General features: G+C 48.2%; 1 protein-coding gene across 1 annotated transcript; it reads right to left on the bottom strand.

The window, feature by feature from the left end:
• Positions 1 to 7,526: 7,526 nt before the first annotated feature.
• Positions 7,527 to 41,330, bottom strand: RSPO4 (R-spondin 4). Its single transcript, XM_043884346.1, has 5 exons — positions 41,109 to 41,330; positions 16,330 to 16,518; positions 15,366 to 15,506; positions 11,833 to 12,018; positions 7,527 to 9,196 (listed from the first exon to the last, which is right to left on the bottom strand). The coding sequence occupies exons 1-5, from the start codon at positions 41,185 to 41,187 to the stop codon at positions 9,093 to 9,095; spliced, it is 699 nt and encodes a 232-aa protein (XP_043740281.1). The 5' UTR covers positions 41,188 to 41,330; the 3' UTR covers positions 7,527 to 9,092.
• Between the last annotated feature and the right edge of the window lie 26,887 nt (positions 41,331 to 68,217).

Genomic DNA, 68,217 nt, shown 5'->3' with positions numbered 1-68,217 from the left:
ATGACTTTAAGCAAACTCCGGGAGATAGTGAAGGACAGGGAAGCCTGGCGTGCTGCAGTCCACGGGGTTGCAAAGGGTCAGACACCACTTACAGACTGAACAACAACCATCACTAAGCCATGCTGTGTGCCAGTCTTCACACACCTGATATTTTATCCTCCAACACCCCGGGAATGAGTGTTAATGCTTTTGGCCTCACTGACAGATGTGAAAAGGGAGACTCAGGGAGCAAGGTGACACACCCAAGGATCCGCACCCAGTCTGGGGGACTGTCTGGTTTACTCAATCGTTTTCACTTTGGGGTGGATCAAGGAAACCAGTGATCCCAGGCACAATTTACCCCTGAATCTTGGCATCTGAACAACCCCTTCGCAGAATTTCACATCAGGTCTGCACAAGTAATGGGAATGGAACCCCCGGAGACAGAGGGAAGCTCACTGTGGGATGGCCTGCGGGGCCTCACCTCGGAAGCTGCCTCTTGTTCTTTGGCAGGCAACTGGGGTGCCCACACTTGGGGATCAAAGGTGGGGTCTCACTCTCTGCACTCAAGGACGTGTCTCTAAGGCACTGTCTGAAAAAAGCTTCATTTCAGAATTTATATCAAAGCCCTTTGAATTTTTATTAAAGATATTATTTAATGACCAGTTTGCAAAATGTCTCCAGAGTATTTCATTTTTACTTTTTGGACTCAGTAGTATATTTCTATCTCTTAAAAGTTGAAAGGAACAGAAGAGAAAAGCAAATCTCCTTTCGATGCCCTTCACCCCAGCCCATGCACACCACACTGGGCTGAGCCACTGGCCTTGCCCAGGTAACAGTGGGTCTCAGGATCACTCTGGGCCAGCACGCTGCCTGCTTCCTCAGTTTTCTCAGCTGCATGGTGTTCATTCCAAGCTATTGGAGCTTAAACAGATCTCTTAGATTGTAACAGATTGTAGCATAAACAGATCTCTTAGAGAGTTCAGGATGTTTCCAATTTTTTTGTGATCACACATAGCCTTCGAGGAATAGCCAAGTACCATGTATGCTTGTTACTTTGCTCATGAACAAGGCTAATTAGAGGATCAATCACTAGAAGTGAATTGCCAGGAAAGGAGACATGTGCAATGTAATTCTGATAGACGTCTACTGTAGAGGTTGGGCTTCCCTGTCAGCTGTAGAGGCTGGCCTTTTCCTTTCTGTAGGGTTTGGGCTTCCCTGGGGAAGGTAGGAGTGAGTGCCAAAAGTTGACCCACAGCCCAGTGGTTTGAAATTCTGGCTCTTTGCCAATCAGATAGGTGGAAAATAGCTCTGTGTGATTTTATTGTCATTTAATTTGAGTGAGGTTGACCATCTTCACTAGTGCATGTGAATTCTTATTCTGGATCAATGTTTTTGCCATAAATGAGCAAAGCCTTCGGGTGCCCTTGAATGAATGAAGGGGCAGCCTGGTGGAGGGCAACGGTTTGAGCTCCCATTCCACTGCTTACTTTCTGAGACTCAGATTCCTTGTCTGTAAAAAATACAAGAATAATAATAAAATCTCCTCCAGAGAGATCTAGCAGAGCACAAATTTAAGTTTTTAGTGTTAAGTGCCTGGCACAAGTTTCTGGCTCATACTTAGTGCATAAGAAATGTTTGTTGAGTGAATAAACACATATGTCATAATAAAAACTTTTATTGAGCACTGGCTGTGTATATATAAACCCTTGCTCTTATATTAACCTATTTAAACCTCACAGTGACAATGGGAGGGACACCCATTTCCCCCTTCTACAGATGAGGAAACTGAGGCACAGAGAAAACCAGAGTGTGTCAGTCACTCAGTTGTGTCCGACTCTTTGCGACCCCGTGGACTGTAGCCCACCAGGTTCCTCTGTCCACGGGATTTTCCAGGCATGAATACTGGACTGAGAAAACCAGAGGGTCTTGCCTAAAGGCTCAGCGATGGAGATGGGATTGGTGGCCTTGCCGTCTGTCTCTCCACCTTAGGAGAGAGGTACCGCGGTCAACCCCTGTTTCCATTGTCTGTTGCTACAAAACCTCCCAATCTGAGAGGTGGAAAACATCAACCATTTTACTGTGCTCATGAGTTCTGAGGATCAGAGTCCAGACAGATCAGAGCAGGGCTGGCTTATCTCTGCCAGGTCCTTGGCTGGGAAGACACTACAGCTGGGGCTAGAAAGGGCAGGGTTGGCAGACCCACTCTGGAGATGGCTTCTTTAGTGGTTGGTCTGGCTGGATGATATTCTGCCTCGTGGGTGGCAGGTTGAATGGAAAAGCACTGCTAAAGGTGAGGCTGGGAGTCATGGAGGGCAGGGTGGGGAGCCAGCAGGCCCCAGTGTCGTAGCCATGTGTCCCAGGAAACAAACTCACTCAGAAGGACAATGCAGATAGTGGAGTGCAGTTTATTACACCGGCGGGCCCAAGGCAGAGTCTCCTCTTAGCCAAGGACCCCGACCAGCATTTGTGAAAATCTTTTATACCCCATGTGTACGTGTCCGAACCCACGACCCCAAATTTCTTGAGACTTACATAAACAAAGGAAGGGTAAATACAATCCCAATAACCCCATCACTCATGTGCCATGTGCTCACACAGTTAAACAATTAGCCAATAATCAATAAACACGAGGTTACACTCCAATAGGTACAGAAAACTTTATGGCCTGTCTGGAGGAAGGGGTGATCAGTGTATGTGTTATCTTAGGCGATGAGTAACCTGGATACAATCTTCAAGATTCCCCTGTCCAGAGGGGGTCTTATCCTTCTGTTGTCATTTCCATAGACACTAAACAGAGTTCAGAGTCCATTGGAGAGGTGGCCAAACATGATCAGCATGAACAGGCCTAAGATGGAGTCCAGGCCCTATGAATTCCTTCTTCACCAGGGCTGTGTCCCCATGTTCCAGGGTCTAACAGCCTAAGGGCCTTAGGAGTTCTGGGCGTGGCACCCCCACGAGCAGCTTCCTCTCCAGGCCTCTCTGCACCTACTCTTTCCTTGAGCTGGGACCCTCCCCGCCCATCACATTCACACCTCCTCATTCGTCAGTTCCCAGCTTGGCTCTCTGGTCCTGGAAATGGAGCTCCCAGATTTGCTGTCCCTCCTCCTAGATCCTGCTCCCTGTGGAGGGGCCTTATCACACCATTGTATGGACTTGTCCACAGGCTGAAAGCTCCAGGGACAAGGTCTGGGTCCTTATTACCAACACCCAGCACAGTCCCAGACACACAGCAGGCACTTTGCGCATATTTACCGAGTGGATAAAGAGATGAGATCAATGACTTTTGAATGGCTTTAACTTGAGCCTCAATTTCCTCTTCTATAAGGTGGTTTTCAGGGATGCTGTGAAGGTGGCAGGAGATAAAGGACGTGAAAATATATGCACATAAGAGGCAGGCAGAAAAATGGGAGTTAATATAATCTATACTGAAGAGGGGAAAGCAAAGACAATGAGATACTGCTCCTAAAACACTTAGCAGTGTCTGGCACACAGTAGGTACTCAATACATAGAAGATATTCTTGTTATTAGTTAGCATTATTTTTATTACTATTTCTTTTCTTTTCTTTTTGTTATAAGAAAGCAGATTTCCTGAGCCAGAAGGACCCATAGCATGGTTTTCATACATGTGGAAATGGAAATGGAACCTATGAAGCTCCAGAAGTTGGGGGTAGGGTGGGGTATGTTGTATGTCTTGGCAAGAGGTTCAGAATTGCCACCATCATGGAGACTGGCTATGGAATGTTGGGTGAACTTCCTCTGCTGATCTGTTTCCCTTCTGTGTGAGAAAGGGCCTGGGCTCTGGACCTACGCCTGACCCTCCGGAGCCGTGTGAATGCCGCTTATCCCATTGCCACTGGTGGGCTGTTGCAAGCCTGTTCCTGGTTGGGCAGCGCCCTCTAGTGACGGAAAGTGGGTAGAACAAGTACCGTGGTGCCTAGTCAGGCAGGTGTATGAAGTGAGCACAGGCCATGCAGAGAGGCGGCCTAGGGAGAGAGTCTTAGTGGGCCTCGCTGGAGTGGGGCCTACAGGGGTCAGGTAGGGGAGCCTAAACTTGGGCTACACTGTTGTTCTCTCCCTCTGGGGTAGTCCGGAGGGGCCAGCTGCCAGAACCTCCCCATGTATTCTGTGTGACTGCCCTTTTTTGTTGGGTGGTCCCACCAGTTTCTGAGCTTCTCTCTGAGCTTGATCTGCAAAAGGTGGTCACCTGGGAGGGTCTTCTTCCAAGGAAGGGGCCTAAATTCTGGGGAGAATGTGGGTGAGACTGAGATTGTCAAGGCTGCATATTGTCACCCTGCTTATTTAACTTAGAAGCAGAGTTCCTCAAGCAAAATGCCAGGCTGAATGACTCGCAAGCTGGAATCAAGATAGCCAGGAGAAACATCAACAACTTCAGATACATGGATGATACCACTCTTATGGCAGAAAGCGAAGAAGAACTAAAGAGCTTCTTGATGAACGTGAAAGAGAAGAGTGAAAAACTGGCTTAAAACTCAACATTCATAAAACTAAGATCATGGTATCTGGTCCCATCACTTCGTGGCAAATAGATGGGGGAAAAGTGGAAACAGTGACAGACTTTGTATCCTTAGGCTCCAAAATCACTGTGGATGGTGACTGCAGTCCCAAAATTAAAAGATGCTTGCTCCTTGGAAGAAAAACAACAACAAACCTCAACAGCGTATTAAAGAGCAGAGATATCACTTTGCCAACAAAGGTCTGTATAGTCAAAACTGTGGTTTTTCCAGTAGCCATGTACGAATGTAGAGCTGGACCATAAAGAAGGCTGGGTGCCAAAGAATTGAGGCTTTCAAATTGTGGTGCTGGAGAAGACTCTTGAGAGTCCCTTGAACTGCAAGGAGACCAAACCAGTCAATCCTAAAGGAAATCAACCCTGAATATTCACTGGGAGGACTGATGCTGAAGTTGATGCTCCAATACTTTAGCCACCTGATGTGAAGAGCAACTCACTGGAAAAGACCCTGATGCTGGGAAAGATTGAGGGCAGGAGGAGAAGAGGGTGACAGAAGATGAGATGGTTGGATGGCATCAGAGACACAATGGACATGAGTTTGAGCAAACTTCGGGGGATAGTGAGGGACGGGAAGCCTGGCATGCGGCAGCCCACGGTGTCACAAAGAGCTGGAGATGACAGCGACAGAGCAACAACAGGAGCTGGGGTGGAGGGGCAATGAAAGGCCTGAGATCCAAAGGTTGTCGGAGGGGTTTAGGACCTGAAGAAACTTCATCTCCTAACTTGAAAATGTTTAGAAAAAACCTTGTCTACAGCCCCCAGTTGGGTGGGGCAGAGAACCAGGTCCTCTGAGGCAAAGAATATGGTCAGGGGATAGCAGGACTGGAACTTTCCATTCCTGCCTTCATGTCTTGGAATTTTGGAATTTAGAACATTCAACATCCTAGAATTTGACGCTTATCAGAAAACTTCATGTGGAATATTAACTCTGTAGAATCAGATTATGTCTTGAGATCGGAATCAGAAGTACAGTCAACTCCACTTTAGACCCAGTAACCTGGGACTGGAAGTCATCCGAGAGTGTCCTTTGCCCTGAGTCTGGTCTTGGAATGAATGTTGGCTCCCACTTCAGTACAGTTCAGTCACTCAGTTGTGTCCAACTCTTTCTGACACCAAGGACTGCAGTATGCCAGGCTTTCCTGTCCATCACCAACTCCCGGAGCTAACTCAAACTCATATGCATTGAGTTGGTGATGCCATCCAACCATCTCATCCTCTGTCATCCCCTTCTCCTCCTGCCTTCAATCTTTCCCAGCATCAGGGTCTTTTCAAATGAGTCAGTTCTTCACCTTGGGTGGCCAAAGTATTGGAGCTTCAGCTTCAGTATCAGTCCTTCCAATGAATATCCAGGACTGATTTCCTTTAGGATGGACTGGTTGGATCTCCTTGCAGTCCAAGGGACTCTCAAGAGTCTTCTCCAACACCACAGTTCAAAAGCACCAATTCTTTTTGGCCCTCAGCTTTCTTTATAGTCCAACTCTCACATCCATACTTGACTACTGGAAAAACCATAGCTTTGACTAGATGGGCCTTTGTTGGCAAAATAATGTCTCTTCTTTTTAATATGCTGTCTAAGTTGGTCATATCTTTTCTTCCATGGAGCAAGCATCTTTTAATTTCATGGCTGCAGTCACCATCTGCAGTGATTTTGGAGCCCAAGAAAATAAAGTCTCTCACTGTTTTCGTTGTTTCCCATCTATTTGCCATGAAGTGATGGGACCAGATGCCATGATCTTAGTTTTCTGAATGTTGAGTTTTAAGTCAACTTTTTCACTCTCCTCTTTCATCAAGAGGCTCTTTAGTTCTTTGCTTTCTGCCATAAGGGTAAGTGTCATCTGCGTATCCGAGGTTATTGATATTTCTCCTCGCAATCTTGATTCCAGCTTGTGCTTCAACCAGCCCGGCATTTCGCATGATGTACTCTGCATATAAGTTAAATAAGCAGGGTGACAATATACAGCCTTGACGTACTCCTTTCCTGATTTGGAACCCAGTCTGTTGTTCCATGTCCAGTTCTGACTGTTGCTTCTTGACCTACATACAGATTTCTCAGGAGGCAGATCAGGTGGTCTGGTATTCCCACCTGTTTAAGAGTTTTTTCACCATTTGTCGTGATCCACACAGTCAAAGGCTTTGGCGTAGTCAATTTGCTCTCACTGTCTGCTCCTAAATTTGTTCACAATTAGTTAAGTCTGGGACAGGGCCCTGAAATCTGAATGTTTAGGCAACACCAGAAAATGCTGTTAGGCCACCTAGGTTTTTGTTGTTGCTCTTTAGTCACTTCAGTCATACCTGACTCTTTGTGACCCCATGGACTGTAGCCCACCAGGCTCCTCTGTCCCTGGGATTTTCCAGGCAAGAATACTGGAGTGGGTTGCCATATCCTATCCCAGGGAATCTTCACCACCCAGGGATGGAAACTGCGTCTCCTGCTTGGCAGGTGGATTCTTTACCCCTGAGCCACCTGGGAAGACCCCTCCCCCAGGTTAGGCAATGGATTTAGCCCAGTTACGCCTCCTCTTCATCCATCAAAAGGGGGCACGGAACGAGGCCCAGAACGAGGAAATGATTTGGCCTTGAACCCTCTGGTTGCCAGTGACAAGCTGAGGCTTGGACCTGTGCCTCCCAGCGCTAACCGCCCCTCCTGCCAATAGCTGCCCAGGGAGTTTAGACAGCTCTGTGGAACTGTCACACCTCCTAGGTGTCGCTGACCCTCCAGACATGTCATACAGGGCACAGATGAGTTCCAGGGGCCTCTCCTGTGATCTTGGGGCTGAGAGGTACAGGAGTAGGGGAGCACAGCTCTCGTCTGCCTCTGGCTGAGCCCCCTTCTTGTGAGAGGCCTGGAGGGGCTGAGGGCCCGAAAATTCCCCACCCAGTCCCTTACACATCCTGGTCCTCTGGTCTCTGGGCATTCCAGAGAAAACCACCCCACATGGTTTTGGTTCAATTACTCCAAACTCATCAGGATCATGATTTTGCAACACCACTTGATGCCCAAGAAGCATCTGTGAGTTTCTTTTCCCTTTATTAAAAAAAAAAGTGGGGTCTTGAAACAACAACAGAGCATTTCAGAGGCACAAACTTTTGCAGAAGAGAAGCTAGTGGTCTGGCCAGGCAAGGGGCTCTCTCTGACCTCAGGGAGACAAAGAATGAGGCCTTGGGGGACAGGGCCCCCAGAGTCTGTTGGAGGCAATGATAGGGGATCCGCCTGTGCCAGGTGGAGGGAAGCCTGAGGGTGGGCGCTGTCTCTGGGCGGGGTTGTCCTTCTTCATCACCTTCAGCCTCTCCTCCACCCACTGACACCTCCATTCCCAGGCCACCCTGGGGCCCTGGGGTCTCATGCTCTCCTTGGCCTTGGCTGCTGGCAATGCCAATGCAGGAAGCACCACTTTCTGGGAGTTAGGAGAGCAAAGGAAGAGGGAGGCACTTGATGGTGGAACGACAGGCAGTGAGGAGATGCCTTGTCTTGCTCTTCCTGCTGGTGTATGGCCTTGGCCGGCGGTTGGGAGGTGCCACAGGCTGGGGTGTCAGGGGTGAGGTGGGTGAGGAGGGGGATCCTCCCTTACTCCTGACCCGACAACTTCATTCCTCACCTCCCCAAGGCTCCCAAAGCTTCCTCGCAGCTGTGGGTTTGCTGAGCAAGTGAGCAAGTGGAAGGCACAGCCCATGGGATCCCTGGGTGACCTTGGACAAGTCCCTTCTCGGCCTCAGTCTCCCCAGAGGTACAACAAGCAGGAGGAGCTGGGGGAAATGGAGTGGCCTGGAGAATCTTGAAGTTCCTTTCAGCCTGCATGGCCTTTTCTGGGATGAGCTAGGATGCAGGACATAGGTGAACAGGGACTCGGGAAGCAGGGGCCAGGGCACCTTGAGAGGGAGGGTGCTGAGGGAGCATTGATGGATGCAGCAGGAAGCTTCCAGAAGGCTGGCCTCGGCACAAGGCTGGCTGTCCGGCCAGAGGCCCCGTCACAGCTCCTCCATGGCCAGCTGGGGTATCCGGAAACCCGCGGAGCCTCTTCCAGGGGCTTCCCAGGGAAGCTGGGGGCTGTGGAGATGCCTCTAGGGACTGGCTAGAAGTGGAGGCACCCACAGCTCTGGGGTCTGGAGTATCCTCTGGCGTGGAAGTAGGGCTCTCAGGACTCAACAAGCCTGCCGGGGCTGTGGCCTGGGCCCCACTCTTAGAAACACCTTCTCTGCAACTGGGCTGAGGAGGGTCAGGGAAAGACCTAGAATAAAAGAGGTGCGCTTTCTTTAAGGAGGAATAGAGAGTGAGGAGTTGGGGGGGCGGGGTGCGCAGGAGTTGGTCTCTGTCTTAGTGTGTGCGTGGTGGTGGGGGGGACACAGTGAAGAAAAACAGGAGGAAAGGAAAAGATGAAAGGAAAGCAAGAAAAAGGAGAAAGGAGGTGTAGGAAGGAGGGAAAACCGAGGTGGCAGAAATGTAGGAAATACAGGAGAAAAAAGAGAGGAGATGTGAGTGAGCAAAAGAGAACAGGGAAGGGAGAGGAGGGGGAACAGCTAGAGAGTGAAGGGGCGAGAGAGAACTCGAAGCGGCCGACGCCCTGGCTGTGGGCTGGGCGCCTAGGTGGGCGCCGGCCGGGGCCTCCCGTCCCCCCGGCCATCCAGCTTCCGGTCCTTGCGCGGGCGCCGCTCTCTCAGGCCCTTCTTCCGATTGGGGTTTCTCTCTGCAACAAGAGCACAGAGTGTTGTTGCTGAGGCCATCCTGACAGACAAGGGGCCCCCCACTCCCCGCAGCAGGCTCAGAATGACACAGGGGTGCTGACCTGACAACTACTCCTTTTGGGAGTTGGGACGGCAGCATCACGTACCCTAAACCGGACACTCTCAACTCCTTAGTGGGTAAAGAGGTCACTGACATGCGAGGCACCACCCATGCTGGGCATCTGCTCATCAGGCCTCGAGGTCCATGTGGGGCCCCCTTTGTCGAGACTTAGGGTGGCTTTGGGGGGCGGGGGGCCAGGACCCGCCCACGTGCACTCACTGCGAGGTTTACGGGGCTCTTTGCCGGAGACTCAACACCTTTCACCAGGGTCTCAGCACCAACCTCCCCACTTAGCTCCTGGCCCAGCTCTGCCCTCAAACAACAACAGTGACAGAAGCACTTGGGTTGCCAGCTGCGGATCCAGGTGCCCTGTGTATCTCATCTCCAGGATATCCGGGAGGCAAGGGCAGCCCGGATGCCCCACATGACGCCGTCATTGGTGTCTGTACCCACTGGCTCTCCCACCGTGGGGAGTGGATGCAAACCCCAGACCTGCCAGGGAATCCTGACCCCGCTGTGCCCCCCGCCCCCCATGGAGCTGGCGTGAGTGTCTAACACAAACACATGATCAAGTCCCATTTCTCAGGTGAGGCAACTGAGGCCCAGGAGGACCCTCGCTTACTCAGAGGCACAGCCTAGGCTGGAGTTCAGGGCGTTACTTTTGAGTGACTCTGGGCTCGCCTGGAGCAAAAGACCACACCGTCTTCGCGGCCTGTCCCCCAACCCCCGCCCTTGCTCACACCATCCTCGTCACTGGCAGGTTCATGCCACCGCCACGCCTTCACACTGGCTGTGCCCTCTGCCTGGAATGCTCTTCCTGTTATTAGCAGTTGACAACAAGCAAGAAGACGGAGGCATGGGTGGGAGCAAAAAAGTGAAAGTCGCTCAGTCGTGTCCGACTCTTTGTGACCCGGACCATATAGTCCATGGAATTCTCCAGGCCAGGATATTGGAGCGGGTCGCCTTTCCCTCCTCCAGGGGATCTTCCCAACCCAGGGATGGAACCCAGGTCTCTTGTACTGCAGGTGGTTTCTTTACCAGCTGAGCCACCAGGGAAGCCCAAGAATACTGGAGTGAGTAGCCTATCCCTCCTCCAGCAGATCTTCCTAACCCAGGAATCGAACTGGGGTCTCCTGCATTGCAGGCTGATTCTTTGCCAACTGAGCTATCAGGGAATCTGGTGGGACCAAGGACAGCCCTAAATTTCTGGTTTAAAAGTGTCTGCACAGCCAGGCCATCTTCTTGCATCACTGGCCCCACACGCTTCTACAGGAGCTGCTGGGTGCTTCTCTAGGTCTGGGGTCTCTTAGTTTCTCTGGTCCCATCTCAAACTCATCCCCTGTCCCCAATTGCCCACCATACATGGGACAGTCCCCCAGGAAGAAGCTTCATCCTGTCCAGTTCCCTAACGGCTGCCCCAGCCTCACATAGCGAGGAATCAGCTCGCTCAGAGCTGAACTCTGTCTTGTGTGTGAATGAATGCCAAGTGCTGTGGAGCACCTGTCCCATTGCTGACTATTCTAGGGCCACCAGTGTGCTGTCAATCAGGAGGTGAAGCAGCTCTGTTGGACTTCACAGAGAACTGGTCGCCATTTGGGAAACTGCATCTCTGATGGCAACATGGTGTGCCGGAGGCCCTGACTGTGGACGGCTACCGCCTTTGCCGTGAGGCGACGTCAGTCAGTACTCTCTGGCGTGTGGCACCCAAGCACGGCCATAATGAAATTTGTTTTTCCTTATAGTTAGGCACTATGCGCGGGTGCCTGCTAAGTCCCTCAGTCGTGTCCGACTCTTTGTGACCCTATAGATCATATCCCACCAGGCTCCTCTGTCCTTGGGATTCTCCAGGCAAGAATACTGGAGTGGGTTGCCATGCCCGCCTCCAGGGGATCTTCCCGACCCAGGGATCAAGCTCCCATCTCTTACATCTCCTGCATTGCCAGTCGTATTCTTTAGCACGAGCGCCACCTGGGAAGCCCAGTTAGGTACTACACTGATTTTTCCTTTTTAATGACCAGAGCAAGTGGGTCACATTATCCTTGACTTTGTTTCAGAGTGTCAAGGGGGTGTCCCAAGTCCTTTATTATAGGAGATATCAGTCTGAAGGGGTCTCAAACCCCTGCTGGAAAGGACAAGCTTGATCTTCCCAAGGGGTCTGAGGCTGACCTTGGCAGGGGGACACTGGGGAAGGCAATGCTCAACACACAGGAAGCTGGGGCTAGTGGGGGCCTTCGGGCAACCTTGTGCTGGGCTGTGCTGGGTCACTCAGTTGCCTCTGACTCTTTGTGACCCCATGGACTGTAGCTCACCAGGCTCCTCTGTCCATGGGGATTCCCCAGGCAAGAATACTGGCATGGGCTTCAGGCGGTCTTCCCAACCCAGGGATTGAACCCAGGTCTCCTGCATCGCAGGTGGATTCTTTACCATCTGAGCCACTAGCGAAGCCCTCAGGCAGCCTTACAGGGGCACTTTGTGGGGTCTGGGTGCTGCAGTCACTATGCCCTGCCTGTTGCCCACCATGCCCACCCTGGTGCTCACCTCCTGGGCAGGGCCTCCGGATGGGGCATTTCCTTGACTCAGACAGCACCTGGCAGGTGGATGCCTCCTCCCGCCCGGCCCGGCCGGCCTCCCGCACGCGGGTCTCCAGGCCCCAGGCCGAGCCGCAGGTCTTCCCGTTGTGCGTACAAGGGCTCCAGCTGCCCCAGGGGCTCAGCTCACACTCCTCTGCGGGGGTGGAGGGGGAGACAGACAGGCAGATGGGGTCAGTTGGCAGTGAGTGTCCCTCAGATCAAGTGCAGGGTCTGAGGGGTTCAGCTCCCTGAAGACACCATCTCCACATGTAAGAGTCTCAGGCTATCATTAAGGAGCCAAGGGGGAACGTTTAAACAGCTACTTCTGAGATCCTGGGATGAGAGCGGTACTAATGCAAACACAGGCTGTGGCGAGCCGGAAGCCCGAGTGACAGACCGTGTGGCTTTAAAGGGGAAGGCTTCCCTGAGGAGGTGACGTAGGAGCCAGAGGAAGAGCAGACTTATCAGCTGGCAGCGGAAAGAAGCGCATCCCAGGTAGCTGTGCACAGCCCTGGAGGCCTGGCCATCCTGTGTGGGGCACGAGGATGCTGTAGTGATGGGCAGAGTGAAGGTTCAGGACGGCAGGGACAGGAGACAGGCTGCACGGCTGGCTGGGAGGCCCTCAGGGCCAAGACCTGGTTTCTGAACCTGATCTTGTGCCTCTGATAAGCTTTAGGAGGTGGGAGTTAGGCTGTGCTGTTGTGAGGAAAAATGAGGTCATGGACAGAAAAGGTAGGGAGTAATTTTTTTTTAATATATGAATATATAATATATAGTATTCTTTCACATTTGGTTCTTTTAAGAGTCCTAGAAAGGTAGGCAGAGAATAGGGCAGTTCTTAATACCTCCGCTTTGCAGATTAGGACACGGAGGCCTAGAGCAGGTAAGGGGTAAGCCGAAGCTCCAATCCTTTGGCCATCTTATTCGAAGAGCCGACTCATTGGAAAAGACCTGGATACTGGGAAAGATGGAGGGCAGGAGAAGAAGGGGGCAACAGAAGATGAGATGGTTGGATGGCAACACTGACTCAATGGACAGAGTTTGAGCAAGCTCCAGGAGATGGGGAAGGACAGGGAAGCCTGGAGTGCTGCAGTCCATGGGGTCAGAAAAGAGTCGGACATGACTGAGCGACTGAACTAGGGAATTGAATTAGGGAACTGAACTGAATTAGGGAAAAGAGGTGCTTGCACAGCAGAACCACAAGTGTTTACGATCCAGCAGGGCCCAGCACCCAAGTCTCCAGACCCTGGAACGATGGTCCTTCACAGACGCATTCATCTGGGAGCACAGTCTGAGCACCTGCCGTGTGCCTCCTGCCGTGCGGGTGCCCAGGTGAGGCAGGGAAGGGACAGCCCCGGGTCTGTCTCCCAGAGCTCACCGTCTTCAGCAGTGGGGCTGGAAGGCAGGGCGCTTGTACAGACAGGGACGCTCCAGCAGCACTAGGAGATCAGGAGGCCCTGTCCTGAGCCACCAGGTGGGCTTCCTAGAGGAGGAGACTCCTGATCTGAGTCTTGAAGTGGGCATGGGGAGGTCAGCCAGATTCAGGGAGGAGCAGGAAGGACAAGTGCTCCAGTTGAAAGAAATGAAAGTGAAAGTGTTAAGTCACTCAGTCGTGTCTCTTTGTGACCCCATGACTGTAGCCCGCCAGGCTCCTCTGTCCATTCTCCAGGCAAGGAAACTGGAGTGGGTTGCCATTCCCTTCTCCAGGGGATCTTCTTGACCCAGGGATTGAACCCTGGTCTCCTGCATTGCAGGCAGATTCTTTACCATATGAAAGTGAAAGTGAAGTTGCTCAGTCGTGTCCGTGTCCGACTCTTTGCGACCCTGTGGACTGTAGCCTACCAGGCTCCTCCCTCCATGGGATTCTCCAGGCAGGAATACTGGAGTGAGTTGCCATTTCCTTCTCCAGGGGATCTTCTTGACCCAGGAATCGAACCCAGGTCTCCCACATTGCAGATGCTTTAACCTCTGAGCCACTAGGGAAGCCCCCAGAAAAGCCCATAATTGAAAGAAATACCCCAAGCGAAATCCCTGGATGACTCTGCCCTCCATGGGGAAGCTGGGGCACAGACTCAAATGGAGGAGGAAAAACCTGATAGAGTTGGAGAGGTGGCAGATGGGGGCTACATTGCCCACAGCTTGGGGAACAGTGGGAGCCACTGAGGGGCCTTGAGCAGAAGAGAAACCTGATCGGATTGTCATTCTCAGATCATCGCTCTGGCTTCTGGAACGAGAGACAGTGTGGGCTGCAGACAGTGAGACTGGAGGCAGGCATATGGGCAAGAGTCTGTGGCCAAGATCATAGCAATGGGCAGAGGGTGGGGAGAGAAAGTGATGTTTGGGTGTAGGGTGGGGGAAAAGGGAAAGGAAGGCTGGGGCAAGTTTGGAAGCTTTATTCCGCTTCATTTCCCCCAAAGTTTTTTTTTTAACCACCTAACATCTGTATTTATTCTTGTGCGTCTTCTGTCTCCACAGTAAAATGTCAAGTCTACAAGGGCAGAAACTTTTTCTGTTTTGTTCACTAATATGTCCTCAATGACTTGGAAAGTGCCTGGAGCATAGAAGATACTCTAGCAAATATTTCCCGAGTGGATGAACAAGACTGGATTGGATGTAGGATGACAGGCAAGAGTCCACAGTGATGCCCATGCTTCCAGGATGGCCAGCCTGTGGGTGGTGAAGCAGGTCATTGAAGGAGGAAGCCCAGAAGAAGCACCAGGCTGGGGATGGGCAGGGAGGGAAGAATGCATCCACAGGGCAGGTGAAGATGTGAGTCTGCTGCCCGTGAGAAAATGAAGCTGAGGAGAGCGAGTTAGGAGCCATCAGTGTTTGGAATGACCGTGAACATGAGCCCAGAGAGACTGTGTGGGCAGAGATATGTGATTCAGGTGAGAACGCTGGGGAACAGCCTCATAAAAGGACAGATCACAGAAGTGGTGCTCACACGGGAATCTGAAAAGGAGTAGGGGGAAAACAGAGCAGTCATGACAACTAGTATGACAGGTAATAATAATGACATATATTGAGCACTTACTGTACCAGCTACTGTATTAAGTACTTTAAAGTGTATTAATTAATTCACCCATTACAACAACCCTCTCCATGAAGTAGATTTTATGTTCTATTGTAATTTTTTTTAACATTTGGAGAAACTGAAGGACAGAGAGCTTAACTGACTTGCTCAAGATCACTAATGGGTGATTTTCAGAGATAGCATTTGAACCCAGGTCTTATTCCAAAATCAGTGCTCTTCTTCTGTGCTCTGCAACCGCCCTTGGCAATAATAATGATGTAGATGTTGGTAGTAATAGTAATCATCACAACGGTGCCTATGATGGGTCTAGTGTATTGAAGGGTTCCTATGTGTCCCTGACATAGCATTGGGTTTCCCATCATCATGTGACATTCTGCTATGGTTTCTTCCAGGTCTCCTGACACCCCTCACCAGCCCCTGCTCCAAGGAGGGAGGGGGTAGGGCAGGGCAAGGATGCCCCCACTCACCCTGGCACTCCCGTGTGCTCTGCTGGGCCGCGGTGCCTGGCGGGCAGGTGGGCAGACACTTTCCCTTGTACAGGTAAAACCGCCTCTTGCACTGGATGCAGAAGTCCTGGCTGAAGCAGCTTTCACATGTGGCTCCGCATTCTGTAATACAGCCAGGACCAGCCCTGGTGAGGGGAGATGCCTGGGGATGGGACCCTCTGGGACTGCCCAGGACTGGGGAGGGCCTCTGAGTGACCCAAGCTCTGCAGTACTGGGGTCCAGATTCTGTGTGTCTCTGGAGAAGGGAATGGCAACCCACTCCAGTTTTCTTGCCTGGAAAATTCTATGGACAGAGGAACCTGGTGGGCTCCAATCCATGGGGTCACAAAGAGTCGGACACGATTGAGTGACTAACATCTCATTTGAAGCCCAGACTTGTCCACAAACGGGGCTGCATTTCAGATCTCCTTTTCTCATTTGAACTGAGGCTCAGTGGGGGCAGGTGTCATGTCCAAGGTAACATGGTTATTTTGATTCTCTTTATCATTTGAGCTGAGGCTCAGAGAGAGTAAATACCTTGCCTGAAGTCACACAGTGAATCTGGGCTGGGAGTGAGGACTCCCTACTCCATTTCCACCAAAGCTCAAAGATGGTCATGATTTGCCCAGCTCACACTGAAAACCAAAGTTAGGAGTTAGGACTCCTTTTCCCATTGAGCTAGGCCCAGGGAGAGTGAGCAGCATGCCAAAGGCCACAGAACAAACTAGTGTAGGGGTGGAAATTCCCTGCCCTGTTAGGGTTGAGCTCAGAGAGGATACTGACTTGCTTAGGGCTTCAGAGCCAGCCTGAGGCAAGCATATATCTGAGTCTGGGCTCAGGCATACACTACTTTCCCAGGGGCTGCTGTGTTAGGTGAGAGGTGGGATGTGGACCAGAAATGTGCAGGAGCACAGTGCTAGCATAAGATAAGGGAGGGGCCACATACTTTTGCACCTGTTGACTTCCTGGCCACGGACGCCGAAGTAGCCGGGCGGACAGTCGTGCACACACTTGCCGTACTGGCGGATGCCTTCCCGGCGGATGAACAGGAAGAGCCTCTGCTGGCAGGTTGAGCAGCCGTTCTCCTCTGAGCAGATAACACAGCCTGTGCAGTTGCCCCCCAGACCAGTGCCCACTGCCAGCCAGACCAGGGTGGAGGGTGGGGAAAGGGAGAGAGAGAGAGTGAAACCACATGTGTCAGCAGCTCAGACTGTCTTATTGGGATAGAACAGTAATTGAGCACGTGGCCATCCAAGTGACTACACTTCCCATGCAACTAGATCATGTGACTTTGGTCATGTGACCAAAACCTGGCTAGTAGGTTATAAGGTAAAGCAGTGTGTGTGCAACTTCTAGAAAGCTTAAAGTGCAGGGGCATGCCCTTTGTCATCCCTGATCCTTCCCGTTGGGTGGAATGTGAACACGAGGGCTGGAGCACAAACATCTTTTTTGGATCATGAGGTATAGACCATGTGTCAAAGATGTTGGAGAAATAAGATGAAAAGTTCGGTCACTCATTGACATATTTAATCTTCACTAATGCAGTGTGTATTTTTGAGTGTGTTTGTGGTGCACATGCATGAGGGTGTGGAAGACCCTCGTCTCCCTGCTGCCTTTCTGAACAATACCCCATTCCTCACTGACGCCATTATCAAGGGCTCCCAACATCCTCAAGTACAGCAAGTGAAGGGAAGGAACTTTTTGTTCCAGAAGTGGCAACCAAAGCTGGGGAGAAAAAGATGAGAAATACCCTAGAAAGAAAGCTCCTCCAGGGTTTATAGGGAGTCTCTGCCGTCCGACTACCTCTGATCATGCTGACACCAAGACAGGAGGACTCAGGAGAGTTAGGAGCTGTCAACTTGGGCAAGAGGGGGTTGCTGTGGTTTCCTCTCACTTCCCAAACCCCAAAACCAAGTGAGAGAAGATGCAAGGGTACCCCTCACAGAGACTGTTGCCTGCATAAAGGGGGTGACCAGCACCTCACACCCCGGTTGGATGTTAGCTTGCGTGGCAGCCCCACAGGTCTGCTCCTTCCAACACCGCTTTGAGCACAGAAAAGAGACCAGGAGAGGGAAGGGGCCAAGCTGAGCAGGAAGGCAGCAGAAGAAATTGCATATCCTTTATGGCCTGCATGAGGGGTTCTCAGTGGCAAGTCTCCCCAGGAGTAGTCAGGCTCAAGAAGCCTCACCCAAGAAGGCTGGTTTCTGGCAGGCGCCCCAGCAAGAGGCAGTAGGGTAGACCATTGCGGGTAGGCGGGAGCTGGGGAGAGTCAGAAATTAACCAGGTGTCATTAAGGGACAAGAAAGGGCCAGGCAGCTTCATGGAGGCAGAGATTAAGGAAACATGAAACAGTTGCATGTTTATACCTCACCAAGTTCAGCTTGTTTAATAAACTAGTTACCTTGGCATTATGTAAGCCCACTGCCCCTGAGATGTGACCCCACCAACAAAGGGCAAAGAGACCCTCTATTGGCTTGAGGTGGTCTCTACCACTTGGCAGAATAGGACTCAGATTAGAAATTATGTTCAATGACAGAGAAATAGAAGGGTATGTCCCGAAAACTGAGTTTGTGGTCAGAGACGCAGCCTGACACAGGCGTGGGTGGTGCTACCCATTTTGCAACTTAAGAAACAGAGGCCCAAAGAGGTGAAATGACATACCCAGCATCCCTCAGCATCAGTGGTGCAGGGACCCATGTCAGTCAGCACCACACTGCCACTCGGCACATTTACTCAGGGCTGTCTCTGTGACAGGCAGAGCCTGGGGCTGCAGGCATGAGCAACACGTGGCCCTGCTGTTCTGGGACCTTACAGCCTGGTTGGGAGGGTTGCAGCCCACAGAAGTGACTGTAATAGCAACGCAGATGGTGACAAAGCGAAACCCTTACTAACCGTTTTCTCTCAGAAGAGTTTAGGGATCACGCAGCCCAACCCCTGCAGCTTCACTGGGAACCCAGAGGCCAGAGAAGGTGGAGCCTTCCCTAAGGTCAGGCAGCCAAATAGCAAAGAAATTCCAGCTAGAGCTACTGCAGTATTTGTAGAGTGAGATTTCAACATGCTGCAGAAAAAAAAAACCCAACAAGGACTCACCCCTGACCTGGGAGGGTGTCAGTGTGTGTGCAGGCATGCATGTGTGTTGACAGGTGATGGATCTCAACTGCCTTCATCACCAGGTCTTTGAAGAGCGGTTGGCTCTGCCTCTTGCTGCAGTTGGTAGGGTGCCCTCTAGTGCCTTGCTGTTGTAATGACACCCCTGACTTTTGTAATCTGATGGCCTCACTCCAGCTTTCATCACATCTCTATAACTCATTAGAAAGGGCAACGCTGTTCCTCCCATTTCCCCACGGTTACAGATGTAGAGACTTGAGTGATAATTTTATGAATAATAAGTGATGACAGCTAGAGTTTGTACAATGTTGCTTTAGAAAGATCCAGACTTGATGGCTCCTCAACTTGACTATGCATAAGAATCTCCAGGGAGGCTTGTAAAGCCTCTAGGCCAAGGAATGTACATTTAAACAAGACCAAAATAGACATAATTGGCATTTTGTGTGTGTCTTTTCTTACTCATAATCTCCTTTCCCTGAGAACCAGACCTGACAACTATGCTTGTTCAGCTTTACCCTTTCCCCTAGCCAGTGGTGGACAGGCTGTACCAAGGCCTGACAGGTCATCCAGGCTGGGACCATTAGACCACCTCTCTAGAGAATTTTGACTGTGTGCGGACAGACCATGGTTTAGGATGGCCTCTTGACCGAAGGACATTTGCAGGAGGGCAGGCTGAAGTGACTTAGCAGCAGCAGCAGCAGCAGCAAGGTGGCCTGTTCCAGTGTACAAGTGTGAGAAGCTTTGGTGGGCACTAGCACTCTTTTCTAGCAAAGACCCATCTCTGACTTTGAGGTTCATGTGGTACCACCTCTGTCCAGATGCATCTAACGTGGGCTTGAGCAATCAGCATCAGGTCCCCTTGACTGCAGTGATTGGTCCAGACATAGGCGCAAGTTTCGACAGAACCTAGTCTTAGGATTGTGTGTGTGTGTGTGTGTGTGTGTGTGTGTGTGTGCGCGCGCGCGTGCATGTGCACGCGCATGTGTTTACACTCTATTTGATTTGAGAAGATGTAGATCAGAGTTGGTGGACAACGCATGAGGGGAGAGGGCCCCAAGAATGGAGGCCACACAAGAGATTGCCTGTGCATCTGATCTACTCCTGGGAGGGTCCATAAAGTCTCTTCTCTTCTAAAACCATTTTGAGTATGGTTTTCTGCCTCTTGCAGACAAAGACGCCTGACTACACAGAAGCACACACACAGAGAGAGGGAAATCAGATGCAGAGAGAGAGAGAGAGAAACCTCATGGGGCCCAGATGGTCAGAGTTTCTGATCATCTTCTAACTTCATCTTTCTAGTCCCCAAAGACTTGATTCACTCCATAGTCCCAAAGAAAGTTGCTAGTTAACTTGAGGTAGCTCTCTTCACGTCAAATTACAGTCAGAATGATGCAGGTCACCAGGTAGGTGGAGCCCAACAGGTCATGGTGGGGCAGCTCGGCTTTAGCAAGGCTGAGGGCCTGAAGCTCTGCCCACTCAGCCTGACCACACGGCACACCAAGGGGCCCTGGGGTTCTAGGGCACCTGCTCTGAAAACCCCTGGCTCCTTCTGTACCTCAACTGGATGCTGGCCTTCATTGCTGCCCTCTCTCCCCTCTGAGGCATATTTCTCATTGAAGTATCAGTATTTGAGCTCTGATTGCCACCTCCCTGAGTTTTCTTGGGGCATCACAGGGGATGACACCCCATGTGATTTCTCTTAGTAAGTATTTCCCCTCATCAAGACCATCCTCCCACAGTTGAAGTACCAATGGCCCCAAAAGGATGATCTTGTGTTGCTCCAGCATCCAGAGGGGCTTGGAATGACATCAGAGTCACTTTGTCTTTCCTCAAGCAGCCAGGAGATAAGTTGAAATTTGGATGTCCATCTTATAGAGAATGACAGTAGACTTTTATCACATTGGGGTTGGTAGTTCACTAAGGGATACAGGCTTATAACAACTCTGAGCACGTGCATTAGACCAAGGTTCAGTAATCCATTCATCCATCCAACCATTCATTCAACAGATAGCTAGTGAGCCCCTACTCTCTGTGAGGTCCAGTGCTAGGGACTCAGTGGTTACAAAATGTGGTGGCAGCTTGTGCGATCATGGGAAAAGTACTCCAACTCTCTGGGCCTCAGTCATTCTAGCTGTGAAAGGGGGTGGTACTTAACTTGCAGATGTGATGAAAGCAGACGGTATCATACATGGAAAAGTCTTAGCATAGAGCCTTTCTCCCTTGGGATGGTGAAGGGCTCAGGGCAGAGACAGAGGAGGCAGCTTTGGTCTTGGGAGGAGGGCAGTTTATTCTTTCTGTTGGGATCATGGAATGACCTGTGTCCTTTGAAATGAGGGTTTCCAATCTCAGGGTCACCCACATTCTGAGAATGACCGCAAGCCCCTTGTTTCGATGGGAGTCAATGGTTCAGTGTTTGCAAGTGATCGCTATATTTTTTCATTTAGGTATCTGAGTGGATCCAGAGTCATCTCTGCATTATCGTGCCTCCCACCCACCTTTCCTTGAGGGGGTCAGAAGGCACAGGGCGACATCTAGGATCCTGAAAATTACCTGGTCTCTCAGGCAGGACCATCTCCTTGGCAGCCCACAGTGAGCCTGAAATTGACAAATCCTCAGTACCCAAGCCAAGAACTTCACTATACATGCAAAAAAAAAACCAGAAAAAAAAAAACCCCAAAAAACTAATTCACTAACAGTTAAAAAATCAGACTTCACGTAAGAAGCTGGAAAAGGTATGAATACTTGCCAACACGCCAGGCCTGCATTCCCGCAGGGCAATGCTTGGCTGGAATTCCACAGAGGGGGCCTATGCTCTCTGGTTTGCCAAGGTCCCCACCACTCCCAGTTGTTATCCCTGACACTGAGGGCAAAGGTCAACCGCCATGTCTTATCATCCTTGGGCAGCTGTTTTTCTCACAGTTGCTTCATTCACCCACATTAGAAGGCAGTGCAGAGTAGGGGTTCCCAAACTTGGGCATGCATCAAATTCACCTAGAGGGCTGGTTAAATCACTGATTGCTGAGCCTTCCCCTCAGTTGCTGATTCAGTAAGTCCGGGTAGGGCTTGAGAATCTGCACTGCTAACAGGTTCCTACTTTAAAGTGGAGCAGGGTTAAGAGCCACACTGCTTGGGTTCAAGCAGCTCTGCCCCTCATCCTTGCTCATGTGCCCTTGAACTAGTGCCTTCCGCCCTGTGCTTCAGTTTTCCCACCTGTAAAACAGGGATCACACTGACCAACCTGAGAGAACCCTGAGGACCTGAGCAGGCCTGACAGTCAACCAGGGTCTCAGTAACGTGGCTATCACCACCTGCCATGCCTCCGTTGGTGTTTGTGATCTCAGACTTGCTTTGGCAATCAGTGCAGAACTTTTAATTTGCTGTCAACATTTTTGAGGTAGAGTTTCTTCACATTTGGGGTGTGCCCAGGGAAGTGTGTCTTGCATGAGAACAGTGTGTGTCATGGTGGACTACAGGATTTAACACAGCTGTCCTGAAGGACTCCCTGGGGGAGAGGAGGTTGGAGAAGAAGAAAAAGAGACCACCATCCCCTATCCCAAGGCAGGGCAACCTGAGGTGGGCCAGACCCTTGAGAAGGATCCAGAACCATGTGTGTGTGTGTGGGGGGGGCCCACACACAGAGAGTGCTGGACGGTGCGTTCTCCTATCCCCGCCTGGCAGTGGAAGATGCATGTCACCGATGACCAGAGGAAATAAACAACATCTGGGCTTCCATCTGCCTGCTCAGATCGCCACATATGGGAGGCAGTCTTTGCCACTGGAGGCTGGCTCAGAGGACCTCCAGGCACATTCCTGCCTTGGGAGCAGATTTCACCATCCCCAGCAAGGCATGGGCCCTAGTGATGACTCCTGATTGGAGAGATCGGGGTGGGGGGGGGCGGGCGGCGGGGGGAGCGGTGTGTGGGGACACTGTCTCAGCTTCCAGCATGACAAACGCCTATTTTCTGGCTGTGTGATCTTAGGCAAGTGGCTTCACTATTCTGAACCCGAGTCTCCTCTTTTGCAAAATGTGGACAATAGTAGCAACCACCTCCCAGCACTTGTGAGCTCATCCATGCCGAGTACTTAGCACAGCTCATGGCAGATAAATGAGCACTGTTTTAGTACTTGATTGATGGGAGGTACATGGGAAGCACCCCAAGGGGCTCCCTTGAGAGCTGGGGGTTCAGCTTGGCTCATTCTCTTTCAAATTTCCACAATCTTGCACACTGCAGGTGCCTGCTATTTCTTAAATGAATGAATGAATGATGGCTTAATAAAAGTTCTCAAAAGCTGTTTTCAGGGAGGCTGCAGTCTAGTTGGGGGAACTTGGTTCATACATTGCCAAGAAAGCTGATGATGTCTGCCCAGCAGAGCTCAGAGCTAAATGAAGGACCCAGGCAGCCAGGAGCTGGATTCAGACTTCAGTTCATCAGGGATGGTTTTCTGGAGAGGCAGATGTGGGAACTGGAGCAGGACTGGTTTGCGTCAGAAGAAAGGTTTCCTAAGAAAGGTGAGTTTATGACAGTATAGGAAATCCCCTACATTTGAACCTTCAGGCTACGAACTTTCAAAGATGCCAGTGTGTCCAGAGAAAGGATAAAGAGAGACAAGGGGAAGAAGAAGTAACTGAAGAGCTGAAAAGGCTCACAATGTAGAAGATGGCAAGGGGATGTTCTTTATTTGAAAAGGCTGTTCATTTTTGAGAAACAGGACCTGAATGTAGAAAGGGTCCATGAAGTTTGCAGCAGCCATTCAGAATGCAATGCAGTGCTACTGTGTCATCTATGACGAGAGAAAAAGCTACTATCCAGATGTCACTGGATCAGTTTTTCAAGAGGGGCAAGAGGATTGAATCCAGCAATGAACCAGAGCCTGTGCCATCAATGTCAGGCGTGAGGGAAACTGCAGCTTGCCCCCATCTCCTATGGCCGATGACCCTTCAGCTCCACCATCTCCCAGCTCCTCTCCCTACTCCAGTCAGTGACTCTTCTGCCTCTTCACGTGCTGCCAGCGCCTGTGTGCCAGATGTAGTACTGTACTCCCGTGCTTTTCAAGGTACTGCACTGGACGATTAAAAATGGGTTTGTGTGTGTGTGAGTTTGCTTTTCTGTATTATGTGTGTGAAAATGGTAATAAACCTATTATAGTACAGTACTATATAGCCAATTATGTTAGTTGGGTACCTCGGCTAACTTTGTTGGAATTACAAACAAATTGGACTTAAGAATGCACTCTGGGAACAGAACTCGTCTGTATGTAGGGGACTCACTGGGTATAAGTTGCTGGCAGGGAGGGAGCTTGGGCAAGAGGCAGAGAGCAAATCCTTGCTACAGTGTCAGCACACGACACCAAGGGTTTAACGGGTAGAACCCTCGGAATATAGTAATAATAGGCACACATCCAAAATGGAAACTTTAAATACTTTTCCTCCCTCTGCCCACCCCAAACTGCCCCTCCTGTCCATCTGGGTCAATGGCTACCCCACTCGTGGTCAAACATCTTGGAGTCACCCTGCCCCTTCTCCTTGTGTCCTATCCCATATAGAATCTATGAGAAATCAGTCTACGCCAACACCAATTCCCCTCCCTCCCAATCGCCACTTGCCCTGCTCCAGCCATGCTGGGCTCATCCTTGCTGTCCCTCAGACATGCCAAGACCACTCCCAACTCAGGGCCTTTGCACTCGCTTGCCCTTCCCTCTGCCTGGAGTGCCCTCCCCACATTCATCCACAGGGCTCACCCCCTTGGGATCTCAACTGGCACGTCCTTCCCCATGAGACCTCCCTAACCACCTGGCCTGAAGTCACACCCATCGCACATCCCTGTCTCAGCCTGCTTTGTTCTTCTTTGGCACTTATCTCCATCTGATATGTGACAGGTTGGTTTGAGTTTTTGTTATCTCTTTCCCACCACTGAAAGGTAAGCTCCAGGAAGGTAAGGATAAACCACAGTGCCCTGCACAGACTCTTCAGCACCTTGCTTTGCTCACTTAAAGTATCCTGGCGAATGCTGTACATCACTGCCTCGTCCTCTTTTATAGCTGCTACCCCCTCCAGGTAGAGACGCTGCAAGGTTCATTTAGGTACAATGATTGTATCCACTTCAGAAAAGAGGAAACTGAGGTCCAGGGCAATGCTGCCACTTGCTCAAGGTCACTTACTAAGAGGTAAGTGCCTTACTAAGAGGTATTTGGCTGGATAGTCTGACCCGGGCAGTGTGGCTGCAGAACCTGAAGGTTTCACCTCAAGGCCACACTGCCTTCCCATTGCCAGTATATCCCAATGCCTCCTTTAATCCTCCACACAGAGTAAGAGGTCCCCTTGCTAAGGCCTTGCTAGGTTTCCTATGCTGTGCTAAGGTTAGTCTCCTTCAATGTTCATTTGACCTTGACAGAGATAGGAAATTAGCCAGACAGTGGCAGTATAGGTTGTCCCAGGACTGACCCCGCCCTTCTGCATCTTATTCAATCCCATGCTCTTCTCCCCTCATCTCCATGACATGGAGCAGATCAGTACTTATGTGTTCAATCAGAGTTTGAACTGTTTCCCCGTCCTTCAGGTCCCCTCCAGGCTCTCTCTGAGTGATTCTTTTGCCACCACCTGGACTTGGGGAAGTGGGGAAGTACCCTGGCCCAGCTCCTGCTTGAATCCTTCTCAGACATTGGTTTCCACCTGCTGGAGAGGTAGGGAGATGGAAGCTGGTAGTGGAACCAGGGCTCATACCCACATCTGCTGTTTCCCAGCCAGTGGTGATCCTTAGAATCAAATCCATCAGAATTCCCTGGGGCTGTATGCATTTTCCTGTGAGACCCTGTATCTCCAATTAGTCTTTTAAAAATAACTGCTTATTTTACTGCATGTGTGCTCAGTTGCTCAGTCATGTCCAAGTCTTTGTGACCCCCTTTGGACTGTAGCCCACCAGGCTCCTCTGTCCATGGAATTCTCCAGACAGGAATGCTGGAGTGGGTTGCCATTTCCTTCTCCGAGGGATCTTTCTGACCCAGGGATTGAACTGACACCTCTTGTGTCTCCTGCATTGCAGGTGGATTCTTTCCTACTGAGCTACCTGGGAAGCGGTTATTTCATCAGTTACTACCAAATAGCCTATCTCTTTGAAGATATTTATGATGCTTATTGAAAATTAAAAAAAAAATAGAATCACCTGGAGCTGCTTATTTAAAACAGAGGCACTTCCACTCCTCAATGTGTGCTGTTGGCTTAACACTTTACGGCGGTCTACCTGGTGTCATATGTGTATGAACTCATGTGATTTTTAAAAAAACTACTCTATGAGGTCAGCCAGGGCTTCCCAAACTAATGAGCATACAAAGTGTCCAGGGGTCTTGGGTTCAGATGTAGATGTTGATGCTAAAGGTCTGAGGTGAGGCCTGAGAGTCTGCTTTTCGACAAAGCTCCCCAGGGATGCTGATGGTGCTGGCCTCCATATCTCATTTTAAGAAGCAAGAAGGCAGGTGCTGTTATCACTTCTTATTTTATGGGAAAGGAAAAGTGAAAGTGTCAGTCGCTCAAGTCATCTCAGACTCTTTGAGACCCCATGGACTGTAGTCCATCAAGGTTCCTCAGTCCATGGAATTCTCCAGGCAAGAATGCTGGAGTGGGTACCCATTCCCTTCCCCAGGGAATATTCCTGACCCAGGGATCAAACCCAGTTCTCCCACAATGCAGGTAGATTCCTTACCAACTGAGCCACTAGGGAAGCCGAGAAACCTGCCTTTAGATCCCAGTTCTAAACTTCATTCCTTGGGCCTGTTATTGGACCTCGGTTTGCTCACTGTAAGCTAGGGGCAATCATCTACTCACTGGAAAGCCTGTTCCTTCCACAAATATGTATCAAGGACCTACTATGAGCCAAGAAGTGTTGTAGACACTGGGGATCCATCAGAGGACAAGACAGCCCTTCTCCTCATGGAGTCTGCATTCTAAAGGAAAGAGAGAGGTCATCTGAGATAGTGACAGTAAGTGAATGAAAGGAAACAAAGTGAGCGGAGGACAGAAGGGTCCGGCCACAAGACAGGACTCATTGAGACCTACAAGGAACGTATTCCTGGCAGAGGAACCAACAGGTACAAAGGTCCAGGGGCTTAGCATGGAAGAAGGCAGTGAGGCCAGAAGACAGAGATTGGTCAGAAAGGCAGATCAGCCCAGAGCAAGGTGCTGGGCTCAGAAAAGGCTAGTTCTGGGCTTTCCTGGAAGCAAGATGGGAAGACCCTGCGTGGTGCAGGCCAACTAGCATCTGCATCTCAAGAGGTCCCTTTGGGGCTGAGCAGAATGGATGGGAAGAGGCAGCAATGGGAACTGGGAGCCCGAGTTGGAGGCCTGTGGTCATCTGGGGGGTTCTGGACCAGGCTATTGGCTGTGAGCAGCAGACGGACAAGTCTTGCTCAAGGGTAATTATGAGAATTAAAAGGTAAGCAGTCTAGTTCATGGTGCAGCAGGTAGCTGGTGTGAGCTGCTATCAGTTCCCCGTCCTCATCCTCTAAAGAGACCTGATCTGAGAATCCCATGACGGTATCTAGCCCGCAGCCTCTTCCAGAAGTGCCTGAATCCCTTCTGCTCCTCCACATCATTGGCTCGGGTTGTGCTTCCATGACCTGCAGTGGCCTCTTGACGTTCGCAGGCCACTGGGACAAGGTCTCACTCACATCTTGCTGTTCAGTTGCTCCCTACACCTGCTGCACACCCGCCACCTCCAAGCTGGGCTGAAACCTGAGGCCCTGTCTGGATGGCTCCCCAGGTCATTCTTGAAGGTGAGAAAAACAGAACAGGCATCTGCCCGCCCAGGCCCCCAGACCAACTGCCCAGCTCAGGAAGTAGGAGATGAGGGGAGGCAGCGTGGGGCAGGCAGGAGTCCAGGTCATATACATCTGAGTTTGAATCCCAGCTCTGCAACCTTGACCCTGGGGGGGGGGGCGGTGGGGGTCCCTCTCACTTCTCTGAGCCTCACATCTCAGCTGCAAAATGAAAATGATGCTATTAAAGGGTTGTCTGGAGGATGAAGGGAGGCAATAACCTACAGAGCACCTGGCTGTGAGGTGAGCAGAAGTAACGCAGCTTAGATTAGGAGTAGGCCTTCCTACTTGGTAAGATTATCAGGCCACCTGGATACAACCAATTAGCTTTCGCTTAACACTGACCGCTGTTTGCCAATTAGGACCAATTAGCTTTCACTTAATACTGACTGCTGTTTGCCAATTAGGAAATTAGGAACGGGGCGGCAACCCCCAGGAAAGTCCCGCCCACACGAAAGTTTTGACCAATGAAATTGCTTTGCAAACTTGTAACCAATCCGCTTAAACCAACTACCAACTGCTGTGTGCTCACCCTATAAGTTTGTGTAACAGCTTGGGCTCGGGGCTCTCTGACCTGCACCACTGCGTTGGATGCGGCAGAGGGCCCTGGCTCGAGTCAGTAATAAACTTCCCCTTTTTGCCAGTTGCATTGTCTTGGAGGCCTTCTCTTTTCCCGCTCGGGGATACGGACATGGGACATAACACTGGCGGCATGCCTAGTTCATATGCCAAGGACTCACCAAATGGGAGTCAACTTTATCCTCATTGCTGTCCTGGGTTCAGCTCAGCAATTCCTGGCATGGTGAATAAGAGCTCTGGCTTCAGAGTCCCAGCTTGGCTTCCAACCCAGATGGACGGGGGCTATGGAAACCTGGGCATATGGCCTCACCTATCTGGATCCTACTTCTATAAAACAGGTCCTATCTCCTGAGGTTATGGGTAATTAATGCACACAGATCACCTGGCACATAGTAGGTGCTCAAAAATGGTATGATGCCAGCAGGGAGGAGCTGAACAGAAGCAGGTGACAGAGGCACAGTATGCGTGGGGCTTTGTCTTGGAAACCTCTCGTGGTCCTAGGGTACTGTCTCTACCATACCAAAACCCAGTCAATTGGAGGGACCCAGGCTTGTAGAACCTGGAAATTCTACACCCACTGTTAGCTGGTCTGTTTTCTCATCTGCAAAATGGGGATTGTAATCCTTCTTATCCAGTTAAAGGCAGGATCAATGGCTAGAACCAAGACAAACAGCCACAGCCAGAGACGCTGATCTCTATGAGCTCCTATAGACCCTCTGAAGGACCAGGTCTGCAGAGGGGCAGAGCCAGGCCGATGCCTGCTGAATATCTACAGCGTGCAGGACCCTGTGCCAGCAGGTCCTTCTGTTAAATCACTGCAAACCCATCACAGTCTTGCAAAGCTGGGCTGTAAACTCATTTTCAAGTATTGAAAACTAAGGTTCAGAAAGCTAAAGTTGTTGATCCAAATACTCACAGCAAAGAGTCAAGTGGGATGCAAACCATTGCCCTAACTCCTAACTGCTGGGAGCTCCACCTTCCTGATGGCCTGTCAGCCCCTTCCCGCTGCCTCAAGCCTGGGGACTCTCCAAAGGCAGAAAAGTGCCATTGAAGGTCACACATCCCAGAGCCCAAGACCCACAGAGAGCAGACGGAGCTGTGTGGTGCAGAGTCAGACAGGAGGAGGACAGAAGAGGCTGCAGGAATGACCCAGTGGCCCTAAGCCTGAAACCACCTGTGCTGCAGATGGAGACCTTTGCAGCATGCCCAGACCTTCAATCTTCAAGTCTGCATTCCTCACAAATGTCCTGAGTGCCAGTTTCTTTCCTTTTCCTTTAACATGGAGGGGACTGGAGGGAGGGTTATTGATGCAAGAGAATAAGATGGTCTACGAATTGAAACCATTCAGAGAAAGCAGCCCTCGCAGAATGTCAGCCATTGGTGGGGATGCTCCGCTCATGGGGAAAACATCAAGCCAACTCCCCCTGACCTGGGGCTAGTGTATCCAGCTGACACCTCTCCTATCCACTCTGTTGGGCCTGCCACCTTCATCAGTCTGGGGCCCTCAAGGACAGAGTCTGACTGACAGCAAGGGTTTAATAGACGTGTGCCGGCTGAAATGCAGTGACCCAGGGACAACCAGGAATGCAGGTGGACAGAGAAGAGTCACCTGCATTTGAGAGTTCCAGGAGTATCCTCAGGGAAGGCCCTAGGGCCACTGCATCAGGACTGAAAACACTTTCAAGGAAGAATCACTCATGGGAAGGGTGATCTGCTCAAAAGACAGAGAATTGGGAACTCACATCCTTCTCATAAGACCTTCTTATGAGGATATTTTGTAAGATCAAATAGCTCAGACCATAAGGTAGAAAAACTCCACTCCTACCAAAAAACCTTCAAACCTTTTCTTGAACAGTATTATAAGTAACAATGTCTATTCTCCAAAGGACATACAAAGTTAGCAGCTGGGATAACAGATTAAAGAAAGATATCTTCCATGTCAAAACCAACAGGAGATTAATATGTAGGTGATACAAAGAAGTCTTATAAACTGATGGCTTCCCAGATGGCGCACTGGTAAAGAATTTGTTTTGCCAATGCAGGAGATGCAGAAGACATGGGTTCGATCCCTAGGTCAGGCAGATCCCCTGGAGTAGGAAATGGCAACTCACTTCAGTATTCTTGCCTGGAAAATTCCATGGACAGATGAGTCTGGTGGGGTACAGTCTATGGGGTCACAGAGTCAGACATGACTGACTGACTGAGCACACACATGCCTATAAACTGATGAGAAAAATTCAGGAAACCCAGTAAAAAAGTGGGCAAATAAAAACCACAACAACATTTTTTATAAAGAAATTAACAACCTAAAAAGTAAAATTAAAAGATTTAAAATAAAACATAATTTAAATTAATAAAAATTTAAAATAAAAAGACATTTTAAAACTAAAGATAAAAACAAAAAGCTTAGAAAAATAAAATGTAAGAATAAAATAAAAATACACTTGTAAATTTAAATAAATTGCATTAACCCCTTCCAAGAAAATTTGAGGGCAATTTCATTTGACAGTAACAACCATTTAGAATGCATCAGACTGATTCTGCAAAAATGTTCATCATATGAAATTCTTACCACGTTTGTTCATCTGAGTTTGATATTTCTTGGGAGAAAGATTAACATTTGATACAACCCTAATAAAATCATTTTTTTGACAAGCTGAACAAATCCACAAAAGACACTTAAAAGAAGTTCATATAAAGCATTTATTTGTAAGTGCCTAAATTTACTAATCTAAGGAGACATGATAAGCAAATTAGATATCATGCAAATAACACAGTTTATTAGCTTTTTACCCACAAGATGATGGCCAGAACAAAGACAGTAAATTATAAAGTGCTAAGGCACTATATATAAAACAGATAACCAACAAAGATCTACGGGATAGCACAGGGACCTATACTTAGTACTTTATAATGGCCCATAAGGAAAAAGAATCTGGGAAAAAAAAAAATATATATATATATATATATATATGTATATATATATATAGCTGAATCACTTTGCCTTACACCTGAAACTAACACCACATTGTAAATCAACTATACTTCAATAAAAATAAACTAATAAAATACATTAAAATTAATAAAAATAAGATGCTTAAATAAAACAAAAATGAAAATTTTAAAATAAGTGAAGCAAATGTTAAGAGCAAAATTAAACATCAACAGTTTGTAACCATTTAAAATGGAGAAGGAAATGGCACCCACTCCAGCGTTCTTGCCTGGAGAATCCCATGGACAGAGGAGCCTGGTGGGCTAATGTTCATGGAAGCACAAACAGTCGGACACGACTTGAGCGACTAAGCACAACCATTTAAAAAATAAGGAAAAAATAAGATAATACAAAATAAGAACATTATCAGCTCAATTGAAGCTGATAATGTGCTATGAATTAAGTCTGCTGGACTCACATGTCTGCCAGAAGCAGGCAAGAGGGGAGGAGGAAGGAAAAGTATGTCTGAAAGGCAGCATCTGACTGCATTTTTCCAGCTGCTGTGGGCAGAGGGCAGGATGTCAGGCCTCATCATGGCCTCATCACATCATTTATATATTTATAATGTGCGAGCAACACCCACACACTTCTATCTTCACTGCTATTCTCTGAGGTCCCCTTTCATAGGGGAGTGAACAGAGGCTCAGAGAAGGTGAATCACTGTACTATAGGTCACTTAGGACCTCCCTATCCTCTGAATCTGGGCTTCCCCACATAACTTTCTTTTGAAGAGTTAGATCTGCCAAGGACTTTGAAACCCAGGCAGGGGCATGTCTGACGTTAGGGTGGAATGTCCTGGACACTAGAGTGAGCCAACTTTTCTATGATGCATGACTGGTATCACCATTTATTAGCACCTACTGCCTCCCAGGTGGGTTACATGCACAACTGTGATCTCCAAGACAATGCTGTGATGTAGATGCTACTATCGTCACCATGGTACTGAGAGACAACACCGGGATTCAGCAGTGAAATATCTTCACACGAACATGGCAGTAGCTGAGCTGGGAGCTGAGCCCAGGCCTGTCAGAGCCCAAATCCCGTACTCCCTGCCCGGCACTGGACACTCTTCACGGTCACCAGCTGAGCACGCTCTATGTGCTGTGGGTGACTTTTGTGCCCCATCTTGCAAATGAGCCACCAGCGGCCCAGAGGGGAGAGGTGACCTGCCCAACATCACTCAGCTGGTGAGCAGCAGAGCCCGTGGCCTTCGTGCCAGTCGGTCGACCTCCCACTGCTCATCTGGGACGTGCTGAAGATAGCCATGCCTGCCTGCCAACAGCAGAGCAGGCTGCAGAAGAGCAGTTGTGACATTCCTTTCTGGGTGTCCCCACCCTGCGGATGTGGGCACCGCAGTCGGTCTGCAGGGAAAGTGGAGGCTTCTGGCGAAAGGGAGTGGTTTCCCTACGCTGTCTGGGTCCCCCAGGCTTGGGCATGCCTTTCTTCTGAGCTAGTGAAACAGAACCCCCCCAACCCACAATGACCCAGAGAGGCCCCCACCAAGGGCCACAGACCAGGGGCCCCGTGAATCACACAACATTGTAAGAAATCATCCCAGGGCAGGTGGGGGTGGCCTGGCCTGAGGCAGCAGGGCCCAACATGAGTGAGCTTCACCCGTGCAATGGGAACCAGACCGAGCACTGTGGAACCCTGGAGGAACCCCCAGGGTGGGGCCGAGAGTGTGTGTGTCCTGGGTGGTGCTGACGGCTGCACGGAGGGGAGACAAAGGGGCTCCGGAGACCTGGAGTGGGGGCACATTCCAACCTCTCCCCATCCTGCTGAGTGACCCTGGCAAGTTGATAGCCCTCTTTATGCTTGGAAGGCCAACAGGATCCAACCACATTGTGGGCTGTTATCTGGGTGTACTGCGAGAAGGCCAGGCTGGGTGGCTATGGACCCAACCTTTGCAATCAACCATCTGGGTTTAAATCCTGGCTTTGCCAAACTTACTTGCCAAGCTAGTAGACTGGAACATATGAAATCACTAATATTTGGCTTTTTTCAGCCTATAAAAATGGCAGTTTCACATTCTTTAACTAATGCTCCTTTCTCTCTTAATTCAGTCTCCTCGTCTGTGAAATGTGGACAATAACATCCCTTTCCAGGTTGCTGCAAGGACTAAATAAGGCTGGGAGGCAACTGAGCTCGGTAATTGGAGTCTGGGCTCTGGGACTAGGAAGGATTTGAATTTGGCTGTGTGACCTAGGGAAAGTCACTCAACCCCTCTGTGCCTCAGTTTTCTCATACGTAAAATGGGGACAATAATAGTACCCACATCACAGGTTTATTAGGAGAATTTAGTCAGTTTATACGCATAGTGCCTGACATAGGTAAATAAAACAATACAGGTAACATCTGGCATAGAGGAAATAACCGTAAAACAAAATAAAAAAGAGACTTTCTAAAAGCTTTGATGCAGTGAAAATCAAGTGCCTTTAAAGAAACAAATAAATGTTTTTAGGAACATACATGTGTGTGGACATACACATGAGGGGACATCCCTGGTGGCCCAGCGGTAAAGAATCGACCTATAATGCAGGAGACATAAGAGATGCGGGTTCCATCCCTGGGTTAGGAAGATCCCCTGGAGGAGGGCATGGCAACCTAATCCAGTATTCTTGTCTGGAGAAGCCCACGGACAGAGGAGCCTGGTGGGCTACAGTCCATGGGGTCCCAAAGAGTCAGACATGATTGAAACGACTGAGCACACACACTTAACCCATTCCTTCTGGCCTGTTGAGGTGTGTGTCCCCATGAGAACCCTTTGACACACACATAATGTGTGTGTCCCTGGGTGTCCACAGAACCTGGGGCTGTTCTATGTCCTAACAGTGTCCACAGTCTGGGCTCTGACAGAAGGACTGGCTTCAAGGACATGGCAGTTCTGCGTGGGTCCCAGGCCTCCACCAGGTGCCTCTCATGGAACCACACAGCCAGGCCACAGACCCTGTATGGCACTCAGGTACCCCTGGAGGCCCTTACGAGGCTCTTGGCCTCTGGTTACTAAGAAACCTCTGCAGAGCTGTGCGAGCCCTCTTGGTTGCACCCTCTCATCTAACATCTCTTCTGGGCCTGAGAGAAAGACAAAGAAGATGGAGCATTCCCAAGTGACACGAGAAAATGAGGCTCTGAGAGGCTCCAAACCAGATTGTAGGCTCTGGAGCAAGCTGCCTTCTTCTGCCTATCCAAGGCCACCCTCGCTGCCCCTGCCCCCTTTCCTGCATCCTCAGCTCCACCCCGACTGGGTGATCTTGGGTGAGGCACTTCCTCTGTTGAAGCTCCATCTTTTTTTTTTTACACAAACATGAGTCTCCAAGGTCTCAACTGGCCTTTTCAGCCCTAGCATTCCATCATTCGATAACCTTTCTCCAGAGCTCCAGAGAGAAACTGGAAGTTGAACTGTTCTACAAACTGTGAAGAGCTATATGAATGAGCAGGTGGGTACCGGCAGGATTAGATGGACTTTCTGGAGCACTCTATAGTAGGCGGGATCTGCTCTCATGGTTATGGAATCAGGAACATTGGCTATGTGACCTTGGATGAGTCGGTTTCCCTCTCTGAGCCAGACTGCTTCTTCTATAAAGGAAGAAGGGTAACCATATCCACCCGGCGGGGCTGGGGGAGGGTCCATGTGAAAGGAACATACAATGTCCGCCACTTGCCAGCTGCTTGGGGATGTCTGATGCAGGAGAACATTTAGACCCCGATGGATCATTCCATTTCCTGGGGCTAAAGTCCACTTTGAGAAAAGAAAACATCTTGGGAAGGACATGGCCATCAGATTGAGGGCCATCAGAAACAAGCGTGAGGACAAATGTGTCGAGGGTGATTGCTATTTTAAAGGCAATTTAGCCTCCTGTTTGGAGCTCCAGAGCCAGACTTCTGGGGTTCACATGCCAATGGCTGTGTGACCCATGGGGCCTTTAACTCCCTATCTACAATCCCAGGATTCCCTGGAACCCTCCTCTCGGAATTGTCGGGAGGACTGCACTGGGCTCAGCTGATACAGTGGCCTCCACACTTTTTGGACAATAGTAAAAATTACATTTTTACTTCAGTACATGTGCAGTACACAGAGTACACACTCACACATACCCACATCCATGTGCACACACATCTACATATGGGTACACACATGCACCCACACATTCACATATATATGTAAGCAAAAACCCATTTCTCAAAATGATTACTTAACATCTGTAATGCATTCTGATATTTTCCACGAAGGGGGTTGGCAAACTATGGCCCATGGGCTAACTTTGAGCTATGGCTTCTTTACGTACGGCCTGTGAGCTAAGAACGGTTTCATATTTTTAAAGGTTTGTTTAAAAAAAAAAACAAAAACAAAAACAGGAAGAGTATGTCCTACAAAGCCTAATATATTACCTATCTGGTCCTTTGCAAAAAAGTTTGCTGACTTCACTCTATTTTATTCTACTCTATACTGTTCTGTTTTATTCCATTCTACTCCATTTCAGCATTCTAAATGCTAGCTGCATTTACTAAATTTATTTCCCAGATCTGCTGAATGGTTGCAAACCTCAGTTTGAAAAGCTCTGAATCAGCGTGAGCTTCAGTTTTTTCACTAAATGGAAGGATGGAAAGATGGATGAAGAGACAGCGGACTAATAGATGGATGAGAGGAGGCAGGCGAACAAAGTGAAGAGGGTCCCCTTATCCTGTGACACCTCAGCTGAACAACGTCCCACCTCTGCGTCTCAGATTCCTCAGCTGAGACGAGGGCCACCACCGACCAGCCTCTCTGGGCTATACTGAGAAGCAGCAGGATCCTGTCTGTGCCATTTTTTTTCAGGTTGGATTCATTCCTGACACCTCTAGGAAATGCTGAGCTCTTTGACAGCAGGGACTGGAGTAGGAAACTGCAACCTACTCCAGTATTCTTGACTGGAAAATCCCATGGACAGAGGAGCCTGGCTGGCTACAGTCCATGGGGTCGCAAAGAGCCAGACACGACTGAGGGACTGAGCGCTGACAGCAGGGACAACGGGGCACGCCTCTGCTGTCCTTGTCAACACCGCATTCAGGGCCTGACCCCCAGCAGGGGCTCAGTAAACATTTCTTCGTGACAATGGTGACAGGCAAATGGCATCCGAGGCCCTCCATGACAGGATGCTGGGACTGTCTGCAGTCAGACCTCCACCCCGTCTGCCACACAGCCCCTTCGGCCCTTCCCACCGGCCAGACCTCCGCTCCACCTGCGAGAGTCCCCAGCGCTTATGCTACTGCTGCTTCCGCCTGACAAATTCCCAAGACGCAGCTCTCGGATGGGGCTCCTCTCAGATGCCTCCTCACTGCCACAAGCTTCTCTCTGAAGATACTACCCTGGACATGCATGTGTCCCAGATGCAACAGATCAACTACTGTGGGAAAGGACGCCAGTAGCCCCCTCACCAAACAGTGGCCATGGTAGGTGCAGCCACGCTCGACCTCCTCACTGAGCAACTGGGGATAGGGGAGGGATTGGAAGTCTTCATTTTCTTTATTTTCTCTCTCTGTGTGTGTCTTTTAGAACTGAGAAACATCTTAAGGATCTCCTAAACCAGCTCCTCTTCAGATGGGGAAAGTAAGCCTCTGAGAAGGGAAGACCAACAGAACTCAGGAGACATCTTCTCAGAATCATGTCAGACTGACTGGGATTTGAGCCTGTTTTACTACCAACCCTCCTCCTTGTATTGGGGGTGGAGGTCCGACTGCAGACAGGGCCAGCATCCAGTCATGGAGGGCCTCAGATGCCAAACTCCAATACTTTGGCCACCTGATGCAAAGAACTGACTCATTTGAAAAGACCCTGATGCTGGGAAAGATTGAAAGCAGGAGGAGAAGGGGATGACAGAGGATGAGATGGTTGGATGGCATCACCGACTCAAAGGACATGAGTTTGAGTAAACTCCAAGAGCTGGTGATGGACAGGGAGGTCTGGCATGCTGAGTCCATGGGGTCGCAAAGAGTCGGACATGACTGAGCGACTGAACTGAACTCCTTCTTGTAGCCCTTGGCAAGTCTCTGATGGGATTCACTTCCTTTTCTATGCACAGACTTCAGAGCCTCCAAAACTCTGGGTCCACCTCCCAACTCAGCTGTAGGGAGATCCTGGGCAGGTCTCTGCCTCTTTCGGAGCCTCCTTGTCTAGGAAATAGGAGTAATTCAGGCAGCGCCACAGTCAGACTTCATAGCCCACACGCAGAGTTCCTGGCACGTGCTAGCCCTAAGGGTCTCCTTTGCTGGCTGGGCAGCGGTAGGCTTATCTCTACCCAGGGGAGAGGGAGGTGAGATACACCTTGCTCTGTGCTCAGTCATGGCCCTGACCTGGAGACTAGAAACCCAGGTCCTCCTCTATCACGGCCTCTGCCCTGGGCACCTGCTTCTCTGTCTTTGGGCAGGGAACAGTGCTGCCTGTCTGGACATCCACACAGGGGTTCTCAGTTTGGAGAATTATTATATTCAGTCCACCTAACAGGCCTCTGGAGTGGGCGCTGCCATAGTCCTTGTACAGATAATTTTCTTTATTTGTAAAGAAATGTCTATTTCTAGAGGCTCAGAGAGGGGAGAAGGGCAGAGGTGAGATTCAATCCTCATGAGACTCCCTCCCCCCAGCCCAGGGAGCATCCACTCTGTTGTAAAATGAGGGGGAAGTGGTTGAGTCCTTATGAAGCACCTACTGTGTGCCTTTGGACACCTTTCTCTATGACTGTGGTGAATTGTCCCAAACGCCAGAGGTAGGCACAACCATTCCCATTTCACAGATGTGGAACCGTGAATTGGAGAAGGTATGTGGACTGCCCCAAATCACACATCAAGGGCAAGAGAGGGCCCTGAATTCCAGAGCTCCTCCCTCTGCCCTTTGCTGCCCCAGGTCCAGAAGGATCTAAAGGCACCATGTGAATGCGGGGGACACTTGCATCCACAAGGCCCCTCCCCGGCAGGCCGTGGACACTGAGGAAAGTCGGGCATAGCCTGTCTTCTCCTCATTGCCTAAATGAAGCTCCACATCAAGGCAGGGTTACAGACCAGGACCCCTCAGCCAGCCCGACTGTCCTATTGCCGGGACACCCCAGCATGTTTCGAGAGAAATGTCCCCATCTGGTTCTGATTCATTTATACTTAATTAATCAACATGTTGTTTTGTAAGAGTCACTTGAGATCTGAGAACCATTCTCAAGCCTTTTCTTTTCGTCTTTCTTGTCTTGGAAACAGAAAAATTAGGTTTCATCAAAAAACAGTGATGTTGGAGCTTGACGAAGCACGGGTCTGTGGGAGCCAGGCCCCGAGGGTGACAGCTCAGCCTGGGCGGCTGCTGGGCCCAGAGAACGTTCCTCTTGGCCTTGAAGAGCAGGTCAAACGCTGGAGGGGAGGTGGGAGAGGAGCAGGGAAGGGCATCCCTCCACACTAGCTACTCCTCGAGGGCAGGCCCCAGGTCCATTTACCTCGACACTCCCAGATTCCCCAACACAGAGCCTGGCGCGGGGTCTGCCCTGTAATGCTTATTGAATGAGCAAGGGAAAGAGAGAGAGGAAGGAAAGAAGAAAGGAAGGAATTAAAGAAGGAAGGTGGGGGTGGGAAGGAGGGGAGAAGAAAGGAGAGGAAAGGAGAAAAGAGGCATTGCTAATATCTAGGTGCCTTCAGGACACATTCTCCTGCCAAAGTTAGACCAGAATGTCAAAGCTGGGAAGACCCTCGGGGATCTTGTGTGGAAGTTTCCAAGCAGCTGTCTTGTGAAAAATGGTTGCTAATCTGTAAGTGGTTTGGGAAAGGTCCTATTCTCTGTCCTCCGCCTCTTTACCACGAATGCTCTGATAAGTCCCACCATCAAGAAATCTGCTAAAGCCAGCAAAGCTCAAAGTTATTTGGCCAAGACTCCTATGACCACCTTGCAGAATAGGTTACAGGAAGCTTTCTGCTACCGCCCTACCTCCACCCTAGTGCCAATGGGGAAACCAAGGCTGTGGGTAGGAGGTAGGTTGGGGGAATCCACTCACCCAAAAGGAGTGGGGGGTGGGGTGGGACTGAAATCCAAGGCTATCTCCATTGCACCTGACAGGTAAACGGAGTCACAAAGCCTCTCTCTGAAGATGCTGCCCTGGACGTGCATGTGTTCCAGATGCAACACATCAACAACCATGGGGAGGGGCGCCAGTAGCCCCCTCACCAAACAGTGGCCATGTAAGGTGCAGCCATGCCCGACCTCCTCACTGAGCAAGTGGGGGTGGAAGAGGGACTGGAAGTTTTCTTCTTCTTGATTCTGTGTGTCTGTGTGGCATGTGTTTTAGAACCGAGAAGCTCTTCTAAACCAGCTCCTCTTCAGAGGGGGAAATTGAGACTCTGAGAAGGGAAGGAAGACCAACAGAGTTCAGGAGACATCTTCTCAGCATCACGTCAGACTGGCTGGGATTCAAGCCTGCTTTGCTACTAACCTGCTGGGCAACCTTTCTCTCTGAATCTCAGTATCCTCATGCGGAAAATAAGCATCCCCCCAACCCCACCCCCCCCCCCCACCCTGGGCTGTTGTGAGTGACCAATGACATGACGGGCAGGAAAGGAGAATGACTACTGCATTTGGCTACTCACTTAACAGACACGCTAACTCACTGAGTCTTACCCACATCTGCCCTGTGAGTTGGATATGAAGATCATTATTCCTGTTTTAAAGAGGAGTTACTGAGGAGAGAGGTTTTTAAATTTTTTTTTTTTTTGGTCTTTCTGAGAACTGAGAAAATCTTAAAGAGCTTCTAATCGACTCTCAGATAGGTAAACTGAGGTTCAAAGAGGCAAAGTGACGTCCCCAAGGTCACTCAGCTGGTAACTGAGGAAGCAGAGATTTGAAAAAGGTAGGCTGACTCCAGAGCCTATGAGCTTTACCATAAAAGGGCCGTTCACAGAGCATTGCCCCCATGAGGTCGCAGACTCCCCCCAGCTCACCTGAAGCCTACCCGCCTCTCCCTTCCCTGGACCCCTCTGTCTAGTCACGCCTGGACCTGGAGTCCTTCAGGCCTCAGTCTCTCTGTCCCACCCAAACCCACCCCTCCATTCTCCCACAACCACTTTCCGCCTCCTGTTTCACTCTAGGAGTGATTTTGTCTATTCAGGGTTTTTTACTAAAACGGATTAGAAGCCCCCAGAGAGTAGACTCTTGTTCTCTTTCCCATGTAGCCTTGCTCAAACCTAACACCAGAGCTGGAAAGAAAGAAGACACAGGGTCTTATCCATCTGCTGGTCAACTTAGCAAAGTTAATTAGCCTGTCTGAGCCTTGGCACCTGGCTCCAAGAATAGGATGATCCCTATGTCACGAGGATGTGGTGGGGACTCCCTCCGTGCGTGGAAAACCCTGGGCACAGAGGCTGGCATTTGGCCCTCAACTCTCAGGCTGCCAACTGGACAGAGGTCAAAGGGCTGCCGGCTCACGTGTGGGACTCGCTCACCCTCCTCAGCCCCACAGGCTCTGCCAACCCTGGCTCTGCAGGGACAACCTCAAACTCACCTCCAGGGACATTCTGACTCCCGCAGGGAGGGAACATGGTGAAGAGCCCCAGGGTGAGAGTGCAAGGGGCCCCTGGCTTTGTGCCCCAAGTACCTTTATAATCTGAACCTTGGTTCATCCTCTTAGTGGCCCTAGGAGGTCAAGACGGAAAAACCAAGGCTCTTGGAGGGTGTAGATGTCTTCCAGGTCATCCCAGAATAAATGTTGTCAAACCCGTCTCCCTGAGCCCACGCAGCTCAGGCCCTCACCCAGGGGGAACCTACCAAAAACTACTGCCTTCTGGAAAGTCACACAGAGATTCAGGGTCTATACTGGGGCTGAGACCGGGGCATCGGGACTCCCAGCTCAGGGCTCTTTACCTCACCTCCTGGCTCAGTACGGATGCTCGGGATGATTTCTGAGCCACTAACTCTGTCCCCTAGTCCCTTCCACCCCTAGCCTGTGTCACCTGAGGCTTCTTGTCCCTGCAAAAGTCACTTTCCTTTCCCCCAGCAATACTATTATTAGAGGGAGTGGGCATAAGGAGCCAGCCCTGCCAGCTCTTTGCCTGGAGAACTTCTTGGTCCAGCTTGCCCCACAGTATACTGGGGCCTCAGTCTCCTCATCTGTAGAGTGGGGTTGGCAGCAGTCCGGAAGAGCTAACGGCTTGGGGCGCGGGGCACCAAGCAGATGCCCCCATGGCCACCCCTCGACTATCCTGCTGCACTGCCCGGCCATCCTGACGGCTGCCCCTCATACCTTGCTTCTTCCTTCGATTCAAGGGGAGCATGTCCACGGCGTGGGCGACAAACAGCAAGAGGCAGAGTGGCGCCCGCATCTGGGCAGCCTGGTCCAGGCGGGCGTGCGGGGCGCCCTGGAAGCACCGACGACCCAGCGGCTACCCTGCGGCGGCGGTGCGGCGGGGCGCAGGGGCCGATCCCGGCGCATCCGCGGGCGCGGGGTCAGTCCCGCCGCCAGGGACTCGCCGTCCGCCCAGGGCCCGGCCTCCAGGTCGAGTGAGGGCGTCGGCAGAGCCCGGACGCGGCGGGCTGGGAGGAGCTGGCGCTTCGGGGGCGGCGCGTTAACCCGCTAGGGGCTGGCGCGCGGTGGGGACAGAGGGGGTCGCCAGGCCAGGGGCCGAGAGGTCGGTCTGTCCGGCTGTGAGCGCTCTGGCGTCGTTCCTGCACTGCCCCGTGGCGAACACAGGTACGGTCCCCCACGCCACACACACAGGTACAGACGCTCAGACTCCAGGTGACTCTGTCCTGCTCTCAGCCTCTCCTTCCACCCCACTCTCTGCCTCCGATTTTCTTTTTCTTCTTTCTCCTAAGCCTCAAAGTGACCAGCACCTCATAAATTCACCAGGGAAGGGGCCCGGGGCCTGGACTGTGTTTCCTCCAACCTTATCTACAGGTTGGGAGCAGCTGGCCCAATTTTAACCCTTTCAGAGTCAAATTCCTCCTTCTTCCCAACAAAGGGTACATTTCTGCCTCCCGCCACCCTGCCCACTGAAAACTGTGACAGTAATTAATAATACTGCTTGTCACTTTTGAGGCCTATGTGCTTGGTGTTGTTCTAAGCACTTTATACAGAATACAGTCTTCAAAACAACCCAGTGAGATTCTGTTCTGGTTAACTCCACTTTACCGGGGAGGAAAGGGAAGCTCAGAGAGGCTGAGTGACTTATCTAAGACCACACAGCAGGTCGCTGTTCTGTCTGGGTCCTTTTAGCTACTACTAGGGGAACTTACCCTTGACTGTCTGTTGCTGAACCATTGTTCTTCCTTTTACCTGTGTGGTAATTTGATTAAAAAAAAAAAGTAAATGCCCGCATCTCTTTCTCCAGTCCCTTATGTTCATCCTTAGTGAGATCCCTGGTGCAATTAGGACATTTGAGGACATGTCAGGGGAAGAGAAACACAGAGAGTGAGGCCTCTCTGCCCTGGCTGGTCTTCTTCAATAGGGTTCCATGAAGACCAACAAACAACCTAGTAGGGGTCTGGGTAGAATGTCAGAGCCGTCCCTCCCGGTGGCTCTATTCTACAGATGGGCCACTGAGGCCTCGGGATGAGTGGTGCCTAGGCCAGGAAGCCCAGAAAATCTAGGGCAGAGGTGGGATGGCCTCAAAGTGTCCCAGTGTGGTCCCCATCCACCAGAGCCTACCAAGTCCTCTTGTTCACACCTCTTTGATATCCGCCTTCTCCTCTACCCCTCCTTTCACCCCTTTAATCTCAAAGATCTCAACTCCTTGCAGTATTTCACAGATGTCTCCAAGTCTCTCACACCTCTCAGCCTTTCATGAGTGATCTCTTCATGGAATGTTGGCCTACATTCCATCCCCCTTCCCCGCTGAGTAATTCAGGACCCATCCTGAATATACCCTTCATCCAGGAAGCCTTCCCTGATTCTCGGGCCAGTCCAGGGCCTCCTCTGGGCTTCCACAATCTCTCTGTCACAGCTTGGATCACATGCGGTGGTAACTATAAATGTGTCTGTCCCTTCCTCTGAATTGTTAACTCTTTAAGGCCAGAGATGAGGTCATATCTGGATGCCGGAACCTGGCTCATGCTGGACACAGAGGAGGTATGCAACATGTTTGTAGAATGAATGAATGAATGAATGAGTTCTTCAGATGCAAGGGTCTCTCAGCTTATACATGGAATTTGGGTATGCAGAGAAATAAGGTAACCCTAGAAGATCAACCTTTAGGAAACTGGAGAGTCAGCCCCTACCCATCCAGGTGGCTCAGTGGTATAGAATCCACCTGCAATGGTTCAATCCCTGGGTTGGGAAGATCCCCTGGAGAAGGAAATGGCAACCCACTCCAGTATTCTTGCCTGGACAATTCCATGGATAGAGGAGCCTTGTGGGCTATAGTCCATGGGGTTGCTAAGAGTCGGACACAACTGAATTACACACTGCCTGGAAAATTCCTGATATCCTCAGGGCCTGTCTCCACTCTAGGTTACCTCCTCTGAGGGGCCCTGTCTGACTACTCCAGACAAAATAGGATGCCTGTGCCCTTTATCTCCTGGTCCTGTTTTAATGCCTGTAGTACCAAGCACCACCAGGCCTGTTCATGTTTGAAATTTGCTTGTTTGTGAGTTCCATGAAGGCAGGAATCTTCTATTTTATCCTTGCACTGGACACATAACTGCTAAATAAATATCTGTGAAATGAATAAAAGAATGAAAAAATGAATGAGTGAGCGCCCACTCATCCCTTGATTCATTGTGGGACCTCAAGTACCTCCTGTTCTCTCTCTTGGCCTTAGTTCCCCCATTCATTCAGTGGCACAGATGAGATTTTGTGTTTTCTTCTGATCCTTTCAGAATTGGTATTTCTAGGGTTCTAAGAGCCAGAATTCAGGCCCCCACCCAACCTAGAGCTGCTCAAAGGGTCTTGGGTTCTCTGTAGCTGTAGTGGGGAGGGAGTCTGGGAATCCCCGTCTGCCATCCAGCCACCCTCTCCCAACACAGGGAGGACATCAGGGTCAGTGGTGCTGCTGGCAGAATAGGAGGTGTACACACCAGGAGCCGTCAGTTAAGGAACTACTGGACGCTGTCACAAGTAAGTGAAGCTGGATATAATGGCTGCACTGCGTTATGCTCAGAGTGTGTATTCCTGATCGGCAAGTCCTTCTTTGCAGGAGAGCCAGGACCTCAGTTCCTTCCAGCTTGTGCTGTGGTCTCTTTTTTGTTGCTGTTTAGTTGCTAAATTGTGTCCAACTTTTTCACAACCCCATGGACTATAGGTGCCTCCTGCATTACAGGAGGATTCTTTACCACTGAGCCACTACATGGCTTAAAGCTCACTGTGGAAGGGGCAGGGCATGGAGGACCACCTATGGGAAGTAAAGAGCATGTCCTTCAGTATCTCATTGGTCAGAACTCAGGCATGTACCCCATATACCTGCAAAGGTGGCTGGGAAATATAGTCTAGCCATGCCATGTGCTAAGGAGGAAAAGCAAACGTTTGGTGAACCTCTGGCCAGTTTGCCCCATTGGGCCACTCTCACCCCAGTGATGTGGTGGCTCCTGTCTGTATCACTTCGGGCCCCTATGAGCTCTTCTTCCTAAGCAGCCGGACGACCTGGCTCTTCTTCCAGGTGCAGCCCAAACTCCTCCTCAGAGCAGCAAGGGCTGCTGGATGGCTCCTGCTTGAGTGACTAACTGTCCTGGTTTGCCAGGGATTGAAGAGATTTCTGGGATGCAATTTTATCTCATGTACAGTTTCCTGTAACCATCACCACATCCAAATACCTAACAGGACTATCACAACACTCCCTTACTCATGCCGTTCTTTGGGGCCGCACCCACTCCCTCCCCTCCACCCTAATCCTTAACAAACCACTAATCTGTTCTCCATTTCTATAATTATGTTGTTACACTTATGTTATATAATGGAATCATGCGGTATGTGTCTTTTTGAGACTGGCTTTCTTCACTTAGTATAATTTCCTTGAGATTTGTCGAGGTTATTGAATGTGTTGATAGCTGCTTTTTACTGTTGAGCAGTATTCCATGATATGGATGTTTTATATATTTTGCTTAGGCATTCATCCATCTAAAGACATTTGAATAATTTCCAGTTTGGGGTTAATAAGTATAAAGCTACTATGGACATTTGTGTACAAGTTTCTGCCTATCTTTGGCAAATGTCTGTGAAGGTCAGACATATTTGCCCATTTTAATTAGATTTTCTTAATTGTTGGATTTTAAGAATTCTTTATACTATATGTTATTTGCTAACATTTTCTTCTAATCCGCAATTGGTCCTTTCATTCTCTTGCCAGCATCTTTCATAGACCCAAGGTTTTACTTTTGATGAGGTTCACATGATCAGTTTCTCTTTTTTTCTCTAAAAGTCTTACAGTAGTGGTTTGTTGATTTATTTATTATTTTTGGTTGCGCTGGGTCTTCGTTGCTGTGTGCAGGCTTTCTCTAGTTGCAGCAAGCCAGGGTTGTTCTTCATTGCCGTGCACAGGCTCCTCATTGCAGTGGCTTCTTGCAGAGCAGAGGCTCTAGGAACATGGGCTTCAGTAGTTGCAGTTCACGGGTTAAGCTGCTCTGAGGCCTGTGGGATCTTCCCAGACCAGAAATCAAACCCGTGTCCCCTGCATTGGCAGGCGGATTCTTAAGCACTTTACCACTGGGGAAGTCCCAGGTTTACCTTTTATGGATCATGCTTTTGTTGTCAAATCTAAGAACATTTGCTGGTCCCAGGTCTCAAATATTTCCTTATTTTTCTTCTAGATGTCATATTGTTTTACATTTAAGTCCACAGTGTATTTTAAATTAATTTTTGTATAAAGGGTGAGGTTTAAGTCAGGGTTCATTTTTTGCCTATGGATGTCCGATTACTCCAGTATGATATGCTGAAAAGACTGCATTACCTCCGTTGAACTGCTTTTGCTCTTCTATCAAAAATTAATTGGGTATATTTATATGGATGTATTTCTAGGTTATCTATTTTATTCCACAAACTGTGTTGTCTTGTCTGCCAATACCAAGATTATGGTAGCTTCATAAGAAATTTTGAAATTGGGTAGACTGATCCTACCCATTTTATTCTTTCTCAGAGTTGTTTGAGCTATTCTAGTTCCTACGCCTTTCAATATAAATTTTATAATAATTTTGTCTATGTCTACAAAAAATCTTGTTGAATTTGATCAGAATTACATTAAACATGTAGATCTATTTGGGGAAAATTTATATCTTAACTATGTTGAGTCTTCCAATCCATGAATATGTGTCTCTCCATTTTTTAAGATCTTCTTTGATTTTTTAAAAAATCAGTGTTTGGGATCATTTTCAGCATATGTATGTGAGTGTATATGTGTGTGTGTGTGTGTGTGTGTGTGTGTGTGTATTTTATTAGATTTACACCTAAGTATTTCTTTTCTTTTCTAAAAAAGCAATTGTATTTTTAGTTTTGCTCCCCATTTGTTCATTCCTAACCTATAGAAATGCATCTGATTTTTAAAAAATTGAAATTTGGCTGATTTACAATATTGTGTTAGTTTCTGAGGTACACCAAAGTGATTTGGTTTTCTTATATATATATTCTTCATCTTGTTCTTTTTTTTATTATAGCTTATTATAAGATGGGCTTTTCAGGTGGCGTTAGTGGTAAAGAACCCACCTGCCAATTCAACAGACCTAAGAGACATGGGTTTGATCCCTGGGTCAGGAAGATGCCCTGCAGAAGGGCATGGCAACCCACTCCTGTATTCTTGCCTGGAGAACCTCATGGACAGAGGAGCCTGGCAGGCTATAGTCTGTAGGGTTGCAGAGAGTCAAACACAACTGAAGCAACTTAGCACACATGCACACACACATAAGATACTGAATATAGTTCCCTGTGATATACAGTAGGACACTGTTATTTATTTTTAAGACTTTTTTCTTTTTTGCTGTGCCATAATGCTTTTGGGATCATAGTTCCCTGACCAGGAATTGAACAGGCACGTGGTAGTGAAAACAGAGTCCTAACTACTGGACTGCCAGGGAATTCACCTATTTTATATGTTGTAGTTTATATCTGCTAACCCAAAACTCCTAATTTATCCCACACACTCCCTCCTTTCCCCTTTGGTAACCAAAGTTTGTTTTCTATATCTGTGAGTCTCTTTCTGTTTTGTAAATAAGTTTCACAGTAAACTTGTAAATAGATTTGTAAATAGATTTCACAGTAAGTGATGCCATATGATATTTGTCTTTTTCTATTTGACTTACTTCACTTAGTATGATTGTAGTTCCATTTATGTTGCTGAAAATAGCATTATTTCATCCTTTTTTGTGATTGAGTAGTATACACGAATGTTGAATCAGCCTTTCCACCCTGGAATAAATTCTGCTTAGCCATGGTGTATGATTTGTCTATGTGTGTGTGTGTGTGTGTGTGTGTGCATGTGCACACTCAGTTGCTCTGTCACATTTGACTCTTTGCACCCCTGTGGACTGTGGCCTGCCAGGCTCCTCTGTCCATGATATTCTCCAGGCAAGAATAGTGGAGTGGGTTGCCATTTCCTCCTCCAGGGGATCTTCCCAACCCAGGGATCCAACTTGTGTCTCCTAGCATCTCCTGCATTTACAGGCAGATTCTTTAGCACTGAGCCACCTGGGAAACCCGTATGATTTTTTTAATATATTTCTAAAATCTACCTGACAATGTTTTATTAAGGATCATTGCTTCTGTATTCATGAAGGCTATTGATCCCTGTGCATTTTGTGCACTGAGTTTGTCTGATTTTGGTAGTAGGATAACACTAGCACTAGTAGCACCAGAAGAGCAAAGCAGACCAGAATAGAAATGCAAGGGCTCTGGAAACCAAATGGCCATTGCAAGTACAGCTCCCAAAGTAGATGAGAACCTATATGTATACCTAAATAGTGAAAATGCCTGCTAAAATTAAAGTTTTAAAATAGGCCTGGATATAACATAACAGCCCAGATTTCTAGGATATGTAGAAAATTAACTGTCATACCAGAAACCAGAAAACCATAATTTGAATGAAAAAAGACAATTAACCAATGCTAATACCTGATGATTTAGATGTTGGAATTATCTGACAAGGATTTTAAAGCAGCCATAAAAAAATGCTTTGAGAAGAAATCATACATTCTTTTCAAAAAATGAAAATGGAAGATCTCAACAAAGAAATAGAAGTTAACTAAAAAGAACCAGAAAGAAATTTATAAAACTGAAAAAATATTTGAAACAAAAACTTTGCTAATAGAGTCAATAACAGAGTGGAGATACCCAATGATGGACAAATACCCCAGTTCCCTCCTTCAGCAAGTGGGGGAGCCTGAGGCATGGTCTACGCTGTCTCCCAGAACTCCCCGGCAGGGTTGAGATCATGTTGTGCCCAGTGATAATTGTCTTGATGATCCATGGGTTGCCTTTAGGTCCTGTTTCATTCATTCTCAGCCCCGTGTTTCCCAAGATCAATTCCCAAGTAAACTTCTTGAACTCCAGTCTGTGTTTCAAGGTCCCCTTCTCAGCAACCCAAACCAATACAGTATCTTACTAATTCTTCTGATCACTCTTGAGGTGTGCAGGTAAAAGCAATGCCTATTTCAGAGTAAATCTTCACTAATAATTTCCATTATCTATAACTCAGTTTCATCATCTATAAAAGAGTCAGGCTTCCCTGGTGGCTCATATGGTAAAGAATCTGCCTGCAGTGCAGGAGACCTGGGTTTGATCCCTGGGTTGGGAAGATCCCCTGGAGAAGGAAATGGCAACCCACTCCAGTATTCTCGCCTGGAAAATTCCAGGGACAGAGGAGCCTGGTGGCCCACAGTCCGTGGGATCACAAAGAGTCAGACACGACTGAGCAACTAACACACATAAGAGAGGAACCCCAGCTTCTCCCACTGAACTTTGTCTTGTTCTCTTAAATCACAACCTCTGCAACAACCCCTGTCTTCCTTCTTCACTTGGGCTATTTTTTTCCCAGGGGAAGGCTAGCAGCCTTGGCCCTGGGGTGCTCAGGCAAACAAAGGCACTGCTTTAAGCCAGCACCGCACCCCCCCACCCCTCGCCAGCCCCAGTGGAATCACAGTCTCCATGGTAGGTTGGGGTTATTGTTTTTAATACCAGTGTGAAATAAATTGAAAAATTACCCATAAAATACAGGTTTTCAACAGCTGGCCTGAAATTTCTTTCCATAAACAAACAAGTTTAAAGAGATGCCTTAATGCCACCCGCCAACTCCTCCCCCAGTCTTTTATGTCCCTGTGTGGGAGTGGGGTCTGCCGAAAGTCTCGCCTCCCGGGCACAGGCAGGCCGCTGGGGGCCATGGGTCATCCCTAGGCCCTTTGCTAACATGCATCTCTTACCCTAGCCTGTCTGCTCCATGAAGAACCTCTCAGACTCACCCCCCACCCCTAGTTCCCATACTGAGCATAGACTTGGAAGCCAAACTATCTAGGTTTGAAACAGAGATTTCATAAATATTTTTAAGCAAATTACTTATCTCTGCCTCTGTTTTCTCCTCTGTAAACAAGGATCATGTTAGTACCTACTTCATAGGGTTGTTTGAGGATTAGATTAAATATATATGAAACTCAGAACAGTGCCTGGCATAAGGCCACTTGGTGTAGCTGCTAGCTATTATTAGTTTTACAGGCAGAAGAGAAAGTAGAATAGAAGATGGAGTAGGAGGCTTAGTGACATTCAGATTTTCCACAGTGAGCCTTGTTTGGGGTTTCCTCTGGGGTGTTTATGTAAACATCTGCCCAGTGCCCTGCAGTTCGCAAAGCTTGCTGACATCTGCTCTTTCATCCCGCCTGACATTTAACTGCAGAAGGATTCAGGGCATTGGTTATGGTTAGCCCAGCTTACAAAAAAGGAAACTGAGGCCTAATAGGTGAACAGACACCCCCAAGGTCTCAGAAAGTGATAGACACCTATTTGGTGGTTCGAGAACCCAAGATGAATCCTGATCCTGGTTGTAACACTCTACCTCGATTCCCATCATACACTGAACCTTGGTCCTTCATCACACACTGATTCTTGACCCTAATCTTAGACTGAATCATAATCCTGGTCCCACATGGGGCTCTGACCCCATTCTTGATCATGGACTGAGTCCCAGTCTAAGCTGTCATCTTGGGATCAGTTGGAACCTCTGATATTGTTTCACAGTAGATGCTGACTTCAGGCTCTGATGGAACCCTGATCCTGTGACAGACTGAATCCTGGTCCTTTTTATAGTCCTTCTTATACCCCTAGCCCCATACTGACGTATGATCCTGGTTTCATACTGAGTCTCTACTCTGGCCCCAGACAGAGCCCTCAGTGGGGTCTCTAACCTGGGACACTACTTCTAGCCTCTTCCTGCATCTGGTCTATGAATCCCAATTTCCCATCTTCCCCAGGATTTAGTCCATTTTCTGCAAGACAGTAGGAAAGAAAACTGCTCTCAGCACCCTTTGGAGAAGACCCAGGCATCAGAGCAGGGTTAACAACCTATTACAGGAGGCAAGACCCTCATCTCCTTGCCTGTGTTTGCAGACCCCCCTAATGCCACCCAGAGCCAGTCTTGAAGACCCAAGTCCTCCTGATGCCAGAACTCTGAGGAGTTCTATTGTTTGGGTGCCTTTCAGTTCTGATTATTTAATACAGTTGTTCATGGTTTTACACTCACAGCCCTGGTCCGCTGGGATAAGGGTTTTCTTGCTCTTGTGGTTAAAGTTGTAACACTTTTTCAAACAAAGGGAAAAATTTTAAAACAACAGTGAAAATATTTCTAAAACATGTTCATCATCAAGTTGATCTCTCAATAATTGGCTGGGGGAGAGAAGGGAAGGACAAAGAGAAGTTTTGCATAGTTGGGGGAGGCAGGTCTCTGGTGGGCTGGGGCAGGGGTGCAGGGACCAGCCTTGGCTCTAGGGAGATGGGGGGGAACTGAGTGCAGAAAGGTGGAGGAAAAAGTCAAGGTTCATGCCTCTGTACCTTCCCACTCTAGAAGGAGTTGAACCTCTTATTGCTACGCACCCTTGACTGTGAGCCTCACTTTTTTTGTCTATGAAATGGAGACAATACATCTGCCCAAGGAAGACTCTGGAGATCAAATGACAACTGCAGAGTACCCAGGTCAAGTCCTGACCCTGGTGGGTGCAAATTATATCAGTTCCTGCCATTGTTATTATTTTTATTTTTTTATATAAAATATGTTTATATATATATAACAATATAAAAATATATTGTTTGTCAGCTGAGAGGCAGTAGAACTTGGTGGTAAATGTAAGCCAGCATCAGACCACTTATGTTCAAATCCTGGTTCTATTATTTATTACTTGACCTTCCCATGGCTCAGCAGGTAAAGAATCCACCTGCAATGCAGGAGCCATAGGAGACACAAGTTCAACCCCTAGGTCAGGAAGATCCCCTGGAGAAGGAAATGGCAACCCACTCCAGTATTCTTGCCTGGGAAATCCCATGGACAGATGAGCCTGGTGGGCTATAGTCCATGGGGTCGCAGAGTCAGACACAACTGAGCACACATGCATGATGTGTGACCTTAGGCAATTTGTGGAACCCTCTGTGCCTCAGTTTCCTCATCTGTAAAATGGGAATGGTAATCAAGTTATTGTGAGGGTTAAAATGAGTTAATACATGCAAAGCACTTAGAACTTGCCTGGCACATTGTAAGTGCCTCATATGTGTTGTTGTTTAGTCAACAAGTTGGGTGAGCATTTCAGGCAGTGGGAACAGCAGATGCAAAGGCTCAGAGGTGGGAATGAACTTGGGCTCAAGGTAGTGAAGGGAGGTAGAGTGGCTGGGGTGGAGGGAGCAGGGGGTGGTGTGTGGGAAGTGGGGCAAAGAAGCACCCGTGATGGGCTTGGGACCTGCACAGCCTTGTCTGGGTATATTCCCAGGGAGATGGGAGGGGCGGATGGTGGTGGGGATAAGGAAGCAGAGGCTGCCGCCTTTGAGGAGGACTGGGGAGGGACAAGATCAGACACTGGCATTAGAAAGGCTGGAGTTCTGGGTCCTTCCACTCTCTCCCCTTAATTCTCACAACAACCCATTTCACAGATGGAGAAGTGGAGGCCCCAGAAAGTCACACAGAGGGAACACAGATCTGGCTGCCGCTAGCTCCAGAGCCCTGGCTCCCTGATCTCCCCCTTGTCTTCTCTGGCATCTGACTCCCAGCCCTAAGGATCCTCAGAACCCACAGCCTCCCGCAGCCCACACAGTCCTCAGCCTCCTTCTTCCTAGCTGGCTCAACCAAAATTGGACTGAGGAAGAAGTGACAGGCATCAGCCCTCCAGTTATCTTCAGCCCCCTTAATCCCAGTCCCTACCTGGGGGCCTCCCCAGTCTCTCTCCAATTCCTTGTAACTTTGGACCAGTTCAGCTCCTGGGAATTCTTGGTAAAGATATCCACAGTCCCAAGTCTGCCCCTCCTGCCATTTCTTCAGCTCCATCAGTGGATGCCCTGCCCATACCATTTGGTATTCACAATTTAGATACTTGCTGGCCAGAACTTGGGGCCCTGATCACCTGCCAGGCAGGCTGGGAGTGCTGGTGAGCACCCTGGGAGATGGTGGATAAGCCTCAGCTTCCTTACCTCTTGGGTGGGATGACTCTTGTCTCCAGACTTCCCAGTAGGATGGAAACCAGGTTGCCCACTTGCTTTCTGGGGTCTGCTCCCAAGTAAGCCATTTGCACATGAACTCTTATTTTCAGTCTGCTAAGATCATCACCATGGCTAGTCAGTTTGACCTGTGAAATAGCTCTCAAACCCAGCTCCTTCTCTCCATCACCTCTGTGACTGCCTGCCTAGTCCAGGTGCCCAGCACTTCCTGCCTATATGCTTGTGAAGACCTCCCAGCTTGTCTTCCAGTTTTGCCTCTGCCTCTGACTCCCCAAAAGCCAAAGGGATCTGATATAAAGGAGACCAGGTCATCTCCTTCTCCTGCTTAATACTTGCTGTGGCCCTCGGTTCTCCCCTCATCACAACCCGCAGGGCCCACAGGATGCGGTCCTGCTGACCTCTTCTCACCTCTCCCCCGGGCCACACTGGGTACCTTCCTGCTCTTCAAACACAGCCACTCACAACGGTCTTGGGGGCTTTTCTCTTGCTGTTCCCTCTGCCTGGAACACTCCCCAGATCTCCCCCGCTGAACTTCTTCTGGTCCTCCTGTTCTCAGCTTGAATGTCACCTCCTCGGGGAGGCCTTCGTTGACCATGTAATCAAGGAGTCCCGAATCTCTATCACGATGCTCCGTCCGTCCTTTTAGCCTGCTTCATTCCCTTTAAGCCTTTTCCCACCATCTGAGTCGGCCTTGTGGATTTGTAGTCTTGTGGACTCTGACTGAGTTCCCAAAGCAGGGACCTTGTCTGCACACAATGCGCTTCTTGCCCCAGGCCCTTGGCCGGCTTCTGAGTCTAGCTGTGAGTTTGGTGATGTCCCTGCCCTCTTGGAGTTGATATCATCTGATTGGACTGGGGCTGGGGGAGGCAGACAGATGATGCACCAGTTGTAGAAAATGCCACAAAGGAAAAGAACTGGGAAAGAAAGAGTAGCCAGCTGGGGGAGCAGTAGTGGTTTAGTGGCTCAGTCGTGTCCAATTCTTTGCGACCCCATGGACTGTAGCCCGCCAGGCTCCTCTATCCATTGGATTCTCCAGGCAAGAATACTGGAGTGGGTTGCCATTTCCTTCTCCAGAGGATCTTCCTGACCCAGGGATCAAACCTAGGTCTCCTGCATTGCAGGCAGATTCTTAGGGGTAATATTCTCTAAGGGAAAGGGAGATTGGATATGGGGGCTGCCTGGTGGTCCTTGCCTTGGGTACCACCAGCAGTAAGCTTACCAGCCCGCACTTGGCTGTTTTCTGCATCCCTGTTTCTTGGTCCTTCTTTGTGTGAGGAGGAGGGAAAGATGGTTGCTCATGGTCCTGAACTAGCCAGAATTCCTACCCCTGGGTCCCACCCCCTTTGCTAGCTCCCTTCTTCTCTTGGTCCAGCTGGCCAGCTGCGCCTCCCCACCCTCCTCCATCTGCCTCTGGTCTCTGGTCTCTGTCCTCTCCACCCTACTTTGCTCCCATCTTCACTTCATTTCTCTCTGTCATCATGAAACATCTCAGAAGTTCTGCCCATCTGTGTGGTGGCTGGTTTCTCACCCTCTTCTCTCTCCATCCTCTCTGGAGGTTTGGCTTCTACTCTCCCTCTGTACTCAGCGGAACTGGTCCCTTTTTGTCAGGAGATCCATTTTTTCTAGGAGTCTGCAGCTGGCATGGCTGGGGGCTTCTGGCTCAGAGTCTCCCAGGAGGTTGCTGTCCAGGTATCAGCTGGGGCCACCCACACCTGAAGGTTTCCCTGCGACCAGAGGGTCTGCCCCCAAGGTGGCTTACTCACGTGGCCAGCAAGCTGGTGCTGGCTGTTGACTGGGGATCTTGCTTCTTCTCCATGTGGGCCCCTCCACAGGGCTGCTTAAGTCTCCTCGCTACATGGCAGCTCATTTCCCCATTGAAGGATTCCATACTAAGCACTTTACACACAATCTCTTTTAATCCTCAGAACATCCATAAGGGCCCCAAATAATGATTATCTACATTTCTCAGATGCAGAAACCAGAGTTCAGAGAGAAGAAGTAACTTGCCCAAGTCAAGGGCACAGCTAAGATTCAGCTTCAGGTCTTTCTGGCTCCAAAGCCCTCTTCCTTACTATTGGGCTGCCTCTCTGAATCATCACAAAGTTCCAGCAAATAATCTGTGGCTGGGGATCCAGAATCACTTTGATTTGATTTGATTTAGATCTCCTCTTGCTGGTAGCCTGGTCCCACTCACTGCATTGTGGGTGCACCCTTTTTTAGACCCTTAATCAAAGAGTCACTGGTGTTACCCATTCTTCCTTCCCAATATTCTCGCCATCCCCCTCTTCTCTCTTCCAGCCCCACACTTTCAGTCTTATCTTGGGCCATCTGGTCTTCTACCTGGAGACAAAGTCAGAAGAGGCAGTACCTTCTGATGACGTTCCTTGATCTTACCCACCCAGTCCACCCTCTGCTCTCCTCTGCCTGATGACCCCATAAGGCAGAATTCATTTTGTGTATTTTGCAGATATGGAAATAGAGGATCAGCTAAGGTAACGTAAGGAGTGGGGAGAGGACTGGAACAAAAACACAGGCTTGTCTTATTCCAAACCCTGTACCCTTTCCACTCTGCCCACTGACCCATCAACTCATCCACCCACCCTCCTATCCTCTCATCCATCCATTGACCCATCCATCTATCAATCAGTCAACCCATCTTCCCATCTACAAACCTATAATCACACATCTTCTTACACTTCCATTCTCTCATCTATCCGTCCATCCATCTATCCATCCATCCTCCCATCCTCCAATCCACCTATCCACCCATTTATTTGATAGTTACTGAGTGCCTACCATCCATCAATCGCTATTCTAAGGACTGAAGTTGACTTTGAGCTAGACAAAGTCCTGCCCTCTTGGAGTTCACATTTTGGTTGTGCGAGGCAGACGACAAATAAATACACTCTGCATGTGAGGCTTAAGTGCCTCAAAGGAAAGTAAAGAGGAGAGCAATGTTGAGAGCAACTAAGACAAGTTGATGGTTAAGGAAGTCCTCTCTGACCAGGTGACACTTAAGCAGAAGTCCAAAGGAAGTGAGGAAGCAAACCCTTGTGACAACTGCAAGGAAGAGTATTCCAGGTAGAAGGAACAGCGGGGCAAAGGCCCTGAGGTGGAAATGGGCTTGATGGGCCTGAGAATCAGCAGGGAGGCTGGTGTGGATGAAGCAAAATGAGGGAAGGAGAGATGGGAGAGGAAGAGACCGGTTAAGCTAGATGACCCCCATCCTTGTTGGTCACTCTGAACACAGTTTCCCACGCTATCTGAAAGTAGAGAGCATTCCTATGAAAACTTTTGTAAGCCAAAATGGTGTAGGATGAAAAAACAATTGCCTTAGGATACATCTTGATGCTGAAGCTGAAGCTCCAGTACTTTGGCCACCTCATGCAAAGAGCTGACTCATGATGCTGGAAAAGATTGAGGTCAGGAGGGAAAGGGGGCAACAGAGGATGAGATGGTTCGATGGTATCACCGACTCAATGGACATGAGTTTGAGCAAACTCCAGGAGATAGTGAAGGACAGGGAAGCCTGGCATACTCACAAAGAATCAGACATAAGAGCAACTGAACAACAAACAACATCTTGCTGATGGATATGCACAGTATAAATTGAGATAAAGCACAGATGCTCACAGACACAGTTCAAAGCTATGGTGGTTTGTTACTGAGATGGTGAGTGTAGTTCTGGGGGGAGGGAGCTGGGTGAGGCCCCTCTTGCTGCCCAGGCAGTGTGCTGCCTTGATAAGGACTTGCTGCAAAACAAACGCTGGGTACTATTTTGTCTTCATTTTTTTTTTTTTAATAAAAGTGAAAATCCTCTTTGGATTTATTTTGGTTAATGTAAACAGGTACTAAAGTAGATGTTTCATAAAAGCAGAGTGGTCTAAAGTGAATTTTCATAAAGAGGGGGATGCCTATAAATGAATTCTATTTCCATTGAGTTAGCCAATAGAGTAGCCCCAATAATAGATTTATTCCTCATCTGCCAGGGAAGGGGACACAGAGCTGTGGGCATCAATACTTCCTGATCTCTCTTTTCAACCAACCAGCCCAGTGCCTTTCACAACTACCACTGGAGCTGGCTCCAGAGACGGGTGCCTAGGAGGCTGAGTCCTGTGCATCAGTTTCCACAGGAGATGAGCCTGTCCTTCACTGGGTGAGGAAGGAGAGGGGCTAACCATTCCTGAACACGGTTAACATCTCTCAACCTATTTCATCTTCACCACTTTCCATAGCTGGTATCATTGAATCCATCTTATAGAAGAGGAACTTGAGGCTCTGAGAGGTCATGAGCTTGCTTGAGGTCACATGGCCAGGAGATGGCACCAAATTCACCCATATTTCTACTTTTTCAACTCTACTCAATTAAATCTTTCAAAAACCTAGCTTGAGTTCCTACTGGGCGCTGGACTCAGCATGAGAGACACTTGTAGCCTTATGGCCAATTTTGAAGACCAACTTCACAGTCACACGGCACAACCCACCATTCTCTTGATGGGGGACAAGAGACCCTCTGAAGTTACATCCTGCAGGTCACATAGCTTAGAGAGAGGAGGCTGGGAGAGTAATAGCTTATTTTATTACACCTCTGAACAGTCAGAAAGGGAAAGAACCCATATTTTCCTCCACAACTTTAGTAACTTGACTTGGAGCTTGACAACAGATGTGTTCCCAGACTGTCGGCTATAAAACAAACCAATTTTCTCTACCAATTGTCATTGTGTTTGGGAGCATAGAGCCTAGGACTTAGTTGTGCCTATTCTGGGGTAATAACTCCATCAAATAAGCACATCTGATAAAAGTGGGAATTTATTCATCAATAGATTTTTTAACTGATCGATCAATTGGTTTCTGTGTCCCTATTGTACAAAAGGTTTGAGGCAGCTTAGGAAGAAAGTAAAGGGTGGAAACTGGTCATCTTCTGTGATTCTTACATTCCACTTATCAAGGAGTACAAAAAAAATAAAAAATCCAGCTGCTACGTAGCTGGGGAACAAATTCTTGGTATGGAAATAATTCTGCTAAGGCTAGCCTCCTCAGAGTACATTCCAAATGCTTTTCCAATTTTCAGATTTAATTAGGAGACGTTTCTGTAGTGTGAGTCATCTTTTAATAATGGGGGGTGTTTATTAGGGAGTGGGTGGGAAGGGGACAGGACCGTTGGACAATTCAAATCTGAGCTCCCTGAGTGTGTGATCTTGGGTGAGCCACTTCACTCTCTGAGCACCAGCTCCTTTGTCTGTAAGTTAAGATTTAGGTGGCAGAGATTTGGGGAATGCTAAACTAGATCATATGGACTTCCCTGGTAGCTCAGCTGGTAAAGCATCTGCCTGCAATGCAGGAGACCCTGGTTTGATTCCTGGGGCGGGAAGATTCCCTGGAGATGGGATAAGCTACCCACTCCACTTTTGATAGGCTTCCCTGGCAGCTCAGATGGTAAAGAATCCACCTGCAGTGCGGGAACCTGGGTTCAATCCATGGATTGAGAAGATCCCCTGAAGGAGGGCATGGGAGCCCACTCCAGTATTCTTGCCTGGAGAATCCCAGTGAACAGAGGTGCCTGGCTACAGTCCATTGGGTTGCAAAGAGTTGGACACGACTGAGCGACTAAGCACAGCACAAACTAGATCATACATATGAAAGAAACTTCCAGCACTGTCTTCTCTTCCCATTCCTCTTCTCACTTAGGCTACTAATCAGTCTTGGGGACCATGGGAGAAATGTTGTTTTCTTCCTCCAGCATGAACTACAACCTTCCAGAGACCATTCAGCTGCTCCTCTGAAATGGCATTTCAGATCAAGTCAGATGTACTTCCTTACACGGGCACATCTTTATCTCTCCACATAGAGCCAAGCACATAGTTATTGCTGTAAAAATGTCTTTGGATAGGGTGGGAAGTTCACAAGAGGGAAAAATCTCCTGGGTTGGGAAGGAGCCCTAGAAAAGAAGTGCTAAGATTTGGTTAGAGGGTAAGAAGAGGGCATCTGAGAGTTGCAAATTGCAAAAGCCATGGTATGGAGGCAGGACTGAGTTGAACAATGCTGTTGTTGAAGGTGATAGTGGTAGATTATGGTCAAAGAGAGGGAGAGAGCACAAGAGCTGGAAGGGAAAATATGAGCTTCCATTAAAGAAAAGGGATTCACCAGCTGATTCGTTTTTGGGGTGAGCATCTCACCTTCTCTGATGGAGAGATCTCTGCTTCTCTGGGACAACAGGCATTGATTGGTCAGTGCAGGGTTTGCCCACCGTGCTTTCTTACCCCCTTTCCTCTGTCTCTGGGGAACGCCTTTCCAATTCTGGGAGTCTGGATGGAGGTGTCAGTCAAGATGCCTGTCACTCTGGCTACAAGAGGAGGGCTTTCTAGTTAGAAAAGAACTGGAGCCAGTTGGAATCTTTTCTTTCTGTTGGGGCTACAGAGAGGGTCTCCCTCTTCAGGCTATTGCGATGTAGTCTTGGGACTGTTGTGTCATATTTATACCACATGGAGCAAAGCTTGTCTAAAGCAGAAAAAAAAATGATGTTACCCAAGAGAGATGCAGAGAGAAGCAAAGCTAAGTGTTGGGGGGGCGGTTTCCAATATTGTGCATGTGTCTGCATCTCACCATACTTGCAGTCCACTGGACATGACCTTTTTGTGGATCAATACATTCCCTTTGTTCAACAAGATTTCTGTCACAGGGAACTGAAATACTTACGATTGATACAGTTGGCAAATTGAGACAGACCTCCTCTTTAGAAATAGCCAGAGCGGGAATGGAATGCAGTAGACATGGAGAGGTTGAGTGAAGATCTAAGATGTTCTGCTGACTCACTGCAGCCCTGGCTCAAGCTGCTGCCCCTCTCTGGGCCTCAGTTTCATCATCGGTGGTGAAATGAGCAGGAAATAACATCATTTATTTATGCCTCATCTTGTTGTGATTATATTTTAAGGCAGCTTACAGATACTAAGAGATGGAGCCAAAGCAAGAACGACACCCAGTTGTGGATGTGACTCTTCTGGGTCAACAGAAGAGTCTGAAATGCAGTACTTGGGTGCAGCCTCAAAAATGACAGAATGATCTCTGTTCATTTCTAAGGCAAACCATTCAATATCACAGTAATCCAAGTCTATGCCCCAACGAGTAATGCTGAAAAAACTGAAGTTGAATGGTTCTATGAAGACCTACAAGACCTTCTAGAACTAACACCCAAAAAAGATGTCCTTCTCATTATAGGGGACTGCAATGCAAAAGCAGGAAGTCAAGAGATACCTGGAGTGACAGGCAAATTGGGCCTTGGAGTACAGAGTGAAGCAGGGCAAAGGCTAACAGAGTTTTTCCAAGAAAACTCACTGGTCATACCAAACACCCTCTTCCAACAACACAGGAGAAGACGCTACACGTGGACATCACCAGATGGTGAATACTGAAATCAGATTGATTATATTTTTCACAACTAAAGATGGAGAAGCTCTATACAGTCAGCAAAAAACAGACCAGGAGCTGACTGTGGCTTAGATCATGAACTCCTTATTGCCAAATTCAGACTTAAATTGAAGAAAGTAGGGAAAACCACTAGACCATTCAGGTATGACCTAAATCAAATCTCTTATGATTATATAGTGGAAGTGACAAATAGATTCAAGAGATTAGATCTGATAGACAGACTGCCTGAAGAACTCTGGACACAGGTTCATGACATTGTACAGGAGGCAGTGATGATCAAGACCATCCCCCCAAAAAAGAAATGCAAAAAGGCAAATAGTTGTCTGATGTGGCCTTATAAATAGCTGAGAAAAGAAGAGAAGCTAAAGGCAGAGGAGAAAGGGAAAGATATACCCATCTGAATGCAGAGTTCCGAAGAATAGCAAGGAGAGATAAGAAAGCCTTCCTCAGTGATCAGCTCAAAGAAAAAGAGGAAAACAACAGAATGGGAAAGACTGGAGATCTCTTTAAGAAAATTAAAGATACCAAGGGAACGTTTCATGCAAAGATGGGCACAATAAAGGACAGAAATGGATGGACATAACAAAAGCAGAAGATATTAAGAAGAGGTGGCAAGAATACACAGAAGAACTATACAGAAAATATCTTCATGACCCAGATAACCACGATGTTGTGATCACTCACCTAGAGCCAGACATCCTGGAACGCGAAGTCAAGTGGGCCTTAGGAAGCATCACTAAGAACAAAGCTAGTGGAGGTGATGGAATTCCAGTTGAGCCATTTCAAATCCTAAAAGATGATGCTGTGGAAGTGCTGCATTCAATATGCCAGCAAATTTGGAAAACTCAGCAGTGGCCACAGGACTGGAAAAGGTCAGTTTTTATTCCAATCCCAAAGAAAGAATGCTAAAGAATGTTCAACCTACCACACAATTGCACTCATCTCACATGCTAGCAAAGTAATGCTCAAAGTCCTCCAATCCAGGCTTCAACAATATGTGAACTGTGAACTTCCAGATGTTCAAGCTGGATTAAGAAAAGGCAGAGGAACCAGAGATCAAATTGCCAACATCCATTGGATCATAGAAAAAGCAAAAGAGTTCCAGAAAAACATCTACTTCTGCTTTACCGACTACGCCAAAGCCTTTGACTGTATGGATCACAACAAACTGTGGAAAATTCTTCAAGAGATGGGAATACCAGACCACCTGACCTGCCTCCTGAGAAATCTGTATGCAGGTCAAGAAGCAACAGTTAGTACTGGACATGGAACAGACCGGTTCCAAATCGGGAAAGGAGTATGTCAAGACTGTATATTGTCACCCTGCTTATTTAACTTCTATGCAGAGTACATCATGCAAAATGCCGGGCTGGATGAAGCACAAGCTGGAATCAAGATTGCTGGGAGAAATATCAATAACCTCAGATATGCAGATGACACCACCCTTATGGCAGAAAGCAAAGAAGAACTAAAGAACCTCTTGATGAAAGTGAAAGAGGAGAGTGAAAAAGTTGGCTTAAAACTCAACATCCAGAAAACTAAGATCATCACCTCCAGTTCCATCACTTCATGTTGAATAGATGAGGAAGCAATGGAAACAGTGAGAGATTTTATTTTTTGGGGCTCCAAAATCTCTGCAGATGGTGACTGCAGCCATGAAATTAAAAGACACTTGTTCCTTCAAAGAAAAGTTCTGACCAACCTAGAGAGCATATTAAAAATCAGAGACATTACTTTGCCCACAAAGGTGCATCTAGTCAAAGCTATGATTTTTCCAGTAGTCACATATGGGTGTGAGAGTTGGACTATAAAGAAAGCTGAGCACCGAAGAATTGATGCTTTTGAACTGTGGTGTCGGAGAAGACTCTTGAGAGTTCCTTGGATTGCAAGGAGATCCAACCAGTCAAACCAAAAGGAAATCAGTCCTGAATAATCATTGGAAGGACTGATGCTGAAGCTGAAGCTCCAATACTTTGGCCACCTGATGTTAAGAAGTGACTCATTGGAAAAGACCCTGATGATGGGAAAGATTGAAGGTGGGAGGAGAAGGGAACAACAGAGGTTGAGATGGTTGGATGGCATCATCGAATCGATGGACATGAGTTTGAGCAAGTTCTGGGAGTTGGTGATGGACAGGGAAGCCTGGCGTGCTGCAGTCCATGGTGTCACAAAGAGTCGGACATGACTGAGTGCCTGAACTGACCTATAGATATTATAAAACCAGACGATGAGAAAAACGGGTAATGAAATTGAGAGAAGGAAAAAGATTATGAGCTCAAGGCTGAGACCAAGTTCCTGAATGAGTGCTGTGAGGTTCTGAACAGATGTCAGAAGTGACTAGCACAGTTTGTTCTGAGCTTCCTTACAGTCAAAGCGAAGAAAGAGAAACATGGTTACATGGTTTCATGGGGGGAGAAACTCCAAGCCAGTTCCTGAGCAGAAGACCAACTTTTCCTGGAAAAAAATTTAGACCAGATTTCCTGTTTTTCCCCATTATAAAGACTTTGTGAAACACCATGATCAGAGAGAAAAGACAAGCAACAGGCTGGAGAAAATATTAATAGTTGCAACATATATAAATCCGAGGATTAAAATCCATAATAAATCAAGACCTCATTCAAGTCTGTAAGGGCAAAACACATCATCATAAAATGGGCAAAGGGGAATAAAGAACCAGTTCACAGCAGAATTCACAATAGATCAGTTCAGTTCAGTCGCTCAGTCATGTCCGACTCTTTGCAACCCCATGAATTGCAGCACGCCGGGCCTCCCTGTCCATCACAAACTCCCGGAGTTTACTCAAACCCATGTCCATCGAGTTGGTGATGCCATCCAACTATTTCATCCTCTGTCGTCCCCTTCTCCTCCTGCCCCCAATCCCTCCCAGCATCAGGGCTTTTTCCAATGAGTCAACTCTTCTCATGAGGTGGCCAAAGTATTGGAGTTTCAGCTTCAGCATCAGTCCTTCCAATGAACACCCAGGACTGATCTCCTTTAGCATGGACTGGTTGGATCTCCTTGCAGTCCAAGGGACTCTCAAGAGTCTTCTCCAACACCATAGTTCAAAAGCATCAACTCTTCGGCACTCAGCTTTCTTCATAGTCCAACTCTCACATCCATACATGACCGCTGGAAAAACCATAGCCTTGACCAGATGGACCTTTGTTGACAAAGTAATGTCTCTGCTTTTTAATATGCTATCTAGGTTGGTCATAACTTTCCTTCCAAGGACTAAGCGTCTTTTAATTTCATGGCTGCAGTCACCATCTGCAGTGATTTTGGAGCCCCAAAAAATAAAGTCTGACACTGTTTCCACTGTCTCCCCATCTATTTCCCCTGAAGTGATGGGACCAGATGCCATGATCTTAGTTTTCTGAAAGTTAAGCTTTAAGCCAACTTTTTCACTCTCCTCTTTCACTTTCATCAAGAGGCTTTTTAGTTCACAATAGATAAAATACCTATCAAATCAGCAAAAACCATCAAAAGAATGGGTAATACCAGTGTTGTTGAAGGTATGAGGCAATGGACCAGTTCAGACACCTCTGTTCTCTTTTAGAGAACAAGATGATTGGATGGCATCACCGACTCAATGGATATGAGTTTGAGCAAGCTCCAGGAGATGGTGAAGGACAAGGAAGCCTGGTGTGCTGCAGTCCATGGGGTCACAGAGTTGGACACGACTGAGTGACTGAACAACAACAACATCATTTGACATATTATATATTTATGTGTTTATCTGTTTGGGACAGTTTTCCTGACCAGACTGTGAGTTCCATGAGAATGACTATTGCCTTTTCACTGTTAAATCCCCAGCACCTAGAATAATATTCCAGCACAGAGTCATAGGTGCTTAATAAATATTTAGCAAGGGCATAAGCAAGTGACATGACTGAATGGACAGCATGTAAATTGGTGTAGCATATCTGGCAGCATCCATTTGATTTTAAAGCCTCATTCACTGATTCAGAAATTCCTCCTTTGGCCATCTTGTCAATAGAAACACACAAATTCTCAAAGGAATGGATCGAAGATGTTCTGTGTGGCATTGTTAAATGGCAAAAGTTGGAAATAACCTAAATGCACAATAACAAGACACTGATTATGGTATATCCTCACTACAATCCATGGAATTCTCCAGGCCAGAATCCTGGAGTGGGTGGCTTTTCCCTTCTCCAGGGGATCTTCCCAACCCAGGGATCGAACACAGGTCTCCCACATTGCAGGAGGATTCTTTACTAGCTGGGCCACAAGGGAAGCCCATGGAATAGCATATGTACTTCTTTAAAAAAGCAAGAACATATTTATGATGCTTAATGTGATCTGATCTCTAGGACACATTACTCAAAGAAAATAGCCAGTCGCAGAGCAACAGTAGGTGATATCTATGGGAAAAACAAAAACTCTATGTCTTATCTATCTATGTATCTGTATTTCTATTCTATATATCTACCACTGTGAACAGTTTGGTCTTTCCAAGATATTTTTCTGTTTGTATTGATAGATTGATAGATGATAAATAGGTAGATGGATGAATAGATATCCATAGGTAGATATCCATCTACCTATTTATCATCTATCAATCTATCAATACAAACAGAAAAATATCTTGGAAAGAAAGACCAAACTGTTCACAATGGTAGCACCTGGAAAAGAGAAAAAAAAAATGCGGGGGGATGTGCAAAGGACTATTTTTACTTACAATTCTATTTAAGTATAAAATGCTTTTAAAATGAGCACACATAGGGGTAAAAGTTGATAACATTTCACAAACTCTATACATCCCTCTAACCAGCATTCAGATAAAGAAAGAGAATATTACCAGCACCCAGGGCTCCTCTCTGCTCCTCATCCTCTCAAGGGTTATTATCCGTATCCTCCTATCACCTTTGTCACCTTAGATTCATTTGTCAATTTTTGAATTTTATATAAATGTGATCCTAAGATGAATACAACTCTGTGTTTGGGCACCCAACGTTCTGTTTGTGTGTTTCACTATTTTTACTTTTTGATTGATATATTTGTGTACATTTCAACTGTTTTCAAAGAGAATATATCATCTGTATTCTACATATGTGAGTTGGATAATTATAATTTATTAATTAAAATACATTAACACAGACAGTGTGTGAGCACCAACAATTTGCCTTCAGCATATACAACAGGGAGTTCCCCAAGGTAAGAGGAGAGAATGAGGTCATAGGCTGCTGTTTCCGACCCCTTCTCCCAGAGCTGGTGGCTGGGATCAGGGAATCTGTTTTGTAGGCTTTCTTTGGCTGTGGCTGAGGCTTTCCTGAGAGTTAGAAGTTTGGCTTCCCTGGTAGCTCAGGCATAAAGAATCTGCCTGCAATGCAGGAGACCAGGGTTCAATCCCTGGGTAGCAAAGATCCCCTGGAAAAGGGAATGGCCACACACTCCAGTATTCTTGCCTGGAGAATTCCATGAACAGAGGAGACTTGCAGACTATAGTCTATGGGATCGCAAAGAGTCAGGCCTGACTGAACGACTAACACAAACACAGAGGTTTGGCAGATGGTGCTCATTTTTCATGATAATACAGCTTCCCTATGGTGGCCCTGAGCTTGAGCAAGGTCCCCCGCAGGCCAGCACAACCCAGAGAGGAGGTAGACTTTGGTGTGGCACGGGCTGAACCCACGTTGTCTGGCTTTGGATTCTGAACCAATATTTTACAGTTTGGTAGCGAAATGGGCAGCCAAGAAAACAATGAAGACTTGCTAACCAAGAGGCACAGGGCTGCACAGATATCAGCCCCCGGGAGGCTGGGTGGGCATGGTATGGGGGAGAATGGGGGTTCAGGGACCCTGGTGCAAAATGCAAAAGAAAAGCCTGCAGGCCAGGCGAGGTGGTGGTAGCTCAGGTGGGCGGAGGGGGTTCCGAAGCTGTGTGTTCCTTTGGGACCTTCTTGACCTCTCTGGGGGTGAAGGAGCCAAAGCCGCCGTCTTTGGTCACTGGGAAACATCGAACAGTTTCATGTCGTCTGTGATTCCTTATACCTGCTTCCAGCGTTGCATGGGGAAAGTAGGCATAGACAGACAATATTTGAAAAAAAAATTTCTTTAAGAATTTTTATTAACTATTTCCCTCCCTCCGCTCTTTTCTTCCTTCGCTTTCTCTTCTTTTCTTCTCATTTTGTCTTTCTCTCATTTGCCCTCTCCTCCTGCCCTTCTTCTACTTCTTCCTCCTCCTCTTTCTTCTCCTCCTTCTCTTCCTCTTTCTCCTCTTTCTTCTTCTCTTCTGAATATTTAATAGACGTATGCTTTACAAACACAGACAGTACAAAAGGGTTTACCAGGGAACGTGTACACTTGTTCCCTAGCCCCTCAGTTCCCCTTCCAGGAAGCAGCAACTCTTTTTAGCTTTTTTTGTGTTTTCACTCAGAAGTGGTTTGTGTAACCAAATAGAAAAGGAGGTGACAATGGGAGATGATATCAGACGTGGTCCCAAGACTTCTCTTTAAACACCAGCCAGCCACAAGGAAGGCCTCTCCTGTCCCCATTTCTGGAGCCTGGGTTAGCCTCCTTAAAATCAGAGCATCCCCCTGCCCTCTCAGAGTGGGTTTGGAGAACCCAGGAGAGAGGGCAGTGCAGTCCTGCGGAGTAAGGGCACCATACTTCAGCGTTCCCCACTTCACCTACTGTGAGACACCCTGGCCAGTATTTTTTTAATCAATACTTAGAGAGCTGCCTCTCTTTTTCACAGCTGCATGAATCCCATGGTGCAGATGTGCCATTCGCTTATTTAATTGATGCCCTGTTGATGGATATTTAAGTTGTTTCCTGCCTTTTGCTATAACCACAAGGCTGTAACGCCTGTCCTTATGCAGACGTCGTCTGCACATATGAGCATGTGCAGAATAAACTCTTAGAAGTAGAGTCAGTGGAGCAGAGGTAATGGGTACCTGTTGTAACCTGTTAAATGTTGCCAAATGGCCTGACCCTCTAACAGTGCAGCAGCCTGTTCCCCACCAGCGAGTCTCCCAATACTTTTCATGTAATTTGTCATCTTTATTCTAATTTTGTCAACTGTCCCAATAGTGTCCTTTATAGATTTTTTTTTTCAAGACTGCAAGATGCAGTCTGGGATCACCTAGTGTATTAGTTGTGTCTCTTTAGTCTTCTGTAATCCAGAATAGTTTCTGACCTTTCTTTGTCTTTTTATGACTTTGACATTTTGAAGAATGTAAGTATGTTGCTTTATGGGTGTTACATCACTCACTTGGGTTTTTGTTCTGTTTCTCTTGATTAGACTCAGGTTATGCCTCTTCAGTGGAATGACTTAGAAGTGATGCTATGTCCTTCCTCCTGTGTTGCATCAGGAGGCACATGGTATCAATTTGTCCCTTTGATTGTGTTAACTTTGATGACTTGGTTAAGGTGGTGTTGTTTCTCCACTGTAAAGATATTACTTTTTCTTTTGTGATTAGCTTTTAGGGATATACTTTAATATCTTTATTAAACAGCTGTCCTTGTCAAGCACACATTTCAAGGGTAAATTTCTTCATTGGGAGTGATGGGAAGCATTTGCTCCTGTGTTTAGGAACCATTGTGTTGCCTTTTTATTAAATTTTGATAATGGTTTTCTTTTCTTAAATTTAGATTTTAATTTAAATTTTACTTTATTTAAAAAACAGCCCAAATGGTTGAGCTTAGCCCTATAGCTTTTGATCCACTATGATGGTAATAATTTTTTAATTTTTGTTTCTCTAGCACCTCCAAGTAGGATTGCTTTCCCAGAATTCATCTGGGTCTCAGGCCCAGGGATGAACCTGGTTTGCCTTGCCCTCCCTGATAACAGTCAGAGGCATTCTTGGCTGCAGTAAGGGGCAGAGAAATGCCTCCTGCCAAATTCCCAGGGGACTGCAGCTGTCATAGGCTGCCAGTCGGAAGTGGGCCAGGCTGAGATTACAGCCAGACCTGAAAGCCAGCCCAAGTCCTACAGTTATTACCCCCTGACGACCCCCTGTCCCCCACCTGGGGGTGGTCCTTCTATCCATTGCATCCTCCTGATGTTGAACGGTGTTCCAGAAGGAGGACCACCCTCCCAGCATTGTGCTGGCTTCAGGCTCCCAGTGCTATCCTTATTGCTCCAGACGGTCCCACACCACCTCCCCGCCCCCACCTTTCCATACTGGTACATGGAGTGACCCCAGAAGAGGTGTTTTAGCCATCGATCTCTGCTCAGATAAAATCCTAGTCAAAACTCCAGCTCACTCAACATCTCAGGGTGGAGTTGAAAACCCTTTGCAGGTTCTACTCTTTTCACTTTGCAAGCATTCCCAGCTGTATATGCCAGGTGCCATAATGTCTCGACA

The sequence above is a fragment of the Cervus elaphus genome, chromosome 23 (assembly GCF_910594005.1).
Source record: "Cervus elaphus chromosome 23, mCerEla1.1, whole genome shotgun sequence".
Taxonomy (NCBI): Eukaryota; Metazoa; Chordata; class Mammalia; order Artiodactyla; family Cervidae; genus Cervus; species Cervus elaphus.
The sequence above is the reverse complement of the archived record's forward strand: the minus strand, read 5'-3'. Positions and strand labels throughout refer to the sequence as shown.

Coding starts and splice junctions, on each gene's coding strand:
- RSPO4 (XM_043884346.1), bottom strand. CDS start 41,187: ATGCGGGCGCCACTCTGCCTCTTGCTGTTTGTCGCCCACGCCGTGGAC. Junction 16,519..41,108: donor GAATCGAAGGAAGAAGCAAG/GTATGAGGGGCA, acceptor TCTGGCTGGCAG/TGGGCACTGGTCTGGGGGGC. Junction 9,197..11,832: donor CCGGAGGCCCTGCCCAGGAG/GTGAGCACCAGG, acceptor CTCTTGTTGCAG/AGAGAAACCCCAATCGGAAG.